The 72,089-nt window shown below is 45.9% G+C and overlaps 1 protein-coding gene across 1 annotated transcript; it reads right to left on the bottom strand.

The window, feature by feature from the left end:
* Window positions 1-20,198: 20,198 nt before the first annotated feature.
* LOC144168938 (toll-like receptor 2 type-2) lies at window positions 20,199-26,572 on the bottom strand. The gene is made up of 2 exons (XM_077697936.1): window positions 26,389-26,572; window positions 20,199-25,445 (listed from the first exon to the last, which is right to left on the bottom strand). Exons 1-2 carry the CDS (start codon window positions 26,401-26,403, stop codon window positions 23,151-23,153), a joined length of 2,310 nt encoding a protein of 769 aa, XP_077554062.1. The 5' UTR covers window positions 26,404-26,572; the 3' UTR covers window positions 20,199-23,150.
* Window positions 26,573-72,089: the final 45,517 nt, after the last annotated feature.

The raw sequence follows: 72,089 nt of genomic DNA, 5'->3' as shown, positions 1-72,089 counted from the left end.
ACATACACAGTTAAAGGCCCATGCAGTCCATCTTCCCATAATAGGTTCAATGAAGCACGAGCTAACTGGAATACATTTACAGAGACATCCAAACTACACCACACATCCATAGGACACCTACACGTTGAAGAAGCTACCCAACTGCTCACGGCGCACATCCTCGACGCCGCCGAAAAGTCCATTCCCCACGCCTTTTGTGCCCCGCGCAACCAGCGGAGGCCGTGGTGGAATGAGGACTGTAGGCGGGCGCGAGAGGCCCAGAACAAGGCGTGGGGTATCCTTCGTCAGTACCCCACGTCGGGAAACCTCCTCTTGTTCAAACGGGCCAAGGCATAAGGAAAACGTGTGCGCCGTGAGGCAAAACGAGAGAGTTGGCGTACATTCATAACATCATTAAACTCCTACACAGACACACGAAAAGTATGGACACGTATACGCAAACTCAAAGGACAACAGACACACAGCCTGCGCCTGGTCAGTAGAACAGGGAACACTCTGGAAGACCAGGCTGACACACTCGCACAACACTTCCAACACGTGTCCAGTTCAGCACACTACACGAACACTGTCCTGAAACATAAAGCCTGTTGTGATAAGAAGTCCCTACACGACAACAACAAATCACAGACTTCTTACAACTCCCTGTTTTCACTACATGAGCTGAGGGCTGCTCTGAGCACGTGTAAACCCTCAGCTCCAGGCCCAGACAACATAACATACACAATGATACAACACCTGCACGCAGACAGTCTTCTAACACTCTTACACCTATGTAACAAAATTTGGCTTTCGGGGCACATTCCAAACTCATGGAAGGAGGCTATAGTTGTAGCTTTCCTGAAGGAGGGAAAGGACCCGTCGTCCCCTTCAAGTTACCGTCATATTGCCCTGACGAGCTTCCTGTGCAAGCTCTTCGAGAAGATGATAAATCGCAGGCTCGTGTACTTCCTTGAGTACAATGGTCTTCTCGAGAGCTGCCAGGCAGGCTTCAGGGCGGGGCGATCCACCAATGGTCTACTCGTAGCTCTTGAATCGTATATTAAGGATGCCTTCGTGCATAAGCAGTATGTGGTAACTGTGTTTTTCGACCTCGAGAAGGCCTACGACACCGCTTGGCGCTACGGGATCCTCAGTGACCTGAAGTCTTTTGGTGTTTCGGGCCATATGCTCAACACTCTGGCTGGTTATCTGTCCCACAGAACGTTTCGCGTGAGAGTTGGTAGCGCACTGTCAAGGATTCATGTACAAGAAAACGGCTTGCCGCAAGGTGGAGTTCTAAGCTGTACTTTTCTTGTAATTAAAATGAACTCTCTTGGGAAGGAATTGCCACCTACCATTTCTTACTCTATGTATGTAGACGACGTACAGATATCTTTTTAATCTTGTAATATGTCAATCTGTGAACGTCAGGTCCAGCTTGGTGTTAAAAAACTTGCCAGCTGGGCAGACAAGAATGGTTTTAAGCTCAATCCAGGAAAAAGTTCTTGTGTTGTGTTCTCCAAAAAGCGCGGGATCCATCCGGACCCAGATATTACTCTGAATGGCGTTTCAATTCCTGTTGAAAAGGAGCACAAGTTTTTAGGCATAATATTCGATAACAAGCTAACATTTGTCCCACACTTGAAACATCTTAAACAAAAATGCCTAAAACCTATGAATATTCTCAAAGTTCTCTCCCACCAGTCATATGGTGCAGACAGGCAACTCCTTCTGGGGGTTTATAGCGCCCTAGTGGGATCCCGCTTGGACTACGGCAGTGTTGTAAATGGGTGCGCAACAAAAACGGCACTAAAAATGCTGGACCCGGCGCTGCATTTAGGGCTACGCCTCGCATGCGGTGCTTTTCGCACTAGCACTGTCCAAAGTCTCTATGTAGAATGCAATAAATGGTCCCTAGATCACCAGAGGGTGTACATGGACGTTTTATATGCCCCAAAAATCATGTCATGACAAATCATCCTTTCACTCCGACCATTAATGATGCATCCTCACAGCAACTCTTTTTAAATCGTCCATCAATCTCCATGCCGTTTCATCTAAGAGTGCGAGAAGAAGCCTCTGAGCTAGAAGTCTCGTTTTCAGGCATTCACAAGACGCCCATCAATGATTCAATTCCTCCATGGCATCTCCACCCTGTGTTGTGACCTGTCTTTTATGCAGCTTAGCAAGAACAGGTCTCCAAGGATTGCGATTCTGAGGCATTTCTTGTTTGTGCAGCATAAGTACCGCTGTGAAGAGTTTTACAGCGATGCGTCCAGGACTGCACCTGCTGTGGCTTGTGCTGCGCATGGGCCAAACTTTAACGTCAGTAAAACAATGAACCTTTGTAGCAGTATATTCACAGCGGAAGCATACGGTATTTTAATGGTAATAAATCACATAGTCCAACATCAAATCGTAAAATCCATCGTGTACACGGACTCTCTTAGCGTTGTACAAGCACTTGCATCAGGAAAGCATTCTAAAAACTTTGTCATCAATCATGTTTTAAGGATATCATGTCTGCATATGCATCAAACCTTCAAATAACGTTCTGTTGGGTTCCAGGGCACTCTGGAATTGCCAGGAACGAAACCGCAGACCGAATGGCCACTGCAGCTACACTCTTGAATACAATGGACCTAGCAACAGTGCCAGACACAGACATGAAGCCAAACATCAGACACCAACTTCGCAACAGATGGCAAACACACTGGAGTGAACAAACAGATAACAAGTTACACGTTATAAAACCACGCTTGGGACCAAACACCACTGACACAGGCAACAGATACACAGAAGTTGCCCTTGCTAGGCTACGGATAGGGCACACACATGTCACACACTCGTATCTCCTCGCGGGGTCTTCAAGACCCCAGTGTGGCAGGTGTGGAGAAGCCCTATCTTTAGTTCACATACTCATTCAATGCAACGCACTTCACACAACACGACGCAAACACTTCCCACAGCTATACAGACTACACGTCCCGCTACACCCAGCGTTTTTCCTCTCTGACGATCCCATGTTTTCTATCAAGTGCGTTTTTAAATATTTAGAAGAAGTTCAATTTTTAGACCTCATTTCATACTACGCGTGATCACTACGCCCTATACACCAGCCATGGTCATTGTCGTTTTGTGATTTTACTTTTGTTTTTGCTGACTTTTCGTAGTGTTTAAGGTTTCACCCCTCATATATGACTATTGTCTTGGCGCTGTTTGCCCCAGTTGGCCTTGCGCCATAAACATCCAGCAATCATCATCATCAGCAACTGGTTTATTATAGCACACTTCAAAGCCTTAAATGCCCAAGCGCCCAATCGTCACGCCCCCCATGCGTCACAATTCTCGGCGCACTCAGCCGACATAAAAAAACCCTAAGAACAAAACCACAAAGCAACTTTGAGGCGCACGGATGGCGAAAAAAAAACCCCAGCACGCACGCCCAGAAGAGGGACCGAAATAGCGCTCAATGTGCATTTAAATATATGCCTTTTCGATTAAGCAGGGTGATAGACGGATGACTGATGCAATCCGAACCAGCTTTTATGATGTGGCTGGCTTTACAATGTCTCGCTTCTGCTAGTTCTCATGTCGGAAAAGGATGGCTGTGCGCTCGAACACAGGGACACAATCAGGAATGCATGCGTGGCAATGAGAAGACAAGTGGCTCGGGTCACGTTTTTCGTTTGAATAGTTTTTTTTCAAATACCCTCAAGGTCACTGGGGACATTACAGAGGGGAGTGGGGAAAATTGTACAATAAACAAGTAGCACAGCATATGATGCGGATATAAGACCACGTCCAAAACAATCAAGAAAATATTACCGTTTTAAATATGAAAATCAGACCTATGAAACATCAGAAAAATGCGCAAGAAGGGCAGCTTTGAATAGCTTGTTATCGTGTATTGACACTAGCGGTTCAGGAAGGCGATTCCATTCACTCACCGTGCGGGGTAAAAATGAATGATAAAATGCGTTTGTTTTGCAGGAGAACGGCGCAACTTTGTGGCGATGATCGACGCGGCGTGATATGTAAGACGGGGAAGATAAAAGAAAATTGCGAAAATGCGCGTGGAAATAAATTTTTTGAAACAAACATAATCGAAGCATCTTGCGGCGCAACGACAGGTTGGGCAGAAACAATGATGATTTCATAGAAGACACACTAGCAGTGTGATGATAGTTCGACAGTATGAAACGAGCCGAGTGGTTCTGGATTTCTTCTGCCCTGGTAACTAGAAATTCGTGGGCTGGGTCCCATATTGATGCCGCATACTCTAGCTTTGGGCGAATAAGTGTTTTATAGAGTTGTAGCTTGAGGATAGAAGAAATTGACGAAAAGTTGCGCTTCAAGTACCCTAAAAGGCGGTTAGCATTGTTTGATACATACGTAACGTGTGGATCCCATGAAAGATTATTTGAAATATAGACTCCTAGGTACTTGTAAGAGCTTACGACGTCAAGAGTATGTTTCTGTAGGGTATAGGTTGAGGAAGGTGCATTGGTGCGTGATACATGCATTACTTTGCATTTATTAATGTTCAATGTCATCACCCATTCGCTGCACCATGAAGATACAGCGTTTAGGTCTGACTGAAGTGCTAGAGAATCGTTAGCGTTTCTTATTTCACCATAAATGACACAGTCATCAGCGAAGAGGTTAATAGAAGAATGCACACGAGATGGGAGGTCGTTAATATAAATTAGGAAAAGGAGCGGTCGAAGGACCGACCCCTGTGGGACTCCCGAAAGAACTGGGGACAAAGAAGAGTCGATATGATTAACGGTTACAAATTGAAAGCGGTTAGTAAGAAAACAACGCAACCAGGCAAGTACACTAGTATCAAGCTTTAGCTTACTTACTTTCAGAAGCAAAAGCTTATGTGAGACCTTGTCGAACGCTTTGCTGAAGTCAAGAAATATGCAGTCAACTGCAGCGCCACGATCGAGAATGCTATGGAGGGAATGAGTAAAGCATGCTAGCTGAGTTTCGCACGAATAATGTTTGCGGAAGCCATGTTGTGATCTGTGGAAAAAGGAATGACCGTCCAAGTGAGCTGCAATTTGAGATGATATAATGTGTTCAAGGATTTTACATGAGATGCAAGTTAGAGAAATAGGTCGGTAGTTATTGATGTGTTGGTTAGAACCGGATTTATGAACCGAAATCACCTTTCCGATTTTCCAATCTCTTGGAAGAATGCCACGCTCGAGAGATTGTTGAAAAATTTTAGTCAAGATAATTGATGAACACATTTTGGTGTTTTTGAGAAACTTTGAATGGATATTATCGACACCGGAAGCAGAATACAGCTTTAAGGTATCAATCACTCTAGAAACACCAACTGGGTCAATAACAATAGGAGGCATTGAACAAAACTTAGAATCACTAACATTTGCATCAGCAGAACAATCGCTAAATCAGAGGGATTTCGAAAAAAAATCATTAAAAGCAGAACAACAGTCAGAAGCAGGCAAGGTGTCGCCATCAACAGGACTGATAGTGATATCGTCCTCCTTTTCCCCTCCCATAACACGCCAAAATTGGCGCGGATTAGTACGGAGCATCGACGGTAATGTTCGTTTAAAGAAGAAATCTTTAGCTTCATGCACAACACGAATGTAATTCGAGTTGGCGCGGCGATAAGCTCGCCATCGTTCCGGCTGGTGTGTACGGCTGGTGTGTGTGGTGGCAACGCGAAACATTCGTTTTTTCTTGTTGGCGAGTTTAGATAGTGTCCTATTGTACCAGGGTGCTCGATTATTTTTTATCCTGCGCATGGGAACATACTTATCTGCTAATTGAAGTACTTTTGCTTGGAAATTATTCCAATTTTCCTCTACAGAGTGATTTGTGATATGTTCCAAGAATTCGTCAACGAAGAACGATAATTCCGCGTTAATCGAGTCGTAGTCTGCTTTTGCGTAATCACGGATGTTCTTTACACGCTTTTTTAAGCGTGACACTGGAAAAGTTAAACTAAACTGGATCAGTGAGTGATCACTGATTCGCGGTAAAACTGACATAGAGGTGACCGCGTCAGGAGACGATGTCAGAACAAGATCGAGTGTGTTAGCGGAATGTGCAGTACACCTGGTGGGTTGAGTGACCATTTGAGTGAAGTGGAAATCAGAACAAAAATCAACAAATAGCTGTGGTTCGGAAGCTCTAATGTCGGAAACGGGGCCATCAACCGTCCAAGTTATGCTGGGATATTTGAAGTCGCCTAAGAGAAAAATCGGTGACTTAGGGAAGCGGACGGAAATAAGGTTTACAACATCATGAAGGTTGTTAACAAAGGAATGGTCACTGGATGGGGCTCTATAGCACGCTCCGATTACGATTTTACGATCCTTGAGGGCCAATGTTACCCATGTGATTTCAATATTGCTCAGTACCTGAACCGATGATGATGCTATACTTGAGTCGACTGCTATTAGAACACCATCTCCCGATCTAACGTCTCGGTCACAGCGGTAAAACTTATATTTCTTCTTACATTCAAGAATATCTCTGTCCCTTATTTTATTAGATAACCATGTTTCCGTTAATACAATAACATCTGCTGAGCACGAATCAATTACTGCGCTTAGGGATTCCCGATTTTTTAACACACTACGAATGTTTGTGAACACAACCGATAGTTCGACGTCTGCATCACTACCCCCCTGCCTGGCCTATGTTGAAGATTGAGACGTGTTAGAAGGATGAAAAGATGGTTCTTCAGCACCAGTTCCGGAAGGATGAAAAGATGGTTCTTCAGCACCAGTTCCGGACTCAATTTCACAGACACTGTCAGATGCTGGCAGGTACATATAAGATTCCTTTTTGATTATTAGTTTGTTATAACGCACAGAAAATTGTTCACCGCTAGCTTTCCCGAACTCGATAAGTTTCTTGCGTGCAGTGCGAGTGGAAATGCAGAAGTCTTCGCTTACAGTGATACCTGCTGTTTTCAGTTGAGATTTCGAGACAAAAATTTCGCTTTTTACTTTAGAACTGTTGAACTTTGCTATTATTGGACGGCATTTATTTGGAAAAAACTTTCCTAGCCTGTGGGCACGAGATATGGCTTCGTCCGACAGTTCGAATTTGAGCGCAGAGGAAATTATGTCGCGAACTTTCTTTTCAGAAGCAGCCCACGTGTCCTGCTCGTCAGCGAACCCATAAAATATCAAGTTATCGCGCCTTGATCTATCTTCAAATTAATTCAAACGGTTATGAATGCCGGCGGTTTCTTTATCTACAACTTCAGTTACCGCACGTGCGATTTTAATCTCGGCACAGTTTTCAGGAGCTGCCAGTTTTTCTTCAACAGCTGACAACCTGTCATTTATATCTGCCATGTGCTTCTGTAGATTTACCTGAATTTCTTTCACTGCATTAAGTTCTGAGAGTACTTCCTCGTGATTTTGGTCTATTTTAACATCAATAGATTTCATCAAAGAAAGAAGCTCATTTCAGCCCTTATCCTCCTTCTGAGGCCCGGGGTTCATTTCCACATCCCCCCCAACAACAAAAGCCTCGTGACATGCACACAGTCACAAACAATGCTAAACACCGTGGTGGGGCAGGGAAAGAGCAGCAAGCAAGTATTGCTGGATCGCTTACAATGCAGGGCAGGGCTGGGACTGACCTGCATCGAGAGGCAAAACAAGTTTTGGCAGGTCCGCATGGCTGCTGCTCTCTCCTGCCCACTCATGTTCAGTTATGTTCTTTAGGCCTGACATTCAAACACCCTCCCGTTTGGCCAATGTATACTTTGCCACAGGCAAGTGGTATCGAATAAATGACCCCTGTAGCACACGGTACGAACTTCCTTTGGTGATTAATGCCAAATGTCCCCTGTCGGTTTTTTGCCTTTTTGTTAACTCTTGGACAGATCTTACCCAACCTATTAAGCGCCGAAAACACTACGCTCACGTCATACCGTCCTGCCACTTTTTGTTATTCCGTGAGATATCTTGTGAACAATGGGCGCCACGGCCACGTTTTGAGGTTTTTCTTTTGATATTTCGACCTTTTTGTCAGACTTTGCCCACTTTAGCAGCTTTCACTGGCCCTGGAAATTATATAATCAGGGTACTCAGATTTGCTAGCTTCTCCACCTGCTCTAAAACGCTGGTGGCCGTTGATCACCATGATCAACGGCCACCAATGGGAATGAATATATATAACGAAGTATTCAGATTACCAGCTGTACAAAGACTGCATTCGGAACAGAGGGCACAAGCCACGTACACAGTTCGGATTATGAAAAGCATCGTGTTTACTGGTCTATTTCTGCGTGCAATAGAATGGAACTTTTTGTAGCAGCACTACACAAGACACTGAGCCGCGAATAATTTTGAATAGGGAGAGAAAATCCGCTCTATTCCATCTGGAGATTAATCGTGGTACCGTCAATAATATAATAACAATACTACTAATACTACTACTACTACTAATAATAATAATAATAATAATAATAATTGTAAGGATGCCCGTTGCCAGCGCAATTCACGAAGGAGCAACCCGAGTATAGGAAGCACTGTTCACTCGCCATGAGAGGGTACGTGCCGAAACAGAGCATCATCATCGCAATCAAGTGACAACAATAAACGGCAGCCGCATCGCGAACGCTTGGAAGGAAGAAGAAGCTGCCTCTCGCTTTTGCGCCATGTTGTGAAGGAACAACAACAACAACTTTTGCTCTCGGCCAACACTGAAGAGCGGACTTCGTGCTCCTGACTCCTAGAGCTGACTTTGAGCTGACCAGTCCTTCGGCCTTGGAATAAATCCTCCTTACAATTTTGGTGGAGTGTGCGGGTCCCTCCCCGTCCTGGCCCCAGCTTCCCACCTCATCGGCCTTCGCACAATCGTCGAGAGGGCGTGACCCGCGTCGGCAGTCGTTTTCTTACCCCGGAGCTCCGAAATCTTACACTTCAACCTCCTACAATGCCTCGCGACGATAACCCGCCTCCTACGCCAACACCCATCGTCTGCTCTGGTGCGATCCGTGAGCGGGACCCTCCCAAGTACAACGGCACCGATGAGCAGGACGTCGACGACTGGCTTGCCGCCTTTGAACGGGTGAGCACTCGTAACAATTGGGACAACCGCCTCAAGCTCAATAACGTGGAATATTCTTTGACTGGGCTCGCCGAGAAATGGTTCCTGAACAATGCAGCCCGTCTTGAAACGTGGCCAGAATTTAAAGCCGACTTCCAAGCAGTATTTGGACGCCCCGCTGTGCGGAAATTCCGGTCGGAGCAGCGCTTGCGCGAACGTGCACAGAAAAGTGGTGAAAACTTCATTTCGTACATCGAGGACGTCGTAGATCTGTGCATGAGGATCGACAGCGCCATGGCCGAAACGGACAAGATCAAACACATCCTGAAAGGCATCGAAGACGATGCCTTCCAAATGCTCCTCGCGAAAAACCCCCAAACTGTGGCAGAGGTCGTTACCATTTGCCAGAGTTTCGACGAGCTGCGTAGGCAGCGGGCTCTCACTCGGCGACCCGTCGCACAAGATCAGTTTATGTCCAGCTTGGCTGCTAACGACAGTGATGGTACATTATTTCAGCGAATCCAGCAGTTTGTGCGCGAGGAAGTGGCTCGTCAATTGTCCCTAATGCCAAACGTTCCGGAGTGTAAATCTTCTCTGAGCCCTGACCTCCGGACCATTGTCCAACAACAAGTTGCTCAGTCCCTTCCAACTGCACTGCAGTCAACTCCTGTTGTTGTCGCCCCCGTGCCCTATTCCGACGCTACGCCGACAGCCCCAGTCACCACAACTCTGGCTTATGCCGATTCTATACCCTCCATGCCGATGGCCGCTCCACCGACCTTTCTTGACCCTGTCCCACGGCGACCTTATGCTGAAGTCGCAGCCAGGTACATACATCAAAGCCCCGTCTTTCTACAGCCCCGCGTACCTGTACGCCCCCCGGTATGCTCTGGTCCGCAACTCACTAACCCTTGGAGGACGCTGGACAATCGTCCAATTTGCTTTGCATGCAGGGCTCCTGGCCATGTCGCCCGCTATTGCCGCCGCAGTATGACAACTGGACGCAACCCTCCCACGGCTTATTCCTACGCCCCATCGCAACTCATTCAGGAGAGCGCCGCGTATTCGCCGGTGACATCTATGCCCTCCGAAAACCGTGACTTCACCGGCTGCCGATCTTCGTCTCCGCGATGACGCTCGCTGTCGCCCATGCGTCGTCGTCCTAGCCCAACGCAAGCGGAAAACTAGGCGCCGCAGTTCCGGAGGCAAGAACTGCGTCGTCGTCGATCTGCCCAAGGCCTCCTCCCTCTCCCGCAAACATCATTAGTATTGTCATAGATGGCGCCGAAATCTTAGCCCTTGTCGACACTGGAGCCGCCGTTTCTGTCATGGACGCCAAACTCTGCCGCCGCTTAAAGAAGGTCACGACGCCGCACCTAGGGTTCTTATTGCGGACTGCTACGGCTCATCCCATAGATCCACTCGGCGTGTGCACTGCCCGTGCCGTTATTAGAGACGTCCTATACGTTATCGAGTTCGTTGTCCTGCCGTCGTGCTCCCACGATGTAATACTGGGGTGGGACTTCCTTTCCCAACATGGAGCTGTAATCGACTGTGGCCGTGCCGAAGTAGAGCTCTTCCCGTACATAGATCCTACCGCTGATGACCCGCCCGCTTGTTCTGCCGTAAAACTTGTCCTCGTGGAAGAAGTTAGCATTCCTCCTCATTCCGCCGTCCTTGCTTCTTTATCGTGCCCCTCTCTGTCCAATGCGACAGTACTCTTCACGCCTTCTACCTTGTTCTACCAGCGCCGAAATCTTCCGCTTCCTTTCTCCCTGCTTCCAATCCGCAACAGCCAAGCTACACTTCTCCTTTCTAACTACGGCTCATGTCCCTGCACCTTGCAACGCGGAGAGTGCGTCGGCCACGTCGAGACCGTAGCTTCTGTTGTGGCTGCGGATTTTCCGGATGATTTAACAACCCTTGACGTCAGTGGACTCTGCGCTCCTGCAGCAGAGACACCCCCACCGTCTGCAGATGTCTTTCTTCGCGCCGTTGATGACAAGCTTTCGTCGTCCGAACGAGACCAACTTCTTGCTTTGCTGCACCGATTTCGGACGTCTTTTGATTATGTACAGACTGGCCTGGGGCGTACCACCACTGTTGAACACACCATCGACACCGGGAGTCACGCACCCTTACGACAACGTCCTTACCGTGTTTCTCCTACTGAACGCCGCGTAATTGACGAACAAGTCGAGGACATGCGCCAACGTGGTGTGATTCGACCATCCACGAGTCCATGGGCGTCAACGGTAGTGCTTGTCAAGATGAAAGGCGGTTCTATTCGGTTTTGCGTCGATTACCGACGGCTTAACAATATAACCCGCAAATACGTATATCCTTTGCCAAGAATCGATGACGCCTTCGATTGTCTCCAAGGCGCAGAGTTTTTTTCTTCAATTGACTTACGCTCAGGTTATTGGCAGGTCCCAATGGATCAATCGTTTATTCAATAATCAATCGTTTATTAACGTGTCAGGATCAGCTGGAGGGCCTTTGTGCTGGCCCACAAAGAAAAAAAAACAGGCAATGTAAGTTGTCCACACCTCCCAAGTAATGCAATTAAAGGACAGCGTTACTGACACACGCGCACAAAAATTACAAAAAGTCGTACACCAGAATGTACATGCACCCACAGAAAACACAAACACACACATACACACAAAAACAAGTACAGTGCCTTGCAGTAAAGCGTGTGACACCACGCCAGTGGTCGTCATAAATAGATAATTTCAATAATATACACAAATATTAACAAAATTTTGTTGCACGGAAACGGAGTGAATCAAGATAGCTTATATTGTCACGTGGCCAAAGACGACGCAGTTGTCTTCAAGGAAAACAAGTGTATTGGAGCGAACTTGTGCTCCCCTAACTCAAAAGAATACACAGGCAGCGAAGCAGCGGTCAGCAAATTGCCTTGCGGAGGCGAGGATCGTAGAAAAGACTACCGCGACGTCTGCTCTGCAGGCTTTTATCTTTCGGCGCGAGATTTCTGGAACCCTCGATTTACATCCAGAATGCCGCGAACCACGTATGGGTTTGTTTATTGTCTGTTTTTACTGCCCGGCCAGACCTGGCTCTGTTATCTGTGTTCCAAGCGAAGCGCGTCTTTCATTGTTTATATATTATGCCGCAAGGGCTATTTCATTCAGATAAGCAGACTGTTTCATCTTAACGTCACTCGCTCAGAATAATCTTCTCTGATCTACAATGTTCTGGATGTAAATCGACGGTTCCACAAACACTCGCGCCGAAAGATAAAAGCCTGCAGAGCAGACGTCGCGGCATTCCTTTCTACGATCCTCGCCTGCGCAATTCAATTTGTTGACCGCTGCTTCGCCGCCTCTGTATTCTTTTGAGTTGATGGGGGAGCACAAGTTCGCTCCAATAAACGTGTTTTCCTTGAACATAACTGCGTCGTCTTTGGGCACGTGACATCTGGTTGAGGTGCGGGGTACGTCGACGGAGACCCCTCGAAAACCGAGCCCCTTGGAGGGCAGCGACGGTAGATGTGGTCGGCCTCTCCGCAGTGGGAGCACATGGGACGATTATATGGCTTTCGCCACACGTCGGTCTTCCTCGGGGCGGGGGTTTGCACCACAGATGGTCGGGCCGGTGACAGGGGACGACGGTATGGAGTCTCGTGACGATAGGGTGCAGGTGGGCGAGGTCGACGGAGAGCAGCCGCGTAGGCCATGGCTTGGGGCTCGTGGGGTGCTTCTGGCGTTGTTGATGTACCCAGGGCTTGCTGATCTTCTTCCCTGATGATGTCGGTAAGGGAAGCGACATGGAGTTGCGGCGGCGTTGGGAGAAGTTTTTGCAGCTCCTCCCTCACTACTGCGCGGATGGTTTCGCGTAGGATGTCAGCCGGAATTCGCATGTTGTCGATGTAGTTCGCATTCGCCGCGCCAACGAAGTTGTGGTCATACTGCTTAGCACGCATTTCTAGAGCCTTCTCAATCGTGCTGGCTTCGGTCACGAATTCGGCGATAATTTGGGCGGGTTTGGACAAGTCCAGCAAACAGTTCGTCCTTCACACCGCGCATCAAAAAGCGTAACTTCTTTAATTCCCTCATGTCGGGGTCCGCGCGGTGAAATAGTTGCTTCATCTCCTCAACGAAGATCACAACCCTTCGTTGGGGTGTTGCGTCCGCGTTTCCAACAAAAGGGCGGCTCGTTCTTTCCGCACAACGGTGGCGAATGTTTGGAGGAACTCCCTCTTAAAGAGTGTCCAGTCGGTTAGGGAGCTTTCATGGTTTTCAAACCACGTTCGGGCCGTATATTCCAAGTAAAAGAAGACATAGCGGAAAGGTTCTCCGTCATCCCACCTGTTAAAGATGTGGACGCGCTCCACTTTCTCTAACCAGTCCTCAGGGTCTTCTCCGGGGGATCCGTGGAACGATGGTGGTTCCTGGGGCTTTTGAAGAACGAGGGTAGTGCTGGTCATGGTGCCTGCGTTTGTCATAGTGGTCTGTCACGACGTCTTTTTTGTTCACTTTATCCGGAAAGAGCCCAAACACCGGCTGAAGACCTTGCTGTCGCCGGCTCGCTCGAGTGGGACTTTCTTGTCGGCTTGACGAGGGCGTAGGGTGCATCTACCCGCACCTTCACCAGATGTCTCGTGGCCGAAGACGACGCAGTTAACTTCAAGTAAAACAAGTTTATTGGAGCGAACTTCTGCTCCCCTAACAACTCAAAAGAAAACAGAGGCGGCAAAGCAGCGGTCAACAAATTGACTTGCGCAGGCGAGGATTGTAGAAAGGAATGCTGCGACGTCTGCTCTGCAAACTTTTATATTTCGGCGCGAGTGTTTCTGGAACCGTCGATTTATATCCAGAACTTTGTAGATCAGAGAAGATTATTCTCGACGAGTGACGTTAGAATGAAACAGTCTGCTTATCTGAATGAGATAGCCCTTGCGGCATAAAATATAAGCAATCAAAGACGCGCATCGCTTGGGACACAGATAACAGAGTAGGGCGTGGCCGGGTAGTAAAACAAACAATAAATAAGCAAACCCTTACGTGGTTCACGGCAATATGTAAGCAAAGGAGCATAAAAGGAATGTACATGTAGAGAAAACGAGACATTGCATAAGGGGAATATGTAAAAAAGAAAGCCGTGTTGTTATGAACATTAATAACAATATTCAATCAATCAATCAATCAATCAATCAATCAATCAATCAATCAATCAATCAATCAATCAATCAATCAATCAATCAATCAATCAATCAGTCAGTCAGTCAGTCAGTCAGTCAATCAATCAATCAATCAACAATCAATCAATCAATCAATCAATCGATCAATCAATCTATCAATCATTTATTTAACGTGCCAAGAAACAACTGAGAGGTCTTGATGCTGGCGCACAAAAACGAAACAAAAAAATAAGTAGAATACCCCAATAGAATAAGACGACAGTGTTCAGAAAAAACTATGAGGCGAATTGAGTACAGACATATCAGGACAGCAGGACAAAAGTGTGTTAACAGAGTTAGAGAAATAGCTAATAATAATGGCAAAAAGTCAGACAATGTATATACATATAAATATATATATTTATTTATATATATACATACATGCATACATACATACATACATACATACATACATACATACATACATACATACATACATACATACATGCATACATACAACAATGCGCCAGACAAACTGAAAGAAAAGGATGGAACAAATTGTACATGTGATGTTATACCGGTACAAACCTCGGAGGAAACCGATAACTGTGACCTATCGAAAACATCGAGGTCAACAAAATAAAAATTATAGATGCTTTATATCCTGTTAAGTGTTAACTGCTGACAGAGGCGGGTAGTTGCAAGAAACGGCCTGCTCTCTCTTGTTAGCTTACGCTAGATCCGAAAATTGATACTATTGAGCAGTATAGGACAGGGTATAGTACCGTGAACAAGCTTGAATAAAAAGAAGAGATCAGCGCGATTTCGCCGGCTGCGAAGTGAAGACAGTGACAGTAGTTCCACGATGTTAGCACAAGTTCCAGAGTCGATTTTAGCGAAGGGATGGTTGTATACGCTTAGGAATTTTTTTCTGGACACGCTCAATGACGTTACTTAAGGAATTAGAGATGCCATTCCTGATCACTGATGCATACTCAAGTTGAGGAAGATATCCTGCGGTGTACAATTTGCGGAGTGGCACAGGAGAATTGAAATATCTCGATATTCTACAAACACAGCCGATAGAACGAAGGCCTCGCATAGGAACGCGCTTAGTATGAGCTGAAAAATGCAAGGTGCTATCAAAGAGAACGCCGAGATAATTGATCTCATAAACCCTACATAAAGAAACAGAACTGACAGAGTATAAAAAAGACCCTCTAGACTATTTGCGAGTGAAACACATGACTTTCGTAGTTAAAATGATGAGAGAAAGGTTATTGTTTTTGCACCATACTGAAAAAGAACACAATTCAGACTCCAACAAGCGACAGTCGTTAAATGAATGAATTTCCCTAAATATCTTTATATCATCCGCATACAAAAGGAAAGGAGAATTGGCAATGGCAGAAGAAACGTCATTAACATACATTAAAAAGAGGAGTGGGCCTATTACCGAACCCTGAGGTATACCACTGGTCGCTTTGTAAAGGAGGACGTTTGACCATTCATGGCAACATAACATGATATGTCACGAAGATAGCTGTGCAATGGATTCACAACAGCGGTGTCAACATCAATGTGAACAAGTTTAACCATTAGCATTGAGGGACTGACTACAGCAAATGCTTACCTGAGGTCACAGTAAATGGTGTCTACCTGTCTTCTCTGGAATACAGGTGTAGATATTTGCGTCATTAAACTGGCAAGATTAGTGACGGTTGAGCGGTCAGAGACAAACCCACGTTGATTATTAATCAATCAGTTTTTCACATTAAAAGACAGTATGTGGTGAAGGGCCAGCTCAAAAATCTTTGACGTGGCACACAGAAGAGAAATCTGGCGATAATTTTAGACAACAGTTTTAGAGACAGACTTAAACACCAAAAAAACACGAGCAATTTTCCAGATGCTAGGAAATGTCGATGTAATCAGAGAGTTGTTAAATATGCTAGTCAGTACTGGGACCAATATACTGCTATAAGCTTTTAGTATGACTGAGGGGATACAATCTGGACCACATGATAAGCATGGTTTCAAGCGCTTATTGGCATTCGCTGAGGAGATTTTCATCTAGCGACAGAGCATTGGGTGTGTTGACTGCCAAAGGTTGTTCGATAGTAATACTAGAGCACAAACTGCTAGAGCACATTATAGCAACAAATTTAATGAACTATCTCGAATCAATTAACTTCTTTTATGCGCACCAGCATGGTTTTAGAAAACTATTATCATGCGAAACTCAGTTCTCAAAATTCACCGACGATATCTTGCAACATATGGACGATCGTCCACAAATTGACTCTATCCTCCTCGACTTCTCGAAGTACTTCGACCATGTCCCACACAATGACCTGCTTGCAAAATTATCTACTCTTGGAATCCCTCCGACACTGATTACTTGGATAGAACATTTCTTAAACCGACGGGTACAATACACAACTGCTAACTCTCATGACTCGCAAATTTCTAGTGTTACATCCGGTGTCCCCCAGGGAGCAGGCTTATCCCCCCTATTATTTTTAATCTACATCAACGACCTGCCATCTGACACAAAAACAAGACTTCCAATTTTTGCGGATGACTGCGTCATCTACAATGCCATTCGTAACCCTAGTGATTCCACTGATCTTCAGGAAGGCATTTACACTATAGTTGCATGGTGTGAAAAATGGCTCATGCCTCTTAACCTTATTACGTTCCAATCCATGTCCTTTTCTCGTAAACGCAGCATCACAAATCACGCATACCATATCAGTTCAAATGAAATAACTCGAACAGACTGCTATAGGTATCTAGGCGTTCACTTGACATCGTCATTATCATGGGTCACTCAAATTGAAACAATCTGCGCACAGGCCTCCCGCACACTTGGCTTTTTGCGCCGCAATCTCAGATCTGCAGCACCAGCTATTAAAAAACTTGTAAATCAGACATACGTTCGACCTAAATTGGAATACGCTTCATCTATCTGGCACCCCTCACAAGCATATCTCACCTACGAACTAGAGTCCATCCAGAATCGCGCTGCTGGCTTCATCATGTCAAACTACTCCCGTAAATCTAGCATCACTGAACTCAAACCCACACTTGACCTTCCATGTCTCCAATCACGTCGAATTATCTCGCGTCTCTGCTTGCTTCACTCGTTCTACTATCACCCACTAGCCAGGCACCCTGGACTTCAACCCCCGCCCAGAATCTCGCCGCGCCTCAACCATAGCAAACCAATCGCACACATTCAGTGCCGCACATCATCGATGAAAGATTCATTTTTCCCTCACGCAATAACCCTGTGGAATACCCTGCCCGACAGTATTGTTTCGTCCGCTGACCGCACGACTTTTCACGAGAAACTAACAGTACATTTGACCTAAATAGGTTTTGTTAAAATGACTCGGTAGTTGAATCATGTTAGTAACAAACTTTTATTGACCCATGCACTGTGATGCTTATTACTTATGTATATTGCTCTTTATTTCTAGTTTACTATTTTGAATATTTTTCTGCTTGCTTGTTTCCTTTCTGAGCGATGTTTTTTCTTCCCTTTCTTCGTCTTTTCTTTCTTTTTTCGGATATTTGTGTGATGAAGAGTTCCTCACATATATTTTGCCCCCACCTTATGTAATGCCTCCGGGCCCTTGAGGCTTCAATAAATGAAATGAAATGAAAGAAGCTTTATAAACGGAAGCGAACTGAAGAGAGCGATGGTTTGTAGTTCTGTTGCATTGGAGTCTAATAGTATTAAAGACTCTCCACTTTCGTTAGACCGTTTGAGTACATACTTCCAGAACTCAGCCGGCCTGTCAGAGGCACTTTTTTCTTAGTGTGCTATAAATAAACTGTGATCCCGTTTATATAGGCGTTTACAGAGAGTGCGAGAGCACCGGATATCTTCCTTGCGCTCAAGAGATGGAGTGATTTTAAGCTTTTTGTGTGCGCGATCTTTATGCTTTAGAGCACTTATGAGTTCAGAGGAGAACCAGGTGGGATACTTATGTAGTTTATTGTGGAATATATTTGCGCATACTGCTTAATATAAGTTCCGTAAGCTGATCTACTTGGTCATCAACATTGTTTTCTCTGTTACCATTGACCAATAAATAGAGGACAAGCCACGGTGTAAGCCAACGTAGTCACCTCTTTTGAAAGAAAATGTTGTTGATGTTATTTTCAAAGCTCTATTTTTCCCTGACAGAGAGAGTGTTATTTTAAGTGGTGGGTGAAATTTATCGGGAGAAACAAGAGAGACGTCAGAGGGTGACACTTCAATAGGCTGATTTTTCGAAATACACAGATCTGAGATGTTACGGCAAGGATTGGCAATGGTATGATGTTGTGGAAGGGAATTAAAAACAAGGAAATCTAACAGCAGGCTGCACTTCTTCTCTATGTATTGATGGTAATGAAAATATTTAAGTGTGCAACAGTCGATCACAGAGGTAATAAAATCGCCAATAACAACAACCCGGTGCTTCCTATCTGAAGCTATGGCATTTTTAATGGAAGAGATCATCTCATTAAAAGACATTGGGGTAATGTTAGGCGGCACATAGAAGGACCCAATCAACAATTTTTCGCAACAATCAAGGTGAACTTCGACCCATATTTATTCAGGAATATTTTCAATGTCACTTCGATGAACAGATCTCAGAGAATTATCTGCAGCCATAGGTACGCCACCACCTTTTTGTTTGCTTTCACTGAAGTCCCGATCACTGCGGAAGGTGTTGTAGCGTGATAGAAAATAGTCTGATGATGGAATCTCATTGCAGACTCAAGTTTCGGTAATCGCAATGACAGGAATCGAAGACGAAATAACATTAGCGAAGAATTCAGTAGGCTTAGTTCGTAGACCTCGAGCGTTTGGTAAAAGATGTCCAAATTACACACCTTCACTGTCGATTACAGTCTCTGAAGGATGGAGCATATGACCATGTAGAATACCACGGAAAGGCTTGAAAATGCAGCCACGCGGCCACATTGAGGGGTCGTTCAGTTGCTTTATGTTTTCTTCGTCAACAGTGATGTAGAATGAGGAGTATGACGAATATTTTGTTTTCAGCCACTGGCAGGGAAGGGGACAAATAATTAGAGATTCGATGTGCTTCTTGAGCTAACCATTGGCAGTGTCGGGGCTCAACTTTGAAACAAATAGTGCCATTTGACGCCGTGGCCACTGAACCACCGACAACGCACACAACTCCATGGCTCCAAGAAATTCAGGCCTGTTTCCCTTCTGTGTCTTCTTTTCACCCATTGCAGGGGTTGGGGCAGGATCGTCAACGCGTTGCTCCGAAGGGGATTGACGAGTTGGCGGTGTAGTTCAAACAGGACTGGTCTCGGTGTCTCGAGGAGCGTCCGAGAGCTAGAGGGTGTGGAAGGTCGAGGGGCTCACGGAAGCTTCAATTGGAACAACCGTCGGGGATTTCGCAGGCGCCGGGGTCGCACAGCGGGCCAGCTTCTCACGCAAAAAACAAACCTCGGAGCGCAGGGAGGCGACGATACGAGCCTGCTGTTCAGCTCCGCTGGAATGTTTCTTTTGGAGGCGCTCATTTTCTTCTCGCATTTGCGACACTTCGTCGCTCAAAAAAGAAATTCTCTCAAGCACGTCGAGAAGAAGGCGGTGAAGACGGGCGATCTCACCAGAAACGTCACCCGGAGGGGACAGAGAGGAACTGGTCGAGGGACAACAGGGCTGCGGAGAACACGTTTCCTTCGGGGATGCCTCCATCTCACCACTAGGCTTAGCGCCAGACTGGGTCGAATTGCACAAATTGTAACAAAATGGGCGTGATCCAGCCTTCAAAAATAGCAGCTGGTCATCCGGCCAGGTCACACACGTCGCGTGCACACGTTTTTCACAGCTTTCGCAGCGATAGAACTGTTATTTACCGAAAAAAGCGCACGAGGAGAGCAAGAATGCATCCCGGCTGGGCGCCATAATCAATCAATCAATCAATCAATCCATCAATCAATCAATCAATCAATCAATCAATCAATAAATCAACCTTTATTTTCGGTGCCCAGGAACAACCCTAGGGTCTTGGTACTGGTACATCATATACAAAACATTCATAAAAACAAACTAAAATCGACATGACACAAGACAAGACCATATGTATGACAGAAACAATAAAGTAAAAATAGTTACAGAAATGTCAGAAAACAAAGCAGCAAAACAACAGGAAAGGAAAACAGGAAGCCTAGTGTTGCAAGCTACGACACTCGGCCAGCGAAACGTTGAAGGCACGTGAAAAATACGAAATATACAAGCAAATACACAATGAACATGACAGAGATAGTTGATACGCATAAAAACGAAGGTTTTGTAACAAAATATTGGGAAGTTTCAAAATGAGAAAAAAGTTCAGCGTTACAAGCACAGACACTCAAACTTATAGAAATTCAAGCAAAACTAAACTAGGGAAAGTGAAAAACAAACAAGCAAGAACATGATTTCATAAAAATACGGCATATAATTTTGAAATGACATAAAGGCACTAAAGCTACAACATTTTGTAAGTCATTAGAGAACAAGGAAAAAGAGCAATGGAATATATCAAGACGATCAGAATATTCATTACATGCACAATGTATTCTGCAGATGGACGAGCGTCGTCTACTTAAAGAAAGTTCGAAAGTTCTGAAAGTTCGAAATGTTCGGAACAGTTTGTTCGGCAAGTTCACATTGGTAAGTGTAACCATGTCGTCACACAAAATATCACCATGAAGAAGTTTATAAAGAAAGATACTATCAGCTCATATTCGTCGACAGCAAAGGGAAGGAATACTGTTCAGAAAAGACATGATTATAATAATAACAATAATAATAATAATAATAATCACAATATATATCATCACGTGGGGCGCAAAAATATATTTGGCATGGGCGGCGTCCTATCTATACTCGGTTACAACTCAAGAACGGCACCACCTCATGTAGTGTATCACTCCGAGAAAGCGCCGGACCCGTGAGATCAGGGCGCCGGCGTTTTGAATAAGGTTTGCTATGAATGCCTGATATCGTCGGCCTTGTCTCACGCAGTTTGTTTGTCGTCACTGGAGTCGTTTATAAGCATAGTAAGTCCAAAAAATCATGGGAACGGCTCACGCCATTTTCAAAATATTCCCAGTAACGCCCTATTTGCACCGCGCAAAGAAACATCCGGCTACGGTGATAAGGCACAGCGGCAACTTCCGGTGCCTTACTAACTAACTAACGAAGCAGTTCAGGGAGATATGGGCTGGGCGTCGTTTGAAGTTTGAGAAGCTCAGAGTAAAATATGCTAAATATGTAAAATATGTAAATAAATAGGGCAATGGATCAACGAAGGTGGGCAGCTAAGGTTTTTAGGTACCTATACTTGAAAAGCGTGGACACGCAGTGGTTAAGAAAGACTAGAAGGCTAACGATGAAATACAGAAAGAACAGTGGGGAATCCAAAACAGGCGAGGTAACCAAAAAAGAGGCAAGGCAGATTGAAACGAATAAATGGAGGGAAAAAATGAAAGCTAAAACGTCGTTAGAGATGTACAGGTCTGAGAAGATGAACATCAGAAAGTAGAATTTCTACGATAATTCCCACGGCAGTGCTTTGCTTTTTGAGGCTAGAGCAGGTTGCCTGCGAACTAAGAGTTTTGTGGGGAAGTATTCACAAAATGATGGGGTATGTGTGGTCTGCGGAAAAGAAACAGAAACTATGCGGCACATAGTGTTAGAATGTGAGGGTATCCATCCAAATCTACATGAAGGAAATATTGGGTTTTCAGAAGCCCTAGGATTTAAAGGTATAAGAGAGGAAGTTAACTTCAAGGCTGTCGAGGGGACGAAAAGAAGATTAGAATGCTGGTGGACGAAAAGCATAGAGGGGAATAGTGCCTAGGACAGTTACCACCTGTAACAGGGAAAAGAAAGTATTTCGGGCCTAATAAGCTTTAGTGCCTGCCCTAAGCAGCGCTAGTATTAAACCAAGAGTGTAAAATATGGTTTTATTAGTCCTTTTTGGTAAGATGACATGTCATCACCCCGCTTCAAAGGGGAAACCAATAGGAATCATCATCATCATCGGTGCCGTTCTTAAGTTGTCACCGAGCACAGTTACGCCACTGTGTTTTGTTAAGGCTAGCGGCATGCTTCGGCAATCGACTCACGATGCTTCGCTTTATTGTTTTTTTCCTTCCTTTACTCCCTCCCCCCCTGAATACATGGCCGCGTATGGCAGCCGTACGTTCAATTTATCTTTCTTGCACATGAACACAAAGTAGAAGACAAAATGGGCCCTTAACCCTGATATTCTTCTGGTTAGTCGTAATTTAGCTGTGTCAGGCTACAAGCTCGACAGAACAAAGATTAGGATAATAATTGGTTGTAAAGCATATGTAACATGCACAAAAAAGGTATGCCTCAATGTGGTATTTTCCGTTGTAGGTTGTTTAGAGTCAAAATAACCTCAGTTGTAAAGACATCACCAGCTTCAGTTTCTACTGTAGGTACGTAGGGTATATCCATATCACACCAAAGGTATGCGACCTTCGTAATAGCGCAAGGCTAATACAGCTCAACATAGAGTCGAATAATAGAAGGGGCGAATTTACAAGAATTTTCTTTCCGCGGGCCGGTTTCGTTGCGAATACTAAAGCGGCAAAAGTTTGCTTCGTGTTTCACGTGGCTCATATAATCCAAAACCTTCTCTGTTCCGTGGAACGTAAGGGGATTACGTAGTGAAACTGAAACGGGAGTGAAATTACATTGACATGACTGAGGCGGCACTGGCAAATTGTTTTTATGTTTTGTATGCAAATGAACCAAACATATCAGAAAATACGGGACTATAAAATAAACTGAGCGCGTAACGGTATGATGGGCACAAATAAGACTTTAGAGGAATTTCTAAACACAAGAACAAAGACAAATTTTCAAATCTTTTATCTATTTATTGTTAAAATCACAGCTTCTGTTAGAATTCTATCGCTGCAAAGCTGCTTGGAGCTGCAACCAGAAAAGGTTGTTCCGCCTCTCAGTTGCATTTGATGGAGGCACTTCTATGTAGGTTCTCGATTTTGTGAGAAACCGCAGCATGTTGCTCATTTCACATTCGTGGATATGCTCCTTTTTGACGAAGATCAATCCGTCGTGACGTTCGCTGTTAGACAACCTGTGTTGAGCGAGGCTCAGTTCAAACATGCACCAGCGGCTGCGGCAGAACGCAGGGCTCAACACGAAGAGCGAGACGCGACTCTGCGAAATGGCTCGGCATATATTCTCGGCGATTGGAATACCCGGTATGAAGTCCCTCTCGGCGACGCAGATTCGTAACTTGAGGGGAGGCGATTCGAGTTTTGGCAGCAGAACCTCGTGAACCCAATCTGAGTTAGTGTCATGGTAGGATATGAAAGCGTCCCATGCGTAATTTCCGATGTTCACTTGCCTCCTGTAGCTTTTGATGCCAACTTTAAGGTACAAAGATATATATATGAAGTACCAGCGCCATCTGTAAGCGCCATAAACAAGCATGGCGGAAACCATGATACAAAGTATCCCCGGAACAGCGTACACGCGAAAATAGTCCACACCTACGCAGTCTTCCTCTCTCCATGCAACGCTCCGAACAAGGTAACCGTGTTGTTCCTCTGGAACCTTGCAGGCCATGCACTCCGCGCACTGCACATGGTGTTTGTCAATAAAGTTGTGGAGGTTGTTGAGGTAGCAACTGTAGCAGTCCCAGGGATTGTAGCTGAGGCTCACGTTCTTTGTGCCGTTCAGGTCGAGAAACATTTCGTTGTCCAGCCATGCGAGCTCATTATGGCTGAGATCCAACATTTTTAGTTTAGTCATTCGAGAAAAGGTTGGCGGCGTCCACTTCTTTATCAGATTGTGCTGGGCGAAAAGCACTTCTGGGGAACTGTTGAGAGGTTTGTCCACATGGAGTTGTTGTATGCTGTTGAATGATATATCAAGCACGCGCAAGGACACCAGCGGTATAAGTACATTTGTGCCATTTAAGACTGTAAGGCGGTTGCGGTTCAGGTTAAACACTAATAATCTTGTCAAACCTGCCAGCGTCGCTTCATTGAGCTCTGGTATTTTGTTTTCTCGCAAAGAAAGAACCTGCAGTTTTTTCAGGCATATAAATGGGGAGCCTAATAGCATCTTCAGTTGACACCCGTCCATGTTTAGCTCACGCAAATTTGGGAAACCACATAGGTCGCGATCACGTAACAGTGTAACGTTGCTTCCACTTGTGATCAATTGCACAGCACTGCTATTTCTATTACGGCTGCCGGGCCAAAAGTTAAACTCCACTCCAGAAGGAACATTTGTGTCAGACATGTTTACACATTCTAGTGCTTTCAAAGAAAATATTGCTTCTGGTATACCGGGGAGCTTCGTGCTTGTCAGAGAAATTTTCTTAACCGACAGAAGGAGGTCAAACGCCTCCGGATGAACTGTCTTAATAGGAGATTGTGAAAATTCAAGATGCTGAATAGTTTTCATGGGAGGAATATCGTTGAAGGAGATGTTGTGGAAATTACAGCTGTAGAACGCGAAATGGCTAATAGGTGTGTCCGCGACAATCTCCAAAAGAGTCCTGGGGATTACGTCCCATGTCTTCAAAAACGTAATAACTGCATCGGTGGAGACGAAGGAAATGTTCCAGGGCATGGTGGTACCTGCGAGAAGACGCAAAAACTTCGGGCTAGGGAATACGTAGAAGAACTGGTCAGCAATGCTGTAAACGCTGAAAATGTCGCTTCGGTTGACCTGCTCTCTGCCACACAAGGCGACAGCTACGGGCGGGGGTTTGCCGAATGTCACATCAAATGTCATCTTCCGCATGTGTAACTGCAATCTAAACCAAAGAAGCAGTCCGAGGCTGCTCCCTTTCGCCGCGTCGAAGTGATCGTAGCTACTATCTAAATTGTCAGAAAAGTCGTCCCATTTCTTTAATCTCAACCGTCGGAGGGACAAACAGACTGGAGCACATCCCTGAGACACAGGGCGAACGGTATCTTCTGAAACCAGTAGTTGCTCAATTGTCATTATCTCGGTATCAGCAGGATCAGACTCGTTATACTTGACAAGAATGTGACAAAGGGCGTGAAGATGGCCGTTTTCAAAGCTTATGTTGCAGTTCTTGAATTCACGTGAGAGTGTGGTCCGGTTCGTTGTTTGCTGGCAGGGCAGAGGGGACGAGATTCCATCGGTTGAGCATGCCCAGGTCCACAGAAAGAACACAAGCGCCTTCCAACGCATGGCATTCTGGAACAGTTACGAATACAGATATCAAATAACTAATGTTTTTAACGTCACGAGTACTGAATAAAGTAAAAACCGGCGCGGTTTCTTTCTCGTCAGATGTCGAAGCACTGTGCGTTTCAATCGCCAAAAATTGTGATGATTTCGTTTTCCATGAAAGTGATCACCAATTTTACTACGTTTAACTGAGATTTTGCTTAAACGCTTTTGTTGAAACCGCAGCCCTCTGTTCCTCTAGACCTGCAATTTTCTTCAATATTTCAACCGTAAGCAAACAACCATGGGCCGTGTAGAAATTTGCTGTTCTTTGCTACTCAACACATTGGCCTAGTACTTGAATGTTTGTTCCCGAAGATCCAACTTGCACATTAAACTCTAGTATTATTGGGTTATTGCACCTTGTTGTGAAGTCCCACATAGTAAAGTACACGATTTAAAGCAATATCTGTAAGATCACCAATCTCATATACGTTTCTGAAGGCTCCGACAGAATTATTGAGCCTTGATCTCGTCTTTAAACGTGAATTATTTCCGCCGTTCCCATATTTCGGAATGATTGTAATGACACCAACACTACATTGTCTTTTAAGTAAACCCACCTTTAAACGTGTAACGAATGGGCGTAGCACCGTTCGAAACGCCAACCTACCATACTTAACTCTGTGCATAAGAAACACTGTTCTTGTTCATAAGGTATTATACAGTGTAAAACTACAACCGCAAATAGTATATTTTACACAGAGATATCAGCGATGTGGTTATGTGGCTGATATGTCGTGAATCCGTAACAATGTAGTCACACTATTTGCGCCCCATAAACTCCTAAAGATACGGCTTTAGCAATATTTACACGAGAGATTTTCGCTGCAACTGGGAAGAGTTCTGCTTACACGGCTACATAGTGGAAGCGACGTAATAACAAGAATGAGAAGTGGAATTTACTTACACCGTTGTACGGCATGATGTTCGGTGACGAGGTATCCTGAACAACACTCCTCTCAGTTTCTGCCCGCTATAAAGGCAAGAGCTGGCCCCATAGCTTCTTTTTTATCGCGCACTGAGCTCGGAGCGGAAAAGGACATAGAAGAGGAAGCGAAGAATTGTTTGCTTGCGTGGTGGTTGGTGTGAGTGCGTCTGTCCGTGAAGATAGATTGCTGGCGGGACACAAAAAAGCAATTTCTCTGTTGTAACGTGATAGCGACGGCCAAGGAGTACTGATAGCGCCGAACGCTGTTGGTTTCCCTGTGTGTTTAGCCGCTTAGCTGTTATCAATTCCAGCCGATGGCGTCAAGCCGGTCCTATAGATATATGAGTTGGTCTGCGCCGAATAAGGCCTGATTCTTCCTTATGACTAACGGTGTCGAAGTTATCGCATGTGGCGACGAGGATGGTCGACAGGCCGCGAAGCCTAAGAAAGTGTCCCAGTACCAACTAAATAGGCTCAGCCACGCACTGCAAACGGTCAAAGCGACGGACAAATACTGCACCTTCTTTGGGAGTACGCCAGCACTCCGGCAATGGGTTCTTCGACGGACCGTCAAGAAACGCCCCTTGTCACCCCAATGCCCTAACTTCGCCATGATTTAGCTTCGCAAACCACGCTGTGAAACGCAGACCTTTTGAGTGCCTTGAATCTGCAAAATGTCGCATTTAGGCAACTTAAGCGAGTTTGATCCCAGAACTCAGATAGAGAAATAATTATTTGTTAGAGAGTTTAGCTCCAACCCAAACAGGAGGTGGCTATTCTATGTATTGGAGTATACAAAAGGTACAATAGTTGCCCTAAGGAACCACAAGGTTTGATTAAGTACATTGAAACAGCAGCAGCTGAAAGATCGCATGCACACTAAGTAACTATATTCTCTGTGTAGTACGCAAGCATATATATATATATATATATATATATATATCTGTTTCTATGACCCGCCACAAGCTCCCCTTTGCTTTCCGAGGTTTTCTTGACTGCCAACCCTTATTTTCTCTCATATTTCACCGAGCCCCTCATTTCCCTTTTCTGATTCGCTACATGCATAGCGAGGGCCTCTGTTCTGGCAGTCTTGGTGCCAAAGGTAGCTTAAGAGGGTTCAACGCTGGTCGACCACTCTCGACATGTCGTAAACACTCGAGTCACGGACCGGGAGTTAAAAAGAAGGTCCCCTTTACCCCGAGTAGTCCGAGTGGCGCTGGCTACCGCCCCCAAGTACCGGAAACAAAAAATGCCTAACACAAATACCCAAGAAAGTGGTGGGGGAACAGCCCCGCCGGTAGCGTAGTGGTTATCGCAGCAGACCGGTATTCTGGAGGTCGTGGGTTCGGATCCCAGCCGGCGGGCATTTTTTCACGACTTTCTTTCTGACTCAAAAAATTCATCTGTTTCTATGACCCAACACAACCTCCCCTTTGCTTTCCGAGGTTTTCTTGACTGCCAACCCTTATGTTCTCTCATATTCCACCGAGCCCCTCATTTCCCATTTCTGATTCGCTATGTATATATATATATATATATATATATATATATATATACATATTGTCACGGGACGTGGCGGACAATCCCCGTGGCGCCATGGCCCACCACCAAGGATGGTGACGACGAAGAAGAGCTGTGTGCGCCGCGCTGCCAGGCCGGGCTCCGTTTTGGAATTATGTAAATAGTTCTTGAACCATTATGTAAATACATCGCTTCATCGCTGCATGGTCCGTGTCATCTGCCGCCACGTAACATTTGGTGGAGCGTGCTGGTTCGTCATCCCCATCCTGGTCCCAGCATCGCATCGCTTCGGTATGGACGTTGCCGCCAGGATATCGAAGCCGCGCCGGGCAGCCCCAGCCCAGCAGAGACCACCACACGACGATGTCCCCCGCCTCGTGTCCCCAGCCCGAAAGACCCAAGTGACGACAAGCCAAGATGAGCCGTGCCCATAAAATCCGAAGATGGATTCCCCCGCCCTTCTGTCCGACGTGTCCTTAGGACCTCTGGCGCTTCGTCGCGGCTGAAGCCATTGCTGTTGCTGGGCCAGTCATCAATCAACACCATCATCGTCATTCGTGGCGGCAAGCGATTCGTCTGCATTTCTCATCGCACACTGATCCGCATTCTGTGATTCATTCGCCAAGGGGCGTCGGCGTCGACCGGGATGGTCGTCTTCGACCGGCGGGGTGATGTTACGGGACGTGGCGGACAATCCCCGTGGCGCCATGGCCCACTACCAAGGGTGGTGACGACGAAGAAGAGATGGGTGCGCCGCGCTGCCAGGCCAGGCTCCATTTTGGCATTATGGCATTATGGCATTATGGCATTATGAACCATTATGTAAATACATCGCTTGATCGCTACATGGTCCGCGTCATCTGCCGCCACGTAACAAGAGATATGTATATATATGAATATATATCTATATATATATATATATATATATATATATATATATATATATATATATATATATATATATATATATATATATATATATATATATATATATATATATATATATATATATATCTATATATATATATATATCATCATCACCAGCCTATCTACGCCCACTGCAGGGCAAAGGCCTCTCCCATTATTCTCCAATTGCCTCGGTCCTGTGCCAACTGTGACCAATTTATCCCCGCAAACTTCTTTATCTCATCTGCCCATCTAACTTTCTGCCGCCCCCTGCAACGCTTGCCTTCTCTAGGGATCCACTCTATTACCCTAATGACCAGCGGTTATCTTGCCTTCGCATTACATGTCCTGCCCACGTCCATTTCTTCTTAATTTCTACTAATATGTCTTTAACACCAGTTTGCTCCCTGACCCACTCCGCTCTCTTCCTGTCCCTTAATGTTACACCTATCATTTTCCGCTCCATTGCCCGCTGAGTTGTTCTCAATTTAAGTTGAACCCTCTTAGTGAGCCTCCAAGTTTCTGCCCCGTAGGTGAGTACCGGTAAGATGCAGCTGTCATACACTTTCTTCTTCAGCGACATTGGTAGGCTGCTATTCATTATCTGAGAATGTCTGCCATATGCACCCCACACCTGATCCTTCTAATTATCTCTGCCTCATGGTTTGGATCTGGGGTAACAACTTGGCCTAAGTAGATATATTCGCTTACCACTTCCACTGCCTCGCCACCTATGTCAAACCGCTGTGCTGTCCCGGGGTTATTGATCATTACTTTAGTTTTCTGCATATTAATTTTCAGTCCCATGGTTCTACTCTGTTCGCCCAGTGCGGAAAGCATGCTTTGCAATTCGTCCCCCGAGTTACTTAGCAAGGCAACGTCATCAGCAAATCTGAGGTTACTGAGGTATTCTCCATTAACCCTTACACCCACCTGTTCCCAATCCAACGTTCTGAATACTTCTTGTAAACATGCTGTGAATAGCATTGGAGAGATTGTGTCTCCTTATCTGACACCCTTTCTTATAGGTATTTTACTGCTCTCCCTATGGAGGATGATCGTAGCTGTAGACCCATTGTAGATATCCTCTAGTATTGTTGCATAATGCTCATCTACCCCCTGGTTCCGTAATGCCTTAATGACTGCTAGGGTTTCGACCGAGTCAAATGCTTCCTCATAATCTATGAAGGCTATATATAGGGGTTCAGTATACTCAGCGCACTTCTCTATCACCTGATTGATCGTGTGAATATGGTCCATTGTTGAATAACCTTTACGGAACCCTGCTTGTTCTTTAGGTTGACTGAAATCTAAGGTTGCAGAAATTCGGTTAGCGATTACCTTGGTAAATACCTTGTAGACGACTGACAGTAAGCTGATCGGCCGGTAATTTTTCAAGTCCTTCATGTCGCCTTTCTTATGAATTAGGATGATATTCGCGTTCTTCCAAGATTCCGGTACCATTGCGGTCATTACGCATTGCGTATACAGGTTTGCCAGTTTTTCAAGGACAATTTCTCCGCCATCCTTCAAGAGGTCTGCTGTTATCTGATGCTCACCAGGTGCTTTGCCCCCTTTCCTTTCTTTCAAAGCCTTCCTTACTTCTTCGGTCGTTACTGGTGGGATGTCTATCTCCTGTGAACTACTGTCTCGTTCGGCATTATCCTGTATGTCCTGGCTACTGTACAGATCCCTATAGAACTCCTCGGCCACTGTGACTATTTTATCCCTATTTGTGATGACATTGCCTTGCTTATCCTTAAGTGCATACATCTGATTTTTCCCCACGCCAAGACGTCTCTTCACTGCTTTCAGTCTACCTCCGTTCTTTACAGCGTATTCGATCCTCTCCATATTATACTCTCGATATATATATATATATATATATATACAGAAAGATAGGTCAGCAGTCTACAACGCCAAAGGAGGAATAATGGTGTGGTTAGGCTCTTTTTTTTTTACTATGGTTAATGAAGGAAACATTTTTTTAATATACAGAAGAAAGAAAAACACGCGCCCAGAGTGGGGACCGAACCCACGCCTTTCGATTACATGTCGAATGCCTTACCAATTCGGCTATCTGGGCGACTGTGTTCTCCTTCACTTTCTGGGCTATTTATATTTACTAGAAGTGTATCTGACGCTTGAGGGTGGTAGCCAGCGCCCCTCTGACTACACGGGGAGAAGGGGACCTTCTTTTCAACCCCCGGGGCGTGACTCCAACGTCTACAGCCAGTCATGAGCGGGTAACTGGCGGGAAGCCCTCTTATGCTACCTAGGCATCAAGGCTGCCAGAACCGAGACCCTCGCTAGGCTTTCGCTAAATAATATAGTAAGGAAATGAGGGGCTCGTTGAGGAAATACAGAAAGATAGGTCAGCAGTCTTCTTCTGTATATTAAAAAATGTTTCCTTCATTAACCATAGTAAAAAAAAAGAAAAGAGCCTAACCACATCCCTATCCCTCCTTTGGCGTTGTGGACTGCTGACCTATCTTTCTGTGTTTCCTCAACGAGCCCCCCATTTCCTTACTATATTATTCTGCGAAAGCCTAGCGAGGGTCTCGGTTCTGGCAGCCTTGATGCCTAGGTAGCATAGGAGGGCTTCCCGCCAGTTACCCGCTCATGACAGGCTGTAGACGTTGGAGTCACGCCCCGAGGGTTGAAAAGAAGGTCCCCTTCTCCCCGTGTAGTCAGAGTGGCGCTGGCTACCACCCTCAAGTGTCAGATACACTTCTAGTAAATATAAATAGCCCAGCAAGTGAAGGAGAACACAGTCGCCCAGACAGCCGAATTGGTAAGGCATTCGACATGTAATCGTAAGGCGTGGGTTCGGTCCCCACTCTGGGTGCGTGTTTTTCTTTCTTTCTTTCTTCTGTATATTAAAAAGATGTTTCCTTCATTAACCATAGTAAAAAAAAGAAAAGAGCCTAACCACACCCCTATGCCTCCTTTGGCGTTGTGGACTGCTGACCTATCTTTCTGTATTTCATCAACGAGCACCTCATTTCCCTAGTATATATATATATATATATATATATATGGTTAGTAGATACAGAGTAACACGACGAGGACATTAAAAATAAAAATAAAAGTTTACTGACGTTTCAGGGAGAGGACTCTCTTTTTTCAGAGTACCCTGATGAAAGAGAGTACTTGCAGAGTACTCTGAAGAAAGAGAGTCCTCTTCCTGAAACGTCAGTAAACTTTTATTTTTATTTTTAATGTCCTTCTCGTGTGTCTGTCTCTACTAACCTTATTTTTTCGCACTCTGTGTGAGTTTTTGTCTCCAGACTATATATATATATATATATATAAGAGAAGAAAAACTTCGAACAAGGTAAAAGCACGATTGTGGCCTACGTTTCAGCAAAGAGAACTTGCTTTCCTCAGGGCAATCTCTCGCCTGGCAGGCAGGGTTTATATAGGGGTAGGACCCCAGGTGAAAGGAGAGGGAAAGATGGAAGGGAATTTGAGCAAGCTGATTGGTTTCGGAGTGTGTCGGGGGAGAGATTGAGGGGCCAAGAAGGTTGTCTAGTTTAAGCCGCGAAGTAGGTCACACGGAAGTCAGCTGGTGGTTGATATTCGTGGAATTTTTGGACAGAAAGGATGAGAGGGTGCTTATTGACCCGCCGCGGGGTATAGGAAAAGGATCTCAGAACCGCCGCTCTTTCCCGCTCTTTCCTCAAAGCTCGAAAACTATCCGGCAAACAAACCAACTACAGATTTCATCTAAAAACGTACTCCTTGTATCTCCAAAGCAAAAAGATCCCCAAAGGCCTCCGCCTAAAAGTTAGATGTGCCCTTGGTGAGCTCCCTCCTGAACTAGCTGCCAGGTGGCAAGATATTCTGAATAATGCTTCTCTTTCCCTCCTAGAAATTCTTAGAGAACACTGTACTAGCCAACTCAGCCTCTTCAACGACCAGATTGAAGCTCTTCCACTAACCGAGCAGGAGAAACTAGATCTCAATATTTTCATAAATCGTAAGGAAAATGATCTTAGCAATAAGCAAGCGGTTAAGTTTCAGCGTGACCAACTTCCCTCGCAAACTGCAGCATGTACTGTAAGAGATCAGCCTCTCAATAGCCGCGACTATGAAGCACTAGGTCATGTAATGTCCCCCTCGATACAGAGATCGCTTTAATAGAACCTCCTCCCCCAGCCAATATTCCTATAGAAAAAACTAGCTCTCTCGCTACCTGCCCCAGCAACGTTATTGACATTTCCAAAACACTAACGGCCGACGAAAAAGGTATCCTAGAACGAGGTCTAACTTTCTGTCCCACAAATAACAGTGTGAATGAGTACGAGTTACACAAAGATCTCACTGAATTTTCTCGGAGAATGAGACTAAGCGAGTTTTTTTCGGAGAAGCAGGGCCAACCTGACATTAACGAACGCACCCTCCACCCTCCTAGCACTTGGACTCCAGATTTAGATCAATCTCCAGAATTGGATCTGTACTTAAAATCAGTATCAAAAGAAATTTTGGCAACAACTAAGCGATCAAACAAGCGCAAGAACCTAACTCCGTCGGAAGAAGTTACCCTGAATTGCCTATCAGCCAGAACCGACATAGTCATAAAGCCAGCCGACAAAGGTGGGAGTGTAGTTGTTTTGCCTATGGGAAAATACAAAGATGAAGCTTATAGGCAGCTCAATAACCCTTGCCACTACAAGCCCTTAGATAACGATCCGAGCCAGGAATACAGCCTAAAAATCCTTCAGACCCTCACAGATCTACGATCTAGAGAAATAATAATGACTACTGACTTAAATTTCATGAAACCGAATAATAAGCATGCAGGACGTTTTTACCTCCTCCCAAAAGTCCATAAAGTCCCCGTAGACTTATTGTTCACTGCCGACATTCCTGGCAGACCCATAGTTTCGAATAACAATACCCCAACCGAAGCACAATCTCTGTTTCTGAATCATCACCTATCTGACATTCCGGCTCTTCTTCATTCGTTCAGGACACCCCCCACTTCCTCCGCATAATAGAAGAGATAAATGTGGGCGGGCACCTACCCAGTGGAACCCTCCTTGTTACTCTTGACGTTGCTGCATTGTATACAAACATTCCGTTCGCCGAAGGAATTGAAGCGATTTCGAAATCTCTATCAGTTAACCCGCACCAACATGCACCAGAAATGTACATAACTTTGTTAAAACTTGTTCTAACTCTCAATTATTTTGAATTTGACTCTTCTTACTTTTTGCAAGTTTTTGGAACTAGCATGGGTACTCCATTCGCACCGACCTATGCCAACATTTTCATGGGGCAACTTGAAGCTACCCTATTAAGCTCTTTTCCGCATAAACCTCAGGTTTACCTCCGCTACATAGACGACATCTTTATGATTTGGGAACACGGTCGCGCGACTCTAGAAACGTTTATATCCCATCTCAATTCTTCGCATCCGACTATTAAATTCTCCTGCCAGTATTCTGAAAAAGAAGTGAACTTCCTAGATACTACCGTCATTCTAGACAACAGTAAACTTAAAACCACGCTTTTTAGAAAGCCAACAGACAGGCAGCAGTACCTAGATTATAAAAGCCATCACCCCACACACTGCAAACAAGGGATCTTTGTAGGACAAGCCACCAGGCTTAGAAGAATATGCAGTGATGACAGTGACTACGTAGAGCACCTAGACGAACTAAAGGCCACCCTTATGAACAGGAACCACCCCGAAAGCTCGCTCGATCAGGCGTACCAACGTGTGTCTAATCTCAAAAGGGATGACGTTCTCAAGAAACAGCGGCAAAACGAAAGCGCCAGGCCACCTGCCCTAATAACTAAATTTTCAAACGCCCTCCCAAACGTAAACAATATACTGCGGAAGTACTACTCCATTTTAGCCAGTAACGACCGACTTAAAAAGACTTTCCCGGAAGCACCAAGGGTTACCTACCGGAGAAACAGGAATCTAAAAGATATTTTAGTGCATGCTAAAACAGGGCCTTCAAAGCAACCAGTCATAGCCAGCTGCTCCCGCCCCAGATGCAAGACTTGTCGGCACCTGCAAACAGACTGCGTTGTAAAAAGCACAGCCAGTAACTATGTCCACAAGATTAATTCAAGTTTTACGTGCACTTCATCCAACATTGTGTATATGTTGGAATGCTCAATGTGCCACAAACAGTATATAGGCGAAACGAGCCAACCTATGAGCCTACGACTTAATGGTCACCGGGCAGATACTCTTAGCAAATCCTCCATAGCTGTAGCGCAGCGTTTCAACCAACCAGGCCACAATTTTGATGACCTTAAGTTATATATACTTCAGTCAAATTTTAAGTCCCCTAGGGACAGGAAATACCGAGAATCCTACTTAATTCACAAATTCAACTCCATGGAACCTGCTGGAATTAATGCGTCTAAGGGCAACTTGGAATCCTTGCGATATTCACCGGGAATACAGCATTAGGCATTTTCGTGCATATACCTCATCCAAAGACTATGACCGTTCACTCTGCTCTGTACCTGGTCACCTAATTTTTTTTTCCTTTTCTTTTTTCATTCCTTAGTGTCTAGCTTAATACTCGCCCTCATGCCTCCAACCTTTGCTTTTGGAATTCAATTTTATTTATTTAATTTCTCCCTTTTTTTTTACTCCGCGTGGTCTCGTGCCCCGTATGTCACTCTAACTTTATTTTTTCGTTTTTGAGTTTCAGGACAGGCCTGTACCAGGAATGTTGCCGTGGGTGACACGTGCCATTTCAGTTGCCGGGCCATTACTTTTTCTTTTGTGTGTGGGTCTGTGTGGTTTCCCTCCCTGTTTTTTTCTCCTTTTTTATTTTTTTCTTGACCTAGTTAGTTTTCCCCCGTCTCTATCTTTTCTTTTGACCTGAGGCTTGCAGATAGTTTCTGATAAGGACCCCACCCTCACCGCCTGGTCTGCTTCCGGCGGTTCTGAGATCCTTTTCCTATACCCCGCGGCGGGTCAATAAGCACCCTCTCATCCTTTCTGTCCAAAAATTCCACGAATATCAACCACCAGCTGACGTCCGTGTGACCTACTTCGCGGCTTAAACTAGACAACCTTCTTGGCCCCTCAATCTCTCCCCCGACACACTCCGAAACCAATCAGCTTGCTCAAATTCCCTTCCATCTTTCCCTCTCCTTTCACCTGGGGTCCTACCCCTATATAAACCCTGCCTGCCAGGCGAGAGATTGCCCTGAGGAAAGCAAGTTCTCTTTGCTGAAACGTAGGCCACAATCGTGCTTTTACCTTGTTCGAAGTTTTTCTTCTCTTGTGTTCTCTACCATCTTCAAAGTTCTACTACTCCCTATATATATATATATATATATATATATACGGTAAAGAAGTCAAACTGAAAAATATAACATTTATTCGGACGTTTCGACCGGGGACCGGTCTTTTTCACAGATACAAATAGCGCAGATCAGTTGGGTTTAAATACATTTCAGTTGTGGCGGGGCGAGAAGATGTATCAAGCAAAACGTAGGCTTTACGCGACACACAAGTATGCGAAGCCCAAGAACGCAAGGGGGGGGGAAGCGTTGGAGTGCTGCTGGGGAACAGAGTTCCTTGGAAAGGGGGGCGTAATCAAGGCAGGCGAGGCTGTAGGATAAGAGGAACGCGTTGCATGGCACTGAAGTCATCACGGGAAAGCAAGAAAGTGAGGGACTAAGGAGGGGCTCGTTTACTGCTCGTTTCTTAGCTGGAAATTGACTGGTTAGGAGAAAAGGGTCGGGGGAGACCAGAGTTAATTACGGACGCCTAGTGCAAGCGTTAAACCACGCTCACACACGCACAAAAAAGAAAGAAATTAAGAGGAAGGAAGGAAGAGGGTGATTGATACAAGAGATGGGTTTTTTTAGCGTGAGCGGCGCGAGAACCGCAGAGGGGGAATGCGGGGATGAAAAAGGTTCAAAGAAAGCCCCAAAACGGCAAGTGGTTTCACATGTGGTGAAAACGCGGAAGTAATTTCTTGCGTAAAACATGACAGCCGTCCAAGAAGCGGACGCAGAACGGTAAGGTCATGCAATGCAAGGACAATACAGTGCAAAGTAACGGTCATTTAGGCTAGATCACATAAATACCGAAATATAAGTGGACATAAGGGTAAATAACACGTACAAAGGGGGAGATATACAGTGCCACATGAAGTTCTCGAGGAGCGTTCATGTAAGTTCATATTACCAATCGCAATTATTGCGTGCAAAAGGACACAGAATGAAAATAATAATAATAAATAAAAAATAAAATAGAGCAAGGGGTGCAATGGTGAAATCTATGTACATTCGTGCCTATACAGTGCGGCAACAATACACCAGCAGTACACTATAAAGTTCAAAGTACATTACATACACAGTACACTATACAAAGATTTCAAAAAATAGGGGAAAGAAGGAAAAAACGCTTCTCTTTAAGAACAAAGTTTCTCAATTGTTCGTTGCATCAGCCTTCTCCGGTGCCTGATTGGGCAAGCAAGACAATCGGCCTGTGTTTTCATTTATGCCGCTCAAGACAGTGTTGAACTTGTAAATACAGTTCGGTTCATGGGTTTGACGGTCATAATGCATTTTGAAATTGGACTGAAGCGCCGTGGCTGTGAACGCGTGGAAGGCGTGGCCTAGATTATTTACATGTTCAGATAGGGGAAGGTGTGGTACGGGTTTTATGTCTGCTCGGTGGTTGTTGATTCTCATTCTAAACGGATTCTCAGTTTGACCAACGTATTGGCGTGGGATATATGGTGCATTCAAGAAGGTAGACAATGTTTGTGCTGTCACATTCAAAGTTTCTTCTTGTCTGGAAAGAGAATGATGACGTGGTGCTGGTGGCGACAGAGGCATGGTCATCATGGGGCACAGTTTTCACCTAGGCCTATTCCAGGGTCCGCTGCCTGTGAAACAGGGTGTGCTGACCTTAGATGACGTTACAATATCTCTGATGTTCCTCGCACGTCGGTACACGACGCGGGGAGGCTCAGGGAAAACACTTCGCAACCTTTCGCTTTGAAGTAAAATATTGTGGTGCTTTCCGAGTGTGCCGCTTACGTTGAAGGGCGAAGCAGCATATTTTAGAATAAGGTTGGGGGTCTTATTCAAAGATTTGGCTTTTGAGTTGGTTATCAGGTGGCGGCGGTCCTGTTTTTCAGACTTCCTAATGGCATCACTGATAACAGACGGTGGGTATTGTTGTAGGGTAGGTCATTAGTTAGTTGTTGACAGTTAGAGGCAAAATCAGCTGGGTCAGAGCGTATCCTTCTAAAACGTAGAGACTGACGGTATGGTATGCAGAGTTTAGAGTGTTTAACGTGGTTGCTCTTGAAATGCAAGTATTGATGTCGGTCTGTTGGCTTCCTGTTCACTGAGGTCACAAGCTTGTTGTTTGATACTCTTACTGAAACACGGAGAAAATTATTGGCAGATGCGGAATATCAGTGGGAGAATAAAATGTTCTCGTGGCCATTATTGGAAGCGGTTATAAATTTTAGAAGTTCCTCTTCCCCATGGCACCAAATGAGAAGAGTATCGTCAATGAACCTTCGATACAATAGAGGCTGAAGCTGTTGCGATACGTAGAAATTCAGACTCCAATGTGCCCATGAAAATATTAGCATAGTTGGGTCCTATTTTTGTTCCCATCGTGGTCCCGTCGATTTGCACGTAGTGCTTATTGTCGAACTCAAAGTTGTTCACCTCCAAGACAAGGTTTAAAAGAACGCCGAGAGTTTCTCCATCAATTTAATTCTTTTGGGAAGCATCATCGTATGCATGGATGACAGATAGGATGCCGTCCGAGTGTGGAATATTTGTATATAGCGAGGCGACGTCGAGAGTGAATAGCAGGCTATTTTCCGGTATAACCAGTTCCATATTATCAGCCAGAAAATGGTTTCTATCCTTTACACACGAAGGTAGTGTCGGTGGAATGTCTTTGATTAAGCTATGGATAAAACTAGAGATCATTTCTGTTACCGTCCCTATACCTGAGTTGATTGGTCTGCCTGGATTTCCTGCTTTATGTATTTTAGGCAACATATAAAACCCTCCTGGAACTGGACCGTTTGAAGTAAGGGTGCAGTTTTTTACGGAATTTTTCGTCCTTGACGCGCGCCATCAGTGTTTGGCTTACCTTGTTCTTAAATTTAAAAGTCTGATCGGTGTCGGTTGGTTTCTAGAAAAACGTATCGCTGACCTGCCTATCTGCCTCAGTGATGTAGTCCTGCTTATTCATAATACTTATTGCAACACTTTTGTCGGCGGGTTTGATTGTGATGTCGGAGCGTCCGCTTAAACCTTCTAATGCCTCTTCTTTCTGTGAGAGATTTTTGTGATGCGGTGATCGATTTTTACATTGAGCTAGAATGTCACATTGTACCGCCTTGATGTATATGTCTAAGCATTTGTTTCTTTGCGGGGGAGGAGTCCAATGGCATAGTGATGGCGGCCGAGTGTCCATAATCGGTCTTTCAATTTGCCATAGTAATATTCGCTGAGCCTAAGCGGTCGGGACAAGTTATCTAGATCCTTATAGAGTTGGAATTCGTCCAGTCTGCCGGTTGCAGGGCAAAAACTCAAGCCGCTTGATAGCACGCGTTCTTCGTCATCAGTGAGGTGGGGGTCGGAAAGATTTACTATGTGGAACTCTTTGAGCTGTCAGGTGTTCAGTTCAGAAATATTTTCGGGGCTTGCATGGGAAGGACAAAAAGACTTTTCTACTTTTTCAAGAGGGGAAGTTAGGCCTCCCCGAAGCTGCTTTTTCTGTTTTGTCAGAATTTCTTGGCGCTCTTTGTTTTATCCAAGAACTTTGAATAGGTTAATTTCATGGGGCGTCACGTCTACCTGGTCAGTGAGTTTTTGTTCTTCACTGAGGATGTGCTCTAGTTGTTAGTTATCGCGGTCAATAACAATATTCAAAAGTTCCTTGGATGCTTCATGTATGTATAGCGCCCACCTAGTCTCAAGCTCTTGAGACATATCGGAGGTGGCCGCTTTAACGTAAATGCGCAGCCCTTTTGGAGCAACGTCACATCTGCGATACAGAATGAGGGTACTAAGGTGGCACTGATATCGCACTTGGTTTTCGACAATTTTCCCAGCCTTCAAAATTTTTTTTGATGCGGTTGGTCTCTTCTGACCAGTGTTGCGGAGTTACCAGTCCGGAATTGGAATGATTCCGGAATCATTCCACATTTTGGTGACCCCGGAATGGAATGTAAATAGAATGGCGACAATGCTTGAAGGAATAGAATGGGAATGGAATTAAGCGCCTTTTACCCGGAATGGAATGGGAATGGAATTACATGTATATTTCCCAAAATAAAGCGCGCTTTTCCTTCTACGCGCTGTTTTTTTGTCAAAATATGCAAAAATACGCAAAAGATCCCACCAGCCCAAGTTCAAACATTAGTAAGCCGGAGCCTTGAATATAACAATAACTCGGTACTGTTAAAATCGATTGGCTGATTACAAGCACGGTATATTTATAAGCAGCGATTCTACTACAATTATATACTTAAATACAGCGCTGCTACGAAGTCTGTCGCGATTCTCCGCCAAATAAACGCTGCTCTAAGCCGTTGGTATCCATCTTGGGGAACTACCCCCCCCCCCTATCTCTCCCACCAACTTCGCCTTGTGATTTTTTACCTTGGCGGTGCCTTCGCCCCGGCTGCGAGCTGTCTCCCCACAATTCACTTTTGTTTTTTGCGTCCGGAACATTCGGTGATCGCATCCCGCCTCGCCGTCATCGGGACGCTGACGCGGTGCTTGTGTTCACTGCGAAATTTCGCATATCAGCTTACGCCCCACCTCCCTTCGCGCTCCCCCCACCTCCCCCAGAACGTTTTGCAATACTGGCACTCCTATCTAGACACTCGGACGCCTTTGCCCGAAGCAGCGTCTACGAAGACCTGAAATATTGGTTCGAGAATCCACCCGAAACAGGAGAGCCCATGTGATAGGAACTGCGGTCACGCCTGCGCCTGCAAGCTGCACGCTGCAATCTTTGTTTCTAAACGGTTCCGACCTAACGGAAAGCGAACGCTAGCCACTTTACCTTGCTTTCCCGACTCGCAAGGGCAGTTTCAGTTGTAAATGTGACGTCAGCTGTTGTGGAACGCGTGTTTTCCACGGCATCTCTTTTAATGACAGACATCGAAGCGAAACCGGCTCTCAAACAGCTCTTTTAAGCAGCTCGTTGGTCAAGTGCAACACACAGGCAGAAGGCAACTGTATTAGTTTACTTTTTTTTGTTTTTAGAACTGATCGTTCAAGCCGCCGTCATTTACACTTCGTGTTTTCAGAACTGAACGGCGAAGCGCCCATTTGGCTCACACCATTTTGTTATGTAATGTTGGTGAATGAAACGAAAATGAACTTTTTTTCGACCTCTCACGGCAGCTTGAGACCTTTTATTGCAGCATATAAAATTCACGAGGAGACCTAATTGCGCTGCTGAGCACGAGGTAGCGGTTCGATTCCCGGCCGCGGCGGCCGCTTTCCTGGTGGAGGCGAAAAGCAAAAACGCCCGTGTGAACGAGATTTCGGCCTAAGGTGGTCAAAATTAATCCGGAGCCCTCTACTACGGCGCGCTTCATTTCCTGCGTTGCGTCGGCACGTTAAACCCTACAATATATCATCGAGGACACCTACGCACTTTTTTCAGGCGTAGGGATTTCCACAACACTAGACTGACCGGCTGCCGAACGTGCCCTTCTATTATTATCGTTGTCATTTTTCTTGACATCTTTTCTTTCGGTTCATCGCCTAGACCAGAGGACACTTGGGGGAACCTTCATTGCTACTCCACTGCATGCAACTCGTCAAATTGGTTATACAGGCCTCAGTTATACATTTAGTTACGCAGGACTTGGACTCAGTTTTGCCGAGTCCAAGGACGCAACGCATTCTCTAAATTCTTCTTCAGTTAGCTAGAGCCAAAGGTTGCGTGGTGCTAAAGTGTGAACAATCTCCCAATTTCTAAAAGAAAAAAAAGCAAGACGCAGATTAGTATACGAACCAATGCACTATCCCAGTATACACTAACAAAAGAAAAAAGAATTCTCCCTGCGCATTGCTTCTCATCGAGACACCCATACAAAGGTCGCGCATAGTCTAAGCACAGCCTGAACTTTCGCTCGTGCGCAGTGGATGATACCTGACGCACGTAACTAAGCTTTTCGGCAAGGGCGACATTGCATACCTGCGCACACGCAAACACACAGGAAGTTCTTAACCTATTCGTGCGTTCAAGGCACGCTTGGCATGCGTGAGTGCTGACGACCTGTGCGGCCCGTGATCCGTATTTGGCGCAAAGGCAGGACAAGGTGCTCGAGCGGTAATTCTTCCAACTGATACCACCAGATCCGGAGGTTCTGTTCCTCGTTAACATAATTATAGTTCTAACCATGCTCACGACCGCTCCATACGCGTGTTAACTGCTTAAGGAAAATAATGTCTTCTTCAAACATACTTCTGTCAGCCCAAAAATAGAACATGTCGTCACGTTAGCATTAACACATTCACACTTAAACAATATTAAAGCATCACAACTCGTAAATACGTGCTGACCATGCAAATAGTATAATAACTACCTGGAGAACTGCCCCTGTGAGAATTAGTAGGGTGATTGCACTGAACGAGATATGCCGCAAGGCCACTATCCCTCGACGTTCGTTACTTGTTTGCGTATTTTAGCAATTCTTAACGCGCGTAATAACATCAGCCTAATGGTGGGTTCATTGGTAACTTGATAATCACCCGATAAAACGTTGAGGAATTAGAGGAATGGAATTGAACAGGCCGGCAATTCCCGGAGTGGGAATGGGCGATGTTCCGGCATTCCGAGGAATTGAAAGGAATGGAATTTAGGCAATTCGTAATTCCCCAGAATTGAATTGGAATGGAATGGGGACGCCCACTCCGCAACACTGCTTCTGACCACAAGAGTCACCTCATTCTAGTCAGTTCCTTTGGTTTTGGTTCACGGCGGCCGGGAAGGTCCTTCGCAAGTTGTAGCGAGGCTCCGATGGATCCTGGGCTGAAGCTCGGGATTCTGCCGCTGGGGAGGCCGGTGCTGGTGGAGGGGAGGTAGGGGCGGTTCTGCCGCTTTCTAGCCCGCCGAGTGCTGCTGCCACGTGTCGTCTGCGCTTGCGTACCCTCGACGTAGGTTCTGGTGCAGGTGGCTCGCCAGGATAGCCACCCCATGAAACTTGGGTGGAGCCCATCAGCGGCTAGCACCCGAGCCGGCGGGAGCCGCTTAAAGCCGTGATCAAAGAAGAAGAGGCCCCTCGTCTGCCGGCAATGCCTGTGAAGAAGGCTGTTGAAGCGGGCAGCCTCCCGGTTGCATTTCCTGACGAAACGACGGTTCGTTCCACCCCGGCGGCGATTGATGGAGCAGGGCAGGATTAGGATGGCATACAACCTCTTGATAAAAAATTAATCTGCACTAACACAGGGACAAAGAAGAAACACGTAACACACAACACGGTGCCGATTTTCAGCACCGTGTTCTGTGTTACGTGTTTCTTCGTCCCTGTTTTAGCACCGATTATAGATTACATTTTTAGCAGTACGTACCAACTCGCCCAAATCAAGCTTTTGGTACCCTCTTGATTCTGGGAAAGCCCCGTGCCATGACTACAAAAGGGCGATGAGGTCCGAAAGGGCGGAAAGGAAGGCCAGCGTTCATCTCTCAATCCGGTGCGAAAATCAACGACGCCTGCTCCCTGCTGGACTTCGTCCCGAAGACAACCACCGCCATCGTGCTACATGTCGGCACCGACGAAATGGCCCAGCCCTTAGCGGGAGAGGCGTTCGGGCACTATCGCACCCTTTTGGACGTCATCGCACGAGACTTTCCCAGCATCAGGAGGGTGTATGCCACTCTAATCCTGCCCCCTCCATCAAACTCTGCCGGGGTAGAACGAATCGTCCTTTCGTCGCGAAATGCAACAGGTAGGCTGCCCGCTTCAACAGCCTTCTTCGCCGGCATTGCCGGCAGGCGAGGGGCCTCTTCTTCCTCGACCACGGCTTCCAGTGGCTCCCGCCAGCTCGGGTGCTAGCCGCTGATGGGCTCCACCCAAGTTTCGAGGGTGTGGCTATCCTGGTGAGCCACCTGCACAAGACTTTACGTCGATGGTACGCAAGCGCAGACGACACGTGGCAGCAGCACTCGGCGGGCCAAACAGCGGCTGAACCGGCCCCTACCTCCCCTTCACCAGCACCATTCTCCCCAGCGGCAGAATCCCGGGATTCAGAACAGGCTCTAAGCCAGGCTCCATCGAACCAGTGGCAGCATCACAGGCCTCATCCCAGGCTCCATTCTAGCCTCGCTAAAACTTGCGAAGGACCTTCTCGGCCATTGTGAACCAAAACGGAAGAACTGACGAGAATAAGGTGACTCTTGTGGTCAGAACAGACCAACCGCATCAAATATTTTTTTAAGGCTAGGAAAATCGCCGAAAAGCGAGTGGGATATTAGTGCCATCTTAGTACCCTCATTCTGTATCGCAGATCTGACGTTCCGAAAGGGCTGCGCATTTGCGTTAAAGCCGCCACCTCCGACATGTCTCAAGAGCTTAAGGCTAGGTGGGCCTTATGCATACATGAAGCATCCAAGGAACTTTTGAATATTGTTATTGACCACGATAACTCACAACTAGAGCACATCCTCACTGAGGAACGAAAAATCACTGACCAGGTAGACTTGACACCCCATGAAATTAACCTTTTAAAGTGTTTGCAGAAAACAAAGAGCCCCAAGTAATGCTAACAAAACAGAAAAAGCTGTTTCGGGGAGGCATAACTTACCTATTGAAAAAGTAGAGACGTCTTTTTTTCCTTCCCATGTAAGCCCCGAAATTTTTCCTGACCTGAACAACCTTACAGCTCAAAAAATTCCAAATAGTAAAACTTTCCGACACTCCCCTCACTGATGACGAAGAACGCGAGCTATAAAGAGGCTTGAGTTTTTGCCCTGAACCGGCAGACTAGACGAATTACAACTCTATAAGGATGTAGAGAACTTCTCCCGAACGCTTAGGCTCAACGAATATTACTCACAGACCTTAATATGGACACTAGGCCACCATCACTACGCCATTGGACTCCTCCCCCCCCAGAAAGAGACAAATGCTTAGACATCTAGATCAAGGCGGTACAACGTGATATTCTAGCTTAATGTAAAAATTCACCACACAATCACAAAAATCTGTCATAGAAAGAGGAAAATGCATTAAAAGGTTTAAGCAGGTGCTCCGACATCACAATCAAACCCGCAGACAAAGGTGGCGCAATTGTTCAAATGAATAAGCAGGACTTCATCACTGAAGCAGAAAGACAGCTCAGCGATGCTTCTTTCTATAAACCAAGCGACACCGATCAGACTTCCCAATTAAAGAACATGGTAAGCCATACACTGATGGCCCCCGTCAAGGACAAAAAAAAATTCCGCAAAAAACTGCAGCCTCTCTTCAAGTTTTAGGTCCGGTTCCAGGACAATTTTATATGTTACCTAAAATACACAAAGCAGGAAATCCAGGCACACCAATCATCTCCGGTATAGGCACGGTAACAAAAATTATCTCTAGTTTTATCGATAACTTCATCAAAGACATTCTTCTTACACTACCTTCGGATGCAAAGGATACAAACCATTTTATCGTTGATAATATGGATCTAGTAATACCGGAAGATAGCCTGCAAGTCACTCTCGACGACGCCTCGCTTTATACAAATATTCCACACTCGGACGGCATCCGATCTGTCATCCATGCGTACGATGATGCTTCCCAAGAGAATTCAATTGATGGTCAAACTCTCGGTGTGCTTTTAAAGCTTGTCTTGTAGCTGAACAACTTTGAGTTAAACAATAAGCACTACGTGCAGATTGACGGGGCCTCGATGGGAACAAAAATGGGACCTAGCTATGCTAATATTTTCATGGGCACATTGGAGTCTGAATTTTTAAGCAATACAGACCTTCAGCCTCTTTTGTATCAAAAGATCATTGAAGATGTTTTTCTCATTTGGTGCCATGGGGAAGAGGAACTTCTAAACTTTACAACCGCTTTCAACAACGCCCACGAGAACATTTCATTCTCCCACTTATATTCCACATCTGCCATTAATTTTCTCGATGTTTCACTGTGAATATGAGCCAACAAGCTTGTGACCTGAGTGTACAGGAAGCCAACAGACCGATATCAATACTTGCGTTTCAAAAGCAACCACGTTAAACACTGTAAGCTCGGCATATCATACAGTCAGTCTCTGCGTTTTAGAAAGATATGCCCTGACCCAGGAGATTTGCCTCTGTCAACAACTAACTACTGACCTAACACGACAACAATACCCACCGTCTGTCGTCAGTGATGCCATTAGGAAGTCTGAAAAACATGACAGCCGCCACCTGATAACCAACTCAAAAGCCAAATCTTTGAATACTACCCCCAACCTTATTCTAACATATTCCGCTTCGTCCTCCAACGTAAGCTGCATACTCAAAAAGCACCACAACATTATACTTCAAGCGAATGGGTGCGAAGTGTTTTCCGTGAGCCTCCATGCGTCGTGTACCGACGTGCGAGGAACATAAGAGACATTGTACGTCATCTAAGGGCAGCACCCCCGTTTCACAGGCAGCGGACACTGCAATAGAGTTCCGTGCAAACTGTACCCCATGATGACCATGCCTCTATCGCCAGCAGCACCACGTCTTCATTCTCTTTCCAGATAAAAGAAAACTTTGACTGTGACAGCGCAAACATTGTGTACCTTCTTGAATGCTCCATATGCCACGCCCAGTACGCTGGTCAAGCTGAGAATCCGTTTAGAATGAGAAACAACCTCCGAGCACACATAAAATCTGTACCACACCTTCCCCTATCTGAACATGTAAATACTCTAGGCCACCCATTCCACGCGTTCACAGCCACGGCGCTTCAGTCCAATTTCAAGATGCATTATGACCGTGAAACCCATGAACCGTACTGTATTTACAAGTTCAACACTGTCTTCAGCGGCATAAATGAAAACACAGGCCGATTGTCTTGCTTGCCCAATCAGGCACCGGAGAAGGCTGATGCAACGAACAACTGAGAAACTTTGTTCTTAAAGAGAAGCGTTTTTACCTTCTTTCCCCTCTTTTTTGAAATCTTTGTATAGTGTACTGTGTATGTAATGTACTTTGAACTATATAGTGTACTGCTTGTGTATTGTTGCCGCACCGTATAGGCACGAATGTACATAGATTTCACCATTGTACCCCTTGCTCTATTTTATTTTTATTTATTATTATTATTTTTAATCTGTGTCCTTTTGCACGCAATAATTGCGATTGGTAATATGAACTTACATGAACGCTCCTCGAGAACTTCATGTGGCACTGTATATCTCCCTGTTTGTATGTGATATTTAGCCTTATGTCCACCTATATTTCGGTATTTATGTGATCTAGCCTAAATTAGTGTTACTTTGCATTGTATTGTCCCCCGCATGGGGCATCTTGAGTAATCTTGGTGACGGTGAGTGGCGACACCACGTACCCCGAGCCCCCCATACTGTAGTTGTTACCTACCGTGGCTAGAAGTTGAAAGGTGTAGGGTTAGAAGCCGTGAACGCTGGCCATCGGAGCCTTGGTCAAGCTCCGGCCGATGGGCTCCCTGCCTGTCTACCAGGCAGGGAGCTCCGGGACCTCTTTGACTACCAGGGTAAGGTCAAAGAAGAAAGTACCCCCGTCTCCCTGCTTTTATACTATGCTATATGGCATTTTCTAAACCCCCCTCCAAACGTGATCGGCCTCCGAAAAGAGGCCGCACCGAAGTTTCATTTCCACCGCTTACAACAACTGTCTTTCCAACAACCGTAAACAACAATTCCCGTTTTCTTGTAGTTGAGTCAACTGACACAGAAAGATCTGTCGCTTCATTGTCGGTCTTTTTGTATGGAACTTTCTGACAAGTATAATTGGTGAGGCGTACAAAGCCAAGAAACAAAGAACTGGGCAATTGGTGGTCGAAGTCACCAAGCAGCAGCAGGCAGAAAAACTCTTGAGCCAAATCCGAATCGGTGATCTTGACATCAGGGTCACGCCCCACCGCAGCTTAAACAGCTCCCAGGGCGTGATCTCCGATCCCGATCTACTGAACGAAACTGAAGCCGACCTGCTGGAGGGCCTTCGAGGTCAGGGCGTAACAGGGGTCTGGCGCATAAACATACGTAGAGAGGACAAGCAAATACCTACAAAGCATCTTATCTTAACTTTTGACAGGTCGAGCCTTCCAGAATACATCAATGCAGGTTCTGGTCAATGTCCGGTCCGGCCTTACATCCCTAATCCGCGGCGCTGTTTTAAGTGCCAACGGGTTGGACATGGCACCAGCTCCGGCCGCGGCCGCCTGACCTGTGCAAAATGCGGCTAACATGACCACCCGTCCGAAAACTGCAGCACCCAGAGTTTCACCTGTGCCAACTGCCAGGGGCCCCACGCAGCGTGGTACCGCACCTGTGAGAATATTAAGCAAGAAAACCAAATCAATAATGTAAAGGTCACTGAGAACATCACCTTTCCAGAGGCGAGAAAGAGGTTCGCCTCTTTCCCTCTGGGGAGGTACGCCGACGCAGCTCGCCGGGGGGAGGAGCAGCGTCTGGTGTCCACAGGGACTCAGTTCAGCTAGTTTGACCTGGTCCCTTCCCCGCCCCCCCCCCCCCCTGGGGTGCCTCAGCCAGCCCAATCCGTCGCCACGGCGCTTGCGGAGGCAGCAGCGGTTGTGGTGACAACCTCTTCTGTAGGGACCGGTGCCGCTCCCGTTCCTGCCTCCCCGATCCAGTGCGTTGTAGGGTGCCTGAACGGATGGACACCGGGGTCCCCGCATCGGCTCCCACCGCCATCGCACCTCCCGTGCCACCTTTGGTGTCCCGGACGCCCTCGGCGGTGGCGGCTCACACGAAGGGCTCCCTAAAGGGGGCCAAGTTCGAGGGGCCTGGTCTACCGGGCACCCTTCTGGCATCCGACGAGGAGATGGATGTCGCGCCGTTCCTGCCTGCAACGCAGCGCAAGGAGCGGCCTCCGATGCCCAAGCCGACAGAAAGGCCTAAAAATCATAGAATAACAGTCCCGAAAGACGACACTTGAACAAAAACACACACACACTCCAGTTATTCATAAATTTAAATAATGGGAACAGAAAACATCATCCAATGGAACTGCAGAGGCCTGCTTAAAAATCTTGACGATGTGTATGAGATGCTGCATGCCAATCAGCCAGGTATCATGTGTCTCCAGGAAACCCACCTCAATTCTAAACAAACAAATTTTTTAAATAGATACATGGTATTCAGAAAGGATAGGGTTGGCTGCACACACTCTTCAGGAGGTGTGGCAATTGTCGCCCAGAAATGCTTAGCCTGCCACCCTGTCACTCTGAACACTGTCCTTGAGGCTGTAGCAATCCGTTCGATAATATTTAATAGGTTGATAACGGTATTCTCCATTTAAATTCCTCCTGATCATGCACTTTCGAGCTCTCACTTCGAGGCGCTAGTCGACCAGCTGCCCGAACCATACATCCTAACAGGCGACCTTAATGCGCACAACTTTCTTTGGGGCTCCTCTAGAATGAATGCCCGAGGTCGCCTGATAGAGAAATTCCTTACATCTTCAGGAGCATGCCTTTTCAACAAAAAACAGCCTACATTCCATAACTTAGGATACAATACATACTCGCATCTTGACTTCGCTATTGCTTCTGCAATTCTCTTTGCACGGAAACGGAATGAATCAAGATAGCTTATATTGTCCCGTGGCCAAAGACGACGCAGTTGTCTTCAAGAAAAACAAGTGTATTGGAGCGAACGTGTGCTCCCCTAACTCAAAAGAATACAGAGGAAGCGAAGCAGCGGTCAACAAATTGCCTTGCGGAGGCGAGGATCGTAGAAAAGAATACCGCGACGTCTGCTCTGCAGGCTTTTATCTTTCGGCGCGAGATTTCTGGAACCCTCGATTTACATCCAGAATGCCGCGAACCACGTATGGGTTTGTTTATTGTTTGTTTTTACTGCCCGGCCAGACCTGGCTCTGTTATCTGTGTTCCAAACGAAGCGTGTCTTTCATTGTTTATATATTATGCCGCAAGGGCTATTTCATTCAGATAAGCAGACTGTTTCATCTTAACGTCACTCGCTCAGAATAATCTTCTCTGATCTACAATGTTCTGGATGTAAATCGACGGTTCCACAAACACTCGCGCCGAAAGATAAAAGCCTGCAGAGCAGACGTCGCGGCATTCCTTTCTACGATCCTCGCCTGCGCAATTCAATTTGTTGACCGCTGCTTCGCCGCCTCTGTATTCTTTTGAGTTGTTGGGGGAGCGCAAGTTCGCTCCAATAAACTTGTTTTCCTTGAAAATAACTGCGTCGTCTTTGGGCACGTGACATCTGGTTGAGGTGCGGGGTACATCGACGGAGACCCCTCGAAAACCGAGCCCCTTGGAGGGCAGCGACGGTAGATGTGGTCGGCCTCTCCGCAGTGGGAGCACATGGGACGATTTTCTGGCTTTCGCCACACGTCGGTCTTCCTCGGGGCGGGGGTTTGCACCACAGATGGTCGGGCCGGTGACAGGGGACGACGGTATGGAGTCTCGTGACGATAGGGTGCAGGTGGGCGAGGTCGACGGAGAGCAGCCGCGTAGGCCATGGCTTGGGGCTCCTGGGGTGCTTCTGGCGTTGTCTATGTACCCAGGGCTTGCTGATCTTCTTCCCTGATGATGTCGGTAAGGGAAACGACATGGGGTTGCGGCGGCGTTGGGAGAAGTTTTTGCAGCTCCTCCCTCACTACTGCGCGGATGGTTTCGCGTAGGATGTCAGCCGGAATTCGCATGTTGTCGATGTAGTTCGCATTCGCCGCGCCAACGAAGTTGCGGTCATTCTGCTTAGCACGCATTTCTAGAGCCTTCTCAATCGTGCTGGCTTCGGTCACGAATTCGGCGATAATTTGGGCGGGTTTGGACAAGTCCAGCAAACAGTTCGTCCTTCACACCGCGCATCAAAAAGCGTAACTTCTTTTCTTCCCTCATTTCGGGGTCCGCGCGGTGAAATAGTTGCTTCATCTCCTCAACGAAGATCACAACCCTTCGTTGGGGTGTTGCGTCCGCGTTTCCAACAAAAGGGCGGCTCGTTCTTTCCGCACAACGGTGGCGAATGTTTGGAGGAACTCCCTCTTAAAGAGTGTCCAGTCGGTTAGGGAGCTTTCATGGTTTTCAAACCACGTTCGGGCCGTATATTCCAAGTAAAAGAAGACATGGCGGAAAGGTTCTCCGTCATCCCACCTGGTAAAGATGCGGACGCGCTATACTTTCTCTAACCAGTCCTCAGGGTCTTCTCCGGGGGATCCGTGGAACGATGGTGGTTCCTGGGGCTTTTGAAGAACGAGGGTAGTGCTGGTCATGGTGCCTGCGTTGGTCATAGTGGTCTGTCACGACGTCTTCTTTGTTCACTTTATCCGGAAAGAGCCCAAACACCGGCTGAAGACTTTGCTGTCGCCGGCTCGCTCGAGTGGGACTTTCTGGTCGGCTTGACGAGGGCGTAGGGTGCATCTATCCGCACCTTCACCAGATGTCTCGTGGCCGAAGACGACGCAGTTAACTTCAAGGAAAACAAGTTTATTGGAGCGAACTTCTGCTCCCCTAACAACTCAAAAGAAAACAGAGGCGGCGAAGCAGCGGTAAACAAACTGACTTGCGCAGGCGAGGATTGTAGAAAGGAATGCTGCGACGTCTGCTCTGCAGACTTTTATATTTCGGCGCGAGTGTTTCTGGAACCGTCGATTTATATCCAGAACTTTGTAGATCAGAGAAGATTATTCTCGACGAGTGACGTTGGAATGAAACAGTCTGTTTATCTGAATGAGATAGCCCTTGCGGCATAAAATATAAGCAATCAACGACGCGCATCGCTTGGGACGCAGATAACAGAGCAGGGCGTGGCCGGGTAGTAAAAACAAACAATAAATAAGCAAACCCTTACGTGGTTCACGGCAATATGTAAGAAAAGGAGCATAAAAGGAATGTACATGTAGAGAAAACGAGACATTGCATAAGGGGAATATGTAAAAAAGAAAGCCGTGTTGTTATGAACATTAATAACAATATTCAATCAATCAATCAATCAATCAATCAATCAATCAATCAATCAATCAATCAATCAATCAATCAATCAATCAATCAATCAATCATTTATTTGACGTGCCAAGAAACAACCGAGAGGTCTTGATGCTGGCGCACAAAAACGAAACAAAAAACTAAGTAGAATACCCCAATAGAATAAGACGACAGTGTTCAGAAAAAAACTATGAGGCGAATTGAGTACAGACATATCAGGACGGCAGGACAAAAGTGTGTTAACAGAGTTAGAGAAATAGCTAATAATAATGGCAAAAAGTCAGACAATGTGTATACATATAAATATATATATTTATTTATATATATACATACATGCATACATACATACATACATACATACATACATACATACATACATACATACATACAACAATGCGGCAGGCAAACTGAAAGAAAAGGATGGAACAAATTGTACATGTGATGTTATACCGGTACAAACCTCGGAGGAAACCGATAACTGTGACCTATCGAAAACATCGAGGTCAACAAAATAAAAATTATAAATGCTTTATATCGTGTTGAGTGTTAACTGCTGACAGAGGCGGGTAGTTGCAAGAAACGGCCTGCTCTCTCTTGCTAGCTTACGCCAGATCCGAAAATTGATACTATTGAGCAGTATAGGACAGGGTATAGTACCGTGAACAAGCTTGAATAAAAAGAAGAGATCAGCGCGATTTCGCCGGCTGCGAAGTGAAGACAGTGACAGTAGTTCCACGATGTTAGAAAAAGTTCCAGAGTCATTTTTAGCGAAGGGATGGTTGTATACGCTTAGGAATTTTTTTCTGGACACGCTCAATGACGTTACTTAAGGAATTAGAGATGCCATTCCTGATCACTGGTGCATACTCAAGTTGAGGAAGATATTCTGCGGTGTACAATTTGTGGCGTGGCACAGGAGAATTGAAATATCTCGATATTCTACAAACACAGCCGATAGAACGAAGACCTCGCATAGCAACGCGCTTAGTATGAGCTGAAAAATGGAAGGTGCTATCAAAGAGAACGCCGAGATAATTGATCTCATAAACCCTAGATAAAGAAACAGAACTCACAGAGTATGAAAAAGACCCTCTAGACTATTTGCGAGTGAAACACATGACTTTCGTCTTTAAAATGATGAGAGAAAGGTTATTGTTTTTGCAGCATACTAAAAAAGAACACAATTCAGACTCCAACAAGCGACAGTCGTTAAATGAATGAGTTTCCCTAAATATCTTTATATCATCCGCATACAAAAGGAAAGGAGAATTGGCAATGGCAGAAGAAACGTCATTAACATACATTAAAAAGAGGAGTGGGCCTATTACCGAACCCTGAGGTATACCACTGGTCGCTTTGTAAAGGAGGACGTTTGACCATTGATGGCAACATAACATGATCTGTCACGAAGATAGCTGTGCAATGGATTCACAACAGCGGTGTCAACATCAATGTGAGCAAGTTTACCCATTGGCATTGAGGGACTGACTACAGCAAATGCTTACCTGAGGTCACAGTAAATGGTGTCTACCTGTCTTCTCTGGAATACAGGTGTAGATATTTGCGTCATTAAACTGGCAAGATTAGTGACGGTTGAGCGGTCAGAGACAAACCCATGTTGATTATTAATCAATCAGTTTTTCACATTAAAAGACAGTATGTGGTGAAGGGCCATCTCAAAAATCTTTGACGTGGCATACAGAAGAGAAATCTGGCGATAATTTTAGACAACAGTTTTAGAGACAGACTTAAACACTGGAAAAACACGAGCAATTTTCCAGATGCTAGGAAATGTGGAAGTAATCAGAGAGTTGTTAAATATGCTAGTCAGTACTGGGACCAATATACTGCTATAAGCTTTTAGTATGACTGAGGGGATACAATCTGGACCACATGATAAGCATGGTTTCAAGCGCTTATTGGCATTCGCTGAGGAGATTTTCATCTAGCGACAGAGCATTGGGTGTGTTGACTGCCAAAGGTTGTTCGATAGTAATACTAGAGCACAAACTGCTAGAGCACATTATAGCAACAAATTTAATGAACTATCTCGAATCAATTAACTTCTTTTATGCGCACCAGCATGGTTTTAGAAAACTATTATCATGCGAAACTCAGCTCTCAGAATTCACCGACGATATCTTGCAACATATGGACGATCGTCCACAAATTGACTCTATCCTCCTCGACTTCTCGAAGTACTTCGACCGTGTCCCACACAATGACCTGCTTGCAAAATTATCTTCTCTTGGAATCCCTCCGACACTGATTACTTGGATAGAACATTTCTTAAACCGACGCGTACAATACACAACTGCTAACTCTCATGACTCGCAAATTTCTAGTGTTACATCCGGTGTCCCCCAGGGAGCAGGCTTATCCCCCTATTATTTTTAATCTACATCAACGACCTGCCATCTGACACAAAAACAAGACTTCCAATTTTTGCGGATGACTGCGTCATCTACAATGCCATTCGTAACCCTAGTGATTCCACTGATCTTCAGGAAGGCATTTACACTATAGTTGCATGGTGTGAAAAATGGCTCATGCCTCTTAACCTTATTACGTTCCAATCCATGTCCTTTTCTCGTAAACGCAGCATCACAAATCACGCATACCATATCAGTTCAAATGAAATAACTCGAACAGACTGCTATAGGTATCTAGGCGTTCACTTGACATCGTTATTATCATGGGTCACTCAAATTGAAACAATCTGTGCACAGGCCTCACGCACACTTGGCTTTTTGCGCAGCAATCTCAGATCTGCAGCACCAGCTATTAAAAAACTTGCATATCAGACATACGTTCGACCTAAATTGGAATACGCTTCATCTATCTGGCACCCCTCACAAGCATATCTCACCTACGAACTAGAGTCCATCCAGAATCGCGCTGCTGGCTTCATCATGTCAAACTACTCCCGTAAATCTAGCATCACTGAACTCAAACGCACACTTGACCTTCCATGTCTCTAATCACGTCGAATTATCTCGCGTCTCTGCTTGCTTCACTCGTTCTACTATCACCCACTAGCCAGGCACCCTCGACTTCAACCCCCGCCCAGAATCTTGCCGCGCCTCAACCATAGCAAACCAATCGCACACATTCAGTGCCGCACATCATCGATGAAAGATTCATTTTTCCCTCACGCAAAAACCCTGTGGAATACCCTGCCCGACAGTATCGTTTCGTCCGCTGACCGCACGACTTTTCACGAGAAACTAACAGTACATTTGACCTAAATAGGTTTTGTTAAAATGACTTGGTAGTTGAAGCATGTTAGTAACAAACTTTTATTGACACATGCACTGTGATGCTTATTACTTATTTATATTGCTCTTTTATTTCTAGTTTACTATTTTGAATATTTTTCTGCTTGCTTGTTTCCTTTCTGAGCGATGTTTTTTCTTCCCTTTCTTCGTCTTTTCTTTCTTTTTTCGGATATTTGTGTGATGAAGAGTTCCTCACATATATTTTGCCCCCACCTTATGTAATGCCTCCGGGCCCTTGAGGCTTCAATAAATGAAATGAAATGAAAGAAGCTTTATAAACGGAAGCGAACTGAAGAGAGCGATGGTTTGTAGTTCTGTTGCATTGGAGTCCAATAGTATTAAAGACTCTCCACTTTCGTTAGACCGTTTGAGTACATACTTCCAGAACTCAGCCGGCCTGTCAGAGGCACTTTTTTCTTAGTGTGCTATATATAAACTGTGATCCCGTTTATATAGGCGTTTACAGAGAGTTCGAGAGCACCGGATATCTTCCTTGCGCTCAAGAGATGGAGTGATTTTAAGCTTTTTGTATGCGCGATCTTTATGCTTTAGAGCACTTATGAGTTCAGACGAGAACCAGGAGGGATACTTATGGAGTTTAGTAGTTTATTGTGGAATATATTTGCGCATACTGCTTAATATAAGTTCCGTAAGCTGATCTACTTGGTCATCAACATTGTTTTCTCTGTTACCATTGACCAATCAATGGAGGACAAGCCACGGTGTAAGCCAACGTAGTCACCTCTTTTGAAAGAAAATGTTGTTGATGTTATTTTCAAAGCTCTATTTTTCCCTGACAGAGAGAGTGTTATTTTAAGTGGTGGGTGAAATTTATCGGGAGAAACAAGAGAGACGTCAGAGGGTGACACTTCAATAGGCTGATTTTTCGAAATACACAGATCTGAGATGTTACGGCAAGGATTGGCAATGGTATGATGTTGTGGAAGGGAATTAAAAACAAGGAAATCTAACAGCAGGCTGCACTTCTTCTCTATGTATTGATGGTAATGAAAATATTTAAGTGTGCAACAGTCGATCACAGAGGTAATAAAATCGCCAATAACAACAACCCGGTGCTTCCTATCTGAAGCTACGGCATTTTCAATAGAAGAGATGATCTCATTAAAAGACATTGGGGTAATGTTAGGCGGCACATAGAAGGACCCAATCAACAATTTTTCGCAGCAATCAAGGTGAACTTCGACCCATATTGATTCAGGAATATTTTCAATGTCACTTCGATGAACAGATCTCAGAGAATTATCTGCAGCCATAGGTACGCCACCACCTTTTTGTTTGCTTGCACTGAAGTCCCGATCACTGCGGAAGGTGTTGTAGCGTGATAGAAAATAGTCTGATGATGGAATCTCATTCCAGACTCAAGTTTCGGTAATCGCAATGACAGGAATCGAAGACGAAATAACATTAGCGAAGAATTCAGTAGGCTTAGTTCGTAGACCTCGAGCGTTTGGTAAAAGATGTCCAAATTACACACCTTCACTGTCGATTACAGTCTCTGAAGGATGGAGCATATGACCATGTAGAATACCACGGAAAGGCTTGAAAATGCAGCCACGCGGCCACATTGAGGGGTCGTTCAGTTGCTTTATGTTTTCTTCGTCAACAGTGACGTAGAATGATGAGTATGACGAATATTTTGTTTTCAGCCGCTGGCAGGGAAGGGGACAAATAATTAGAGATTCGATGTGCTTCTTGAGCTAACCATTGGCAGTGTCGGGGCTCAACTTTGATACAAATAGTGCCCTTTGACGCCGTGGCCGCTGAACCACCGACAACGCACACAACTCCATGGCTCCAAGGAATTCAGGCCTGTTTCCCTTTTGTGTCTTCTTTTCACCCATTGCAGGGGGTGGGGCAGGATCGTCAACGCGTTGCTCCGAAGGGGATTGACGAGTTGGCGGTGTAGTTCAAACAGGACTGGTCTCGGTGTCTCGAGGAGCGTCCGAGAGCTAGAGGGTGTTGAAGGTCGAGGGGCTCACGGAAGCTTCAATTGGAACAACCGTCGGGGATTTCGCAGGCGCCGGGGTCGCACAGCGGGCCAGCTTCTCACGCAAAAAAACAAACCTCGGAGCGCAGGGAGGCGACGATACGAGCCTGCTGTTCAGCTCCGCTGGAATGTTTCTTTTGGAGGCGCTCATTTTCTTCTCGCATTTGCGACACTTCGTCGCTCAAAAAAGAAATTCTCTCAAGCACGTCGAGAAGAAGGCGGTGAAGACGGGCGATCTCACCAGAAACGTCATCCGGAGGGGACAGAGAGGAACTGGTCGAGGGACAACAGGGCTGCGGAGAACACGTTTCCGTCGGGGATGCCTCCATCTCGCCACTAGGCTTAGCGCCAGACTGGGTCGAATTGCACAAATTGTAGCAAAATGGGCGTCATCCAGCCTTCAAAAATAGCAGCTGGTCATCCGGCCAGGTCACACACGTCGCGTGCACACGTTTTTCACAGCTTTCGCAGCGATAGAACTGTTATTTACCGAAAAAAGCGCACGAGGAGAGCAAGCATGCATCCCGGCTGGGCGCCATAATCAATCAATCAATCAATCAATCAATCAATCAATCAATCAATCAATCAATCAATCAATCAATCAATCAATCAATCAATCAATCAATCAATCAATCAATCAACCTTTATTTTCGGTGCCCAGGAACAACCCTAGGGTCTTGGTACTGGGACATCATATACAAAACATTCATAAAACCAAACTAAAATCGACATGACACAAGACAAGACCATATGTATGACAGAAACAATAAAGTAAAAATAGTTACAGAAATGTCAGAAAACAAAGCAGCAAAACAACAGGAAAGGAAAACAGGAAGCCTAGTGTTGCAAGCTACGACACTCGGCCAGCGAAACGTTGAAGGCACGTGAAAAATACGAAATATACAAGCAAATACACAATGAACATGACAGAGATAGTTGATACGCATAAAAACGAAGGTTTTGTAACAAAATATTGGGAAGTTTCAAAATGAGAAAAAAGTTCAGCGTTACAAGCACAGACACTCAAACTTATAGAAATTCAAGCAAAACTAAACTAGGGAAAGTGAAAAACAAACAAGCAAGAACATGATTTCATAAAAATACGGCATATAATTTTGAAATGACATAAAGGCACTAAAGCTACAACATTTTGTAAGTCATTAGAGAACAAGGAAAAAGATTAATGGAATATATCAAGACGATCAGAATATTCATTACATGCACAATGTATTCTGCAGATGGACGAGCGTCGTCTACTTAAAGAAAGTTCGAAAGTTCTGAAAGTTCGAAATGTTCGGAACAGTTTGTTCGGCAAGTTCACATTGGTAAGTGTAACCATGTCGTCACACAAAATATCACCATGAAGAAGTTTATAAAGAAAGATACTATCAGCTCATATTCGTCGACAGCAAAGGGAAGGAATACTGTTCAGAAAAGACATGATTATAATAATAACAATAATAATAATAATAATAATCACAATATATATCATCACGTGGGGCGCAAAAATATATTTGGCATGGGCGGCGTCCTATCTATACTCGGTTACAACTCAAGAACGGCACCACCTCATGTAGTGTATCACTCCGAGAAAGCGCCGGACCCGTGAGATCAGGGCGCCGGCGTTTTGAATAAGGTTTGCTATGAATGCCTGATATCGTCGGCCTTGTCTCACGCAGTTTGTTTGTCGTCACTGGAGTCGTTTATAAGCATAGTAAGTCCAAAAAATCACGGGAACGGTTCACGCCATTTTCAAAATATTCCCAGTAACGCCCTATTTGCACCGCGCAAAGAAACATCCGCCTACGGTGATAAGGCACAGCGGCAACTTCCGGTGCCTTACTAACTAACTAACGAAGCAGTTCAGGGAGATATGGGCTGGGCGTCGTTTGAAGTTTGAGAAGCTCAGAGTAAAATATGCTTTGAGATGAGGTTGAGGGCAATGGATCAACGAAGGTGGGCAGCTAAGGTTTTTAGGTACCTATACTTGAAAAGCGTGGACACGCAGTGGTTAAGAAAGACTAGAAGGCTAACGATGAAATACAGAAAGAACAGTGAGGAATCCAAAACAGGCGAGGTAACCAAAAAAGAGGCAAGGCAGAATGAAACGAATAAATGGCGGGAAAAAATGGAAGCTAAAACGTCGTTAGAGATGTACAGGACTGAGAAGATGAACATCAGAAAGTAAAATTTCTACGATAATTCCCACGGCAGTGCTTTGCTTTTTGAGGCTAGAGCAGGTTGCCTGCGAACTAAGAGTTTTGTGGGGAAGTATTCACAAAATGATGGGGTATGTGTGGTCTGCGGAAAAGAAACAGAAACTATGCGGCACATTGTGTTAGAATGTGAGGGTGTCCATCCAAATCTACATGAAGGAAATATTGGGTTTTCAGAAGCCCTAGGATTTAAGGGTATCAGAGAGGAAGTTAACTTCAAGGCTGTCGAGGGGACGAAAAGAAGATTAGAATGCTGGTGGACGAAAAGCATAGAGGGGAATAGTGCCTAGGATAGTTACCACCTGTAACAGGGAAAAGAAAGTATTTCAGGCCTAATAAGCTTTAGTGCCTGCCCTAAGCAGCGCTAGTATTAAACCAAGAGTGTAAAATATGGTTATATTAGTCTTTTTTGGTAAGATGACATGTCATCACCCCGCTTCAAAGGGGAAACCAATAGGAATCATCATCATCATCATCGGTGCCGTTCTTAAGTTGTCACCGAGCATAGTTACTCCACTGCGTTTTGTTAAAGCTAGCGGCATGCTTCGGCAATCGACTCACGATGCTTCGCTTTATTGTTTTTTCCCTTCCTTTACTCCCTCCCCCCCTGAATACATGGCCGCGTATGGCAGCGGTACGTTCAATTTATCTTTCTTGCACATGAACACAAAGTAGAAGACAAAATGGGCCCTTAACCCTGATATTCTTCTGGTTAGTCGTAATTTAGCTGTGTCAGGCTACAAGCTCAACAGAACAAAGATTAGGATACTAATTGGTTGTAACGCATATGTAACATGCACAAAAAAGGTATGCCTCAATGTGGTATTTTCCGTTGTATGTTGTTTAGAGTCAAAATAACCTCAGTTGTAAAGACATCACCAGCTTCAATTTCTACTGTAGGTACGTAGGGTATATCCATATCACACCAAAGGTATGCGACCTTCGTAATAGCGCAAGGCTAATACAGCTCAACATAGAGTCGAATAATAGAAGGGGCGAATTTACAAGAATTTTCTTTCCGCGGGCCGGTTTCGTTGCGAATACTAAAGCGGCAAAAGTTTGCTTCGTGTTTGAAGTGGCTCATATAATCCAAAACCTTTCTGTTCCGTGGAACGTAAGGGGATTACGTAGTGGAACTGAAACGGGATTGAAATTACATTGACATGACTGAGGCGGCACTAGCAAATTGTTTTTATGTTTTGTATGCAAATGAACCAAACATATCAGAAAATACGGCACTATAAAATAAACTGAGCGCGTAACGGTATGATGGGCACAAATAAGACTTTAGAGGAATTTCTAAACACAAGAACAAAAACAAATTTCCAAATATTTTATCTATTTATTGTTAAAATCACAGCTTCTGTTAGAATTCTATCGCTGCAAAGCTGCTTGGAGCTGCAACCAGAAAAGGTTGTTCCGCCTCTCAGTTGCATTTGACGGAGGCACTTCTATGTAGGTTCTAGATTTTGTGAGAAACCGCAGCATGTTGCTCATTTCACATTCGTGGATATGCTCCTTTTTGACGAAGATCAACCCGTCGTGACGTTCGCTGCTACACAACCTGTGTTGAGCGAGGCTCAGTTCTAACATGCACCAGCGGCTGCGGCAGAACGCAGGGCTCAACACGAAGAGCGAGACGCGACTATGCGAAATGGCTCGGCATATATTCTCGGCGATTGGAATACCCGGTATGAAGTCTCTCTCGGCGACGCAGATTCGTAACTTGAGGGGAGGCGATTCGAGTTTTGGCAGCAGAACCTCGTGAACCCAATCTGAGTTAGTGTCATGGTAGGATATGAAAGCGTCCCATGCGTAATTTCCCATGTTCACTTGCCTCCTGTAGCTTTTGACGCCAACTTTAAGGTACAAAGATATATATATGAAGTACCAGCGCCATCTGTAAGCGCCATAAACAAGCATGGCGGAAACCATGATACAAAGTATCCCCGGAACAGCGTACACGCGAAAATAGTCCACACCTACGCAGTCTTCCTCTCTCCATGCAACGCTCCGAACAAGGTAACCGTGTTGTTCCTCTGGAACCTTGCAGGCCATGCACTCCGCGCACTGCACATGGTGTTTGTCAATAAAGTTGTGGAGGTTGTTGAGGTAGCAACTGTAGCAGTCCCAGGGATTGTAGCTGAGGCTCACGTTCTTTGTGCCGTTCAGGTCGAGAAACATTTCGTTGTCCAGCCATGCGAGCTCATTATGGCTGAGATCCAACATTTTTAGTTTAGTCATTCGAGAAAAGGTTGGCGGCGTCCACTTCTTTATCAGATTGTGCTGGGCGAAAAGCACTTCTGGGGAACTGTTGAGAGGTTTGTCCACATGGAGTTGTTGTATGCTGTTGAATGATATATCAAGCACGCGCAAGGACACCAGCGGTATAAGTACATTTGTGCCATTTAAGACTGTAAGGCGGTTGCGGTTCAGGTTAAACACTAATAATCTTGTCAAACCTGCCAGCGTCGCTTCATTGAGCTCTGGTATTTTGTTTTCTCGCAAAGAAAGAACCTGCAGTTTTTTCAGGCATATAAATGGGGAGCCTAATAGCATCTTCAGGTGACACCCGTCCATGTTTAGCTCACGCAAATTTGGGAAACCACATAGGTCGCGATCACGTAACAGTGTAACGTTGCTTCCACTTGTGATCAATTGCACAGCACTGCTATTTCTATTACGGCTGCCGGGCCAAAAGTTAAACTCCACTCCAGAAGGAACATTTGTGTCAGACATGTTTACACATTCTAGTGCTTTCAAAGAAAATATTGCTTCTGGTATACCGGGGAGCTTCGTGCTTGTCAGAGAAATTTTCTTAACCGACAGAATGAGGTCAAACGCCTACGGATAAACTGTCTTAATAGGAGATTGTGAAAATTCAAGATGCTGAATAGTCTTCATGGGAGGAATATCGTTGAAGGAGATGTTGTGGAAATTACAGCTGTAGAACGCGATAATGGCTAATAAGGATTACGTCCCATAAGGATTACGTCCCATGTCTTCAAAAGCGTAATAACTGCATCGGTGGATACGAAGGAAATGTTCCAGGGCATGGTGGTACCTGCGACAAGAAGCAAAAACTTCGGGCCAGGGAATACGTAGAAGAACGGGTCAGCAATGCTGTAAACGCTGAAAATGTCGCTTCGGTTGACCTGCTTGCTGCCACAAAAGGCGACAGCTACGGGCGGGGGTTTGCCGAATGTCACATCAAATGTCATCTTCCGCATGTGTAACTGCAATCTAAACCAAAGAAGCAGTCCGAGGCTGCTCCCTTTCGCCGCGTCGAAGTGATCGTAGCTACTATCTAAATTGTCAGAAAAGTCGTCCCATTTCTTTAATCTCAACCGTCGGAGGGACAAACAGACTGGAGCACATCCCTGAGACACAGGGCGAACGGTATCTTCTGAAACCTGTAGTTGCTCTATTGTCATTATCTCGGTATCAGCAGGATCAGACTCGTTATACTTGACAAGAATGTGACAAAGGGCGTGAAGATGGCCGTTTTCAAAGCTTATGTTGCAGTTCTTGAATTCACGTGAGAGTGTGGGCCGGTTCGTTGTTTGCTGGCAGGGCAGAGAGGATGAGATTGCATCGGTTGAGCATGCCCAGGTACACAGAAAGAACACAAGCGCCTTCCAACGCATGGCATTCTGGAACAGTTACGAATACAGATATCAAATAACTAATGTTTTTAACGTCACGAGTACTGAATAAAGTAAAAACCGGCGCGATTTCTTTCTCGTCAGATGTCGAAGCACTGTGCGTTTCAATCGCCAAAAATTCTGATGATTTCGTTTTCCATGAAAGTGATCACCAATTTTACTACGTTTAACTGAGATTTTGCTTAAACGCTTTTGTTGAAACCGCAGCCCTCTGTTCCTCTAGACCTGCAATTTTCTTCAATATTTCAACCGTAAGCAAACAACCATGGGCCGTGTAGAAATTTGCCGTTCTTTGCTACTCAACACATTGGCCCAGTACTTGAATGTTTGTTCCCGAAGATCCAACTTGCACATTAAACTCTAGTATTATTGGGTTATTGCACCTTGTTGTGAAGTCCCACATAGTAAAGTACACGATTTAAAGCAATATCTGTAATATCACCAATCTCATATACGTTTCTGAAGGCTCCAACAGAATTATTGAGCCTTGATCTCGTCTTTGAACGTGAATTATTTCCGCCGTTCCCATATTTCGGAATCATTGTAATGACACCAACACTACATTGTCTTTTAAGTAAACCCACCTTTAAACGTGTAAGGAATGGGCGTAGCACCATTCGAAACGCCAACCTACCATACTTAACTCAGTGCATAAGAAACACTGTTCTTGTTCATAAGGTATTATACAGTGTAAAACTACAACCGCAAATAGTATATTTTACACAGAGATATCAGCGATGTGGTTATGTGGCTGATATGTAGTGAATCCGTACCAATGTAGTCACACTATTTGCGCCCCATAAACTCCTAAAGATACGGCTTTGGCAATATTTACACGAGAGATTTTCGCTGCAACTGGGAAGACTTTTGCTCACACGACTACATAGTGGAAGTGACGTAATAACAAGAATGAGAAGTGGAATTTACTTACACCGTTGTACGGCATGATGTTCGGTGACGAGGTATCCTGAACAACACTCCTTTCAGTTTCTGCCCGCTATAAAGGCAAGAGCTGGCCCCATAGCTTCATTTTTATTGCGCACTGAGCTCGGAGTGGAAAAGGACATAGAAGAGGAAACGAAGAATTGTTTGATTGCGTGGTGGTTGGTGTGAGTGCGTCTGCCCGTGAAGATAGATTGCTGGCGGGACACAAAAAAGCAATTTCGCTGTTGTAACGTGATAGCGACGGCCAAGGGGTACTGATAGCGCCGAACGCTGTTGGTTTCCCTGTGTGTTTAGCCGCCTTGCTGTTATCAATTCCAGCCGGTGGCGTCAAGCCGGTCCTATAGATATATGAGTTGGTCTGCGCCGTATAAGGCCTGATTCTTCCTTATGACTAACGGTGTCGAAGTTATCCCGTGTGGCGACGAGGATGGTCGACAGGCCGCTAAGCCTAAGAAAGTGTCCCAGTACCAACTAAACAGGCTCAGCCACGCACTGCAAACGGTCAAAGCGACGGACAAATACTGCACCTTCTTTGGGAGTACGCCAGCACTCCGGCAATGGGTTCTTCGACGGACCGTCAAGAAACGCCCCTTGTCACCCTAATGCCCTAACTTCGCCATGATGGAGCTTCGCAAGCCACGCTGTGAAACGCAGACCTTTTGAGTGCCTTGAATCTGCAAAATGTCGCATTTAGGCAAGTTAAGCGAGTTTGATCCCAGAACTCAGAAAGAGAAATAATTATGTGTTAGAGAGTTTAGCTCCAACCCAAACAGGAGGTGGCTATTCTATGTATTGGAGTATACAAAAGGTACAATAGTTGCCCGAAGGAACCACAAGGTTTGATTAAGTACATTGAAACAGCAGCAGCTGAAAGATCGCATGCACACTAAGTAACTACTTTCTCTGTGTAGTATGCAAGCATATATATATATATATATATATATATATATATATATATATATATATATATATATATATATATCTGTTTCTATGACCCACCACAAGCTCCCCTTTGCTTTCCGAGGTTTTCTTGACTGCCAACCCTTATTTTCTCTCATATTTCACCGAGCCCCTCATTTCCCTTTTCTGATTCGCTACATGCATAGCGAGGGCCTCTGTTCTGGCAGTCTTGGTGCCATAGGTAGCTTAAGAGGGTTCAACGCTGGTCGACCACTCTCGACATGTCGTAAACACTCGAGTCACGGACCGGGAGTTAAAAAGAAGGTCCCCTTCACCCCGAGTAGTCCGAGTGGTGCTGGCTACCACCCCCAAGTACAGGAAACAAAAAATGCCTAACACAAATACCCAAGAAAGTGGTGGGGGAACAGCCCCGCCGGTAGCGTAGTGGTTATCGCAGCAGACCGGTATTCTGGAGGTCGTGGGTTCGGATCCCAGCCGGCGGGCATTTTTTCACGACTTTCTTTCTGACTCAAAAAATTCATCTGTTTCTATGACCCAACACAACCTCCCCTTTGCTTTCCGAGGTTTTCTTGACTGCCAACCCTTATGTTCTCTCATATTGCACCGAGCCCCTCATTTCCCATTTCTGATTCGCTATACATATATATATATAAATATATATATATATAAATATATATATATATATATATATATATATATATATATATATATATATATATATATATATATATATATATATATATATATATATATATATATATATATATATATATATATATATATATATATATATATATACATATTGTCACGGGACGTGGCGGACAATCCCCGTGGCGCCATGGCCCACCACCAAGGATGGTGACGACACGACGAAGAAGAGCTGTGTGCGCCGCGCTGCCAGGCCGGGCTCCGTTTTGGAATTATGTAAATAGTTCTTGGCCCATTATGTAAATACATCGCTTCATCGCTGCATGGTCCGTGTCATCTGCCGCCACGTAACATTTGGTGGAGCGTGCTGGTTCGTCATCCCCATCCTGGTCCCAGCATCGCATCGCTTCGGTATGGACGTTGCCGCCAGGGATATCGAAGCCGCGCCGGGCAGCCCCAGCCCAGCAGAGACCACCACACGACGATGTCCCCCGCCTCGTGTCCCCAGCCCGAAAGACCCTGTGACAAGTGTGTGGCGCCCCCCATCCCTGATATTCGTTGGCCGCTAAGTTCAGTGGCCCCACCAGGCTCGGTGGGCAACCTTGTGTGTGGCTGGGCAATAAACACCGCGAAGCACGGCTGCTCAGGGTTCAGTCACCGTCACCACCAGCACGCTGCATGTCGTCTCTCGGCTGGAGGGTACCCCTACCCTCACAGGTTCACGAACGCGGGTCTAAATCGTGACACTGGCGACGAGGATGGGATTCGTCGCCACTCGTCGCCACTGACACTGGCGACGAGGGAGGAAGCCCGCGGAGCGGCCGAAGCCACCGTGAACGCCGCCACCGAGAACGCCGAGACACCGCCCCCTCAAGCCAGCCGCCATTACGCCATGCCACTGTACGGGAGGCTCGAGCCGTTCGAGGGTGAAGGGTCCGCCTGGCCGGTCTACGAGGAGCAAGTCGGCGTGTTTTTCCGGGCGAACGATACACCCGAGGCAAAACAGCGCGACATCTTCCTGGCCAGCTGCGGGACCGGCGTCTTCGCTCTCCTGCTCGACCTGTGCAAGCCGGCCACGCCGCACGACAAGTCGCTGGGTGAGCTGCTCGCGACGCTACGCTCGCACTACAGCCCGGCTCCGTCGACGTTAATGGAGTGTTTTCGCTTCAATAACCGGAGCCGCCGAGACGGAGAGACGCTCGGGCAGTTTGTCGCAGCGCTGCGAGGGTTGGCGAGCGGTTGCGCCTTCGGGGAGCAGCTCGACTCGCTGCTCCGGGACCGTTTCGTCTGCGGCATCAACGACCCCGCCATGCAGACGCGACTCCTGGAGCGCGTGCAGCCGGCTCACCGTCGGCGGAGGCGGCGGTGAACAAGATGGCGGCACGGCATGGCAGGTGCGTTCGCTGCGGTGGTGACCACCCCTCCTCCCAGTGCCAGTTCGCGCAAGCGGATTGCTTTGCGTGCGGAAGAACTGGGCACATTGCTCGGGCGTGCCGAGGGGGGACGACGGCGGACGGACGGAAGCAGCAGCCGGCGTCGAGCACATGTTCCGCGCCAGCCCACGGCCGAGGGAGTCGGCGCAAGGGTAGGCGGCGGGGGCGTGCGGCAGCAGCTTCGGGTGCAGCGGCTAGGCTTCACGTCGTGGCCGAAGACCCGCAGATTTTCTACATGTGGCACGCGGCCACAGTGCAGCCGCCGGTGCCACCATACTGGCTGACCGTCGAAGTCTGCGGGCGCCCCATCTCCATGGAGCTGGACACAGGGGCCAGTGTGTTGGTCATGGCCGGGAAAGCCTTTAAGCGCACCTTCCCTGGCGTGGCCGTTGAGGCGTCGGGCGTCATGCTGCGCAGCTACTCCGGACAGCTCGCCCAAGTCGAGGGTCAAGCCCAGGTCAGCGTCCGCCTTGGCGACAGGGAGGCCACCCTTCCCCTGTGCCTGACGAAGGGGCCGTCACCGATGCTGCTGGGCCGGAACTGGATCCAGGCGTTGGGCGTGAGGCTGCCGGAGTACCAGTACCAGGAAGCAGTGCATGCAGTGGCAGACGTCCCCGGCCTCCTGACCAAGTTCGAGGCCCTGTTCCAGCCCGAGGTGGGGACATTCACCGGCACGGCGGCAAGCATTCAGGTGCCAGAGAGAGCACTGCCCCGTCCAGCCCGACTGCATGGACTGTGTCATCGAGCAGCTGCTGCACCGGCGAGAGGCCGGCACCAACGGCGGCGGGGTGCTGGGCACCAACGGCCGCCTGCTGCACCTGGTGGTGCTGGGTGCCAGGGCCAGCGCCCAGCAGGTGGCGCAGGCTATGCGGCAGGTGCTCCCGCAGGGTTTCCGGCTCGACGACAAGGCCCAGTACGCGCTGAACTTCAGGATCATCGCTGGCGACGTGGGCCTGCTGCACAACTCGTTCCGCACGGAGCCCCTGCCCCACGGCTGCCTGTGCGTGTACGTCAGCCAGCCGGGGCTGGAGTACATCCGCGAGAGCCTCGAGAAGACCCTGCTGGCTAACCTGGAGCAGGAGGACCAGCTGCCCTCCCACGGCCTGCCCCTGGTCATGGTGTTTGCGGGCCAGGGGGACTTCCTGCGCGAGGAGGGCATCAAGCAGGCCAAGAGCCTGCAGTGCCCCTTCGTGGACGATGGCGGCGGCCTGGACCCCATGCGGCTGGAGCAGGCGCTGGGTGCGCTGGTGGAGAGCATCGAGCGGCTGCACATCTACCAGGCGCTGCCCGCGGCCACGGGGCCCCGGCCAGACCTGCGGCTGATGCTGTGGATGCTGTGCGGGGACCCGTACGCGCCCGAGCAGGTGCTGGCGCCCCTGCTGGCGCAGCCGGGCTGCCTGGCCACGGGCCCGCTGCACTGCCTCATAGGTCAGAAAGATAGGTCAGCAGTCTTCTTCTGTATATTAAAAAAATGTTTCCTTCATTAACCATAGTAAAAAAATAGAAAAGAGCCTAACCACACCCCTATGCCTCCTTTGGCGTTGTGGTCTGCTGACCTATCTTTCTGTGTTTCCTCAACGAGCCCCTCATTTCCTTACTATATTATTCTGCGAAAGCCTAGCGAGGGTCTCGGTTCTGGCAGCCTTGATGCCTAGGTAGCATAAGAGGGCTTCCCGCCAGTTACCCGCTCATGACAGGCTGTAGACGTTGGAGTCACGCCCCGAGGGTTGAAAAGAAGGTCCCCTTCTCCCCGTGTAGTCAGAGTGGCGCTGGCTACCACCCTCAAGTGTCAGATACACTTCTAGTAAATATAAATAGCCCAGAAAGTGAAGGAGAACACAGTCGCCCAGATAGCCGAATTGGTAAGGCATTCAACATGTAATCGAAAGGCGTGGGTTCGGTCCCCACTCTGGGTGCGTGTTTTTCTTTCTTTCTTTCTTCTGTATATTAAAAAAATGTTTCCTTCATTAACCATAGTAAAAAAAAAGAAAAGAGCCTAACCACACTCCTATACCTCCTTTGGCGTTGTGGACTGCTGACCTATCTTTCTGTATTTCCTCAACGAGCACCTCATTTCCCTACTATATATATATATATATATATATATATATATATATATATATATATATATATATATATATGGTTAGTAGAGACAGAGTAACACGACGAGGACATTAAAAATAAAAATAAAAGTTTACTGACGTTTCAGGGAGAGGACTCTCTTTTTTCAGAGTACCCTGATGAAAGAGAGTACTTGCAGAGTACTCTGAAGAAAGAGAGTCCTCTTCCTGAAACGTCAGTAAACTTTTATTTTTATTTTTAATGTCCTTCTCGTGTGTCTGTCTCTACTAACCTTACTTTTTCGCACTCTGTGTGAGTTTTTGTCTCCAGACTATATATATATATATATATATATATATATATATATATATATATATATATATATATATATATATATATATATATATATATATATATATATATACACAGAAATAAGGGTTGGCAGTCGAGCCAACCCTTATTTCTGTGTTATTTTCAACGAGCCCCTCATTTCCTATTCTGATTCGCTATATATATATATATATATATATACGGTAAAGAAGTCAAACTGAAAAACATAACATTTATTCGGACGTTTCGACCGGGGACCGGTCTTTTTCACAGATACAAATAGCGCAGATCAGTTGGGTTTAAATAAATTTCAGTTGTGGCGGGGCGAGAAGATGTATCAAGCAAAACGTAGGCTTTACGCGACACAGAAGTATGCGAAGCACCAGAACGCAAGGGGGGGAAGCGTTGGAGTGCTGCCGGGGAACAGAGTTCCTTGGAAAGCGGGGCGTAATCAAGGCAGGCTAGGCTGTAGGATAAGAGGAACGCGTTGCATGGCACTGAAGTCATCACGGGAAAGCAAGAAAGTGAGGGACTAAGGAGGGGCTCGTTTACTGCTCGTTTCTTAGCTGGAAATTGACTGGTTAGGAGAAAAGGGTCGGGGGAGACCAGAGTTAATTACGGACGCCTAGTGCAAGCGTTAAACCACGCTCACACGCGCACAAAAAAGAAAGAAAGTAAGAGGAAGGAAGGAAGAGGGTGATTGATACAAGAGATGGTTTTTTTTAGCGTGAGCGGCGCGAGAACCGCAGCGGGGGAATGCGGGGATGAAAAAGGTTAAAAGAAAGCCCCAAAACGGCACGTGGTTTCACATGTGCTGAAAACGCGGAAGTAATTTCTTGCGTAAAACATGACAGCCGTCCAAGAAGCGGACGCAGAAAGGTAAGGTCATGCAATGCAAGGACAATACAATGCACAGTAACGGTCATTTAGGCTAGATCACATAAATACCGAAATATAAGTGGACATAAGGGTAAATAACACCTACAAAGAGGGAGATATACAGTGCCACATGAAGTTCTCGAGGAGCGTTCATGTAAGTTCATATTACCAATCGCAATTATTGCGTGCAAAAGGACACAGAATGAAAATAATAATAATAAATAAAAAAAAATAGAGCAAGGGGTGCAAAGGTGAAATCTATGTACATTCGTGCCTATACGGTGCGGCAACAATACACCAGCAGTACACTATATAGTTCAAAGTACATTACATACACAGTACACTATACAAAGATTTCAAAAAAGACGGGAAAGAAGGAAAAAACGCTTCTCTTTAAGAACAAAGTTTCTCAATTGTTCGTTGCATCAGCCTTCTCCGCTGCCTGATTGGGCAAGCAAGACAATCGGCCTGTGTTTTCATTTATGCCGCTCAAGACAGTGTTGAACTTGTAACTACAGTACGGTTCATGGGTTTGACGGTCATAATGCATTTTGAAATTGGACTGAAGCGCCGTCGCTGTGAACGCGTGGAAGACGTGGCCTAGATTATTTACATGTTCAGATAGGGGAAGGTGTGGTACGGGTTTTATGTCTGCTCGGTGGTCGTTGATTCTCATTCTAAACGGATTCTCAGTTTGACCAACGTATTGGCGTGGGATATATGGTGCATTCAAGAAGGTAGACAATGTTTGTGCTGTCACATTCAAAGTTTCTTCTTGTCTGGAAAGAGAATGATGACGTGGTGCTGGTGGCGACAGAGGCATGGTCATCATGGGGTACAGTTTTAACCTAGGCCTATTCCAGGGTCCACTGCCTGTGAAACAGGGTGTGCTGACCTTAGATGACGTTACAATATCGCTGATGTTCCTCGCACGTCGGTACACGACGCGGGGAGGCTCAGGGAAAACACTTCGCAACCTTTCGCTTTGAAGTAAAATATTGTGGTGCTTTCCGAGTGTGCCGCTTACGTTGAAGGGCGAAGCAGCATATTTTAGAATAAGGTTGGGGGTCGTATTCAAAGATTTGGCTTTTGAGTTGGTTATCAGGTGGCGGCGGTCCTGTTTTTTAAACTTCCTAATGGCATCACTGATAACAGACGGTGGGTATTGTTGTAGGGTAGGTCATTAGTTAGTTGTTGACAGTTAGAGGCAAAATCAGCTGGGTCAGAGCTTATCCTTCTAAAACGTAGAGACTGACGGTATGGTATGCAGAGTTTAGAGTGTTTAACGTGGTTGCTCTTGAAATGCAAGTATTGATGTCGGTCTGGTGGCTTCCTGTTCACTGAGGTCACAAGCTTGTTGTTTGATACTCTCACTGAAACATGGAGAAAATTATTGGCAGATGCGGAATATCAGTGGGAGAATAAAATGTTCTCGTGGCCGTGATTGGAAGCGGTTATAAATTTTAGAAGTTCCTCTTCCCCATGGCACCAAATGAGAAGAGTATCGTCAATGAACCTTCGATACAATAGAGGATGAAGCTGTTGCGATACGTAGAAATTCAGACACCAATGTGCCCATGAAAATATTAGCATAGTTGGGTCCTATTTTTGTTCCCATCGTGGTCCCGTCGATTTGCACGTAGTGCTTATTGTCGAACTCAAAGTTGTTCACCTCCAAGACAAGGTTTAAAAGAACGCCGAGAGTTTCTCCATCAATTTAATTCT

Source organism: Haemaphysalis longicornis, unplaced genomic scaffold, assembly GCF_048455015.1.
Source record: "Haemaphysalis longicornis isolate Haplotype H1 unplaced genomic scaffold, Haemaphysalis longicornis Haplotype H1 scaffold_2, whole genome shotgun sequence".
Taxonomy (NCBI): domain Eukaryota; kingdom Metazoa; phylum Arthropoda; class Arachnida; order Ixodida; family Ixodidae; genus Haemaphysalis; species Haemaphysalis longicornis.
This window is presented reverse-complemented; position numbering and strand designations above follow the sequence as displayed.